The sequence below is a fragment of the Lampetra fluviatilis genome, chromosome 72 (genome assembly GCF_964198595.1).
Source record: "Lampetra fluviatilis chromosome 72, kcLamFluv1.1, whole genome shotgun sequence".
NCBI lineage: Eukaryota > Metazoa > Chordata > Hyperoartia > Petromyzontiformes > Petromyzontidae > Lampetra > Lampetra fluviatilis.
The window spans coordinates 1,339,095-1,411,183 of record NC_136346.1 but is presented as its reverse complement, the minus strand read 5'-3'; the positions used below and the strand labels follow the sequence as shown (position 1 = coordinate 1,411,183).

At 57.2% G+C, this 72,089-nt stretch overlaps 1 protein-coding gene across 1 annotated transcript; it reads right to left on the bottom strand.

The window, feature by feature from the left end:
• Positions 1-16,895: 16,895 nt before the first annotated feature.
• On the bottom strand, positions 16,896-68,915 carry LOC144953126 (uncharacterized). The gene is made up of 2 exons (XM_078883681.1): positions 68,859-68,915; positions 16,896-19,089 (listed from the first exon to the last, which is right to left on the bottom strand). The coding sequence occupies exon 2, from the start codon at positions 19,077-19,079 to the stop codon at positions 17,757-17,759; it is 1,323 nt and encodes a 440-aa protein (XP_078739807.1). The 5' UTR covers positions 19,080-19,089; positions 68,859-68,915; the 3' UTR covers positions 16,896-17,756.
• Between the last annotated feature and the right edge of the window lie 3,174 nt (positions 68,916-72,089).

Sequence of the window (72,089 nt, the reverse complement as noted above, 5' to 3'; positions counted from 1 at the left end):
GACTAAGACACACACACATGAACTTACACATATGTAGTGGTGATACGCGCTGGGATAGGGATCGTGTGCCAGCGCGTGGTGATTGGCTGTGTGCCGGTGACGCGCTAGAGAGGGAGTGATCGTGTGGCAGCGCGGCGTGATTGGTTGTGTGGTGGAAACACGCGCTGGGGGAAAAGGGATCGTAGGAACAGCGCGTCGTGATTGGTTAGCTAAGGAGCGATGCTCACGTCGAAGTCCGCATCCGCTCCGTCTCCCGGGAGCCGGGACTATATAAGGGGATGCACACAGGCGAACGGGGAGAGATGTAACCAGCGAAGACTGAAGACGGAGAGGAAGAGATAGGGCCTGCGGTACCTAGTCCCGCTGTCCTATAGGGACCGGGACTCTGTGTAGCCCGAGGCGTAGGGCAGTGTGAGCAGGCAGCGTGAGCATGTGGTGTGAGCATGCAGAGTGTGTAGCCAGGGACATAGGGTCTACACGAGCTAAGTGAAGAGTGTGTAGCCAGAGACATAGGGTCTACACGAGCTAAGTGAAGAGTGTGTAGCCAGAGACATAGGGTCTACACGAGCTAAGTGGAGAGTGTGTAGCCAGGGACATAGGATCTACACGAGCTAAGTGAAGAGTGTGTAGCCAGAGGCATAGGGTCTACACGAGTTAAGTGAAGTGTGTGTAGCCAGGGGCATAGTGTCTACACGAGCTAAGCGAAGTGTGTGTGTAGCCAGAGGCATAGCGTCTACACGAGTTGAGAGAAGTGTGTAGTCAGAAGAATAGAGATCACACGTTGGATCGAGACCGGAGTCGGAAGAAGAGAGACCACACGTTGTATCGTGACAAGTTAAGATTTAATAAAAAGTGTGTTACCCGTCAAGAAGTTTCCTGCCGTCATTTCCCATACTTCAACTGGCGTCAGAAGTGAAACAGTCTTCCAAGCATGGATACAAGGAGGACTCATCGGACCCACGGGATTGACCGCGGGGATAACCTTGACGACTCGGGCCAGCTGGCATCGGGGGGTGAAGACGAAGAATTGCCTACGCTGCAAGATCCGCCGACGGCGCTGGGCGAGCGACTGGGGACCGATGCAGTGCTCCGTGAGGCACACTCCCGTCTGGCGGAGCTGCTGCTCGCCGCCGCGTCCATCCTGGCGGAAATCAGCTCGTCGGGAGGAGCGGGGACGGCGGCGGACATTCTACAGGGTCGCCCCGCAGATTCCCGCCAAAATGACTTGGCGATTCCCGCCATTTCATCTGCGCCGACTGTTGGCGGGAACGGAGACCACCACGTGGCGGCGGTTCTCCAAGCGCGCCCGCTTACGTCATCAACGCGCGCTGCGGACCGCCATCAGACACCCGCCACTGGGGCCGCCATTTTACACACCGACGGGGCGGCGGGAAGGAACCACGAGGCAGAAGACGACTTCATCTTTCAACAGCGCCTGCCTACATTGTCAACCTTCAAGGCGGAAGGCGGGGATTGGGGCCAATTTCAGCGCAGGTTTTTGGCGCATCAGGAGATGTCCGCCTGGTCCGACGCTAAAGCGCTGCGGGCACTGCCTACCATGTTGGACGACAACGCGCTCGCGGCCTTCATGTCCGCACGGAAGTCGGACCGCTCCACGCTTAAGGCTGCGCTGGGTCTCATAGCCAAGGTCTACGGACCTCCCTCGGCGTGTCGCCATCATTTTTATGCAAGGCGGAAGGCGGACACGGAGACCGCGCTCGCCTATCGCACGGCGTTGCTGGCTCTCGCCGACGCCACGTTCCCTCGTATGGACGAGGAGGGCCAAGATGCGATGGTTTTGGAGCAACTGCTCAAGTTGGCGCAGGACCTGGGGGTCCCTATTAACACGGCCGACGAGATCGATATTTCTTCCCTGCGGGTCGCTACAAGTATACAAGCGCACGAGGTTCTTCAACGTAAACAGGGGGTCGTCTGCAACGCTGCCGTGGCCCCAGCTCCGGGCCCGGTAGTCACCGAACCCAAAGTCGTCAGCCCACGAGAGGAGGCGTTCACCGCGGGACGACCAGGGGACTGGAGGTCGGGGGGTCGTTCGCCTCTGCGATCGGCCCGCAAGCTGGAGCGACCGAGATCTCCGACGACCCTCATCACGTGTTATAACTGCGGCCTCCGGGGCCACGTGGCGTCCGGTTGCCGCGCCCCACGTCAACGCGCCATGGGACCTCGGCTGGACGACGACCACGGCCCCAAGTCATCCCTACTTACCCCGGCAAGTCGCGGCACCTCACACGCTCGGCTCGCATGCTCGACACACAGGGGCCGTCGCGTTACGGCGGAGGAGAGCCGAGTAGGGTTCGGGGATTCAGTTCGGCGAGGGGGGTTCGGCCGGGACCGGGGAGACATTGAATGGTCGGAGTTGGGGCACAGAATAGTGGCTGCCTCAGCGGGTTCATCCGTTGTTACGGGATCTATTGATGGGGTCGAGGTCAGGGTGTTAGTGGACACGGGGGCGTCGGCGACTATTATATCGGACCTAATTTACAACATCCTACCAGTCCAATGTCGTCCGCTGCTTCCTGTGGATGTGCCATTTTACGCCGCTAATGGGGGATCGTTGGGCATTATCGGTCAGATTAGGGCGTCCATTTGCATTGGAGACATCAAATTGTCGGGACCCGTTTTCGTTTCGTCCTCTTTGGCGGTTCCTCGTCTATTGGGCACTGATTTTTTGGCAAAAATGCCCATTAAAATTCTCATTGACCAGCGTTGCATTGAACTACCATCGGGTCGCCGCATTTCATTTTTGACGAACCCTACTGAAATTCGGACGGCGTGCGCTACGATACAAGCGGTGGCGACACAGACCGTGCACATACCCCCGGGTTCACAGATGTTAATTCCCCTCCGGTTGCGGAAACCGTGGGTAGGGGAGACCTCGGAACAAGGCATGCTGTTGGGTCCTTCTAATAGGGCTGTCGGAGGTCTCGATTTGTCGGTGGCGCACACTTTGGTTAGGGCTGACAAGGATCCGTTTGTGATGGTTTTAAACGCGGGTTCGCGGCCGGCCGTCATTCAGCAGGGCACCGTGCTAGCTCACGCGGCACGGGTCCCTGCGGAAGAGCGGCTGGTTGCGCAGGTTGATCCGAGCCCCACGCAGAACATCAAACCAAAGGAGGACCTTGAATGGGTCGATTCGCTGTGCGCCGAATCGGACGATTTGTCAGGGGTGCAGTTGGGTGCGCTGCGCGAGTTGCTGATATAATTTTCTGATGTATTCAGTAAACATAAGTATGACATTGGGTGCACGGACCTGTTGCGCCACCACATTGAAACGGGCGATGCGGCACCGGTCAGGCAAAACCCCTTCCGACTGAGTCCTGCTGAGAAGGAACATGTTCAGTCGGCTGTCAACGATATGCTAGAAGCTGACATTATTTCGCCTTCTTCCAGTCCTTGGGGAGCACCTATTGTGCTGGTTAAAAAGCAGGACGGGTCCCTGCGATTTTGCGTTGATTTCCATCGCCTGAATAAGATCTCTGTGGCTGACGCGTATCCGCTCCCCAGGATGGACGAGTCCCTCGATGCTTTGTCGGGGGCGCGATATTTTTCGACTCTTGATTTATTATCGGGATTCTGGCAGTTGCCACTCGACGAAGAGTCTAAACCTAAGACAGCATTTCGGACTCCAGGGGGCCTGTTTCAGTTTAACCGGTTACCCATGGGACTTCACTCCTCTCCCGCGACGTTTCAGCGCCTTATGGAGTTAGTTTTATCGGGCTTGCAATGGGATACGTGCTTAATTTACCTGGACGATGTCATTGTGTTCAGTAGAACGTTTGAGGAACACCTCCAGCGATTGAGAGGGGTGTTCTTGCGCATGCGATCGGCTAAATTAAAGTTTAAACCGGCCAAATGCCACCTTCTTCGTAAGTCCGTTAGATACTTGGGCCACATTGTCGACTCTTCGGGAATTTCTACCGATCCCGCAAAAACGGACTGTGTCAGTTCATGGCCGACGCCCACGTCAGTTTCGGACGTGCGCAGTTTCATCGGGTTTGCTTCGTATTATCGCCGATTCGTTGAGCATTTTGCCACCATTGCAAAACCCTTGCACGCTCTAACGGCAAAAGGAGTGAAGTTCCGATGGGGACCGGAGGAGGAGGCCGCGTTCTGCTCCCTCCGGGACGCCTTGGTGGGTGCCTCACCCTTGCGCTATCCTGATTTTGCGAGTCCATTTTTGCTGGACACGGATGCTAGCAACACGGGCATTGGGGGGGTGCTATCCCAGGTTGTTGGGGGAGTCGAAAGGGTGGTCGCCTACGGTAGCAGGGTGTTGTCGCCGGCAGAGCAGCGCTACTGCGTCACCCGTCGGGAGCTGCTTGCCATTGTTTTTTTTGTACAACAATTCAGACCCTCTCTCTATGGTCGTCACTTTACGGTCCGGACGGATCACGCGGCGCTCCAGTATTCATTGAGGGTCGCCCAACCCTCGGGTCAATTGTCACGGTGGTTGGAAGTCCTTCAGGACTATCAGTTCACGACTACATACCGTAAAGGGTTGCGACACACTAATGCCGATGCACTGTCGCGATTGTTGCCTTGTCACAAATGTGCGTGCTTGTCGGGAGCGGCTCGCTGTAAACCGCCGGGTGCGGAAGGTATGGGGGCATTGGTCGCGACCGCGGGGGCGGCGATTGGGGATGTTCCCGCTACCCCAGGGGGTGAGGACGTGCTGCTCTCGCTGTCGCTGATTGAGTGGGGCCGTCTCCAAATGGCGGACAGCTCCCTGCTAGCATTGCGTCGCAGGGTGGGGGGTTCCGAAGAGGCCAAGGAGCGGACTGGCTCCTATGTACTTAAGCAAGGCCTATTGATGCGATGGGACAGTTTGTCCCGGCGGCACGCACTTGTGGTGCCTTCCGCTGTGAGGGGGAAAGTTGTCTTGGCCGCACACGAACGCCTCTTGCATTTGGGAGTTAACAAGACGCTTGCCCTGCTTCAGCGTGACTATTATTGGCCGGGGATGGGGAGTGACGTGGTGAATATTCTGAAGGGATGTGTTGAGTGCGCCAGACGAAAACCACCGGCCTTGGCAGCTAATCCACCGCTGCAATCTATTCAAGTCTCACGCACTAACGAGCTCATTGCGCTCGATATTCTGGGGCCTTTTCCAGTCATGCCTAGGGGTAACAAGTACCTGTTGGTGGGGGTCGAATATTTTACCTGGTGGCCTATGGCGTGGCCACTCGCCAACCAGTCGGCGGCGGCTGTGACGGACGCCTTTGTCCAGGGCTACGTCCTGGACAAGGGGGCTCCCGAACGCCTGCTGACCGACCAGGGAAAATTTTTTCTAGTAAATTGCTGCAAGAGGTATGCGACCTGTTGGGCACTAAGAAGGTGCGTACCTCCCCGTACCACCCGCAGACGGACGGGATGGTGGAGAGACTCCACAGAACTTTGACTTCTATGCTGTGCCAGCAGGTGTGTGAGGCACATGTTGATTGGGACCTGCAGGTCCCGGGAGTCCTCGCCGCGTATAGAATGGCCCCCCATGCAGCAACGGGGTTTTCCCCATTCTATCTGATGTACGGTCGGGAAGCTGACCCGCCCATGAAAACGCAGCTGGGCCTGTCCGCACCACGAACTAATTCGAAATTGGCAGAGCATATTAAATTTAATATTTGTAAGCTGACGGAGGCAAGGGAAGCCGCACGTCTTAATTCACGGGCTCGCCAAATTGCAAACGAGCGGTTGCGTGCACGAAAAGTGTCCGTGCACAACTGGAAACCAGGTGACAGGGCCTGGCTGCATTGCCCTCAGGCACCTTTGGCTACGTCGCCTAAATTGTTGAAGCCATGGCGGGGACCCGTGGAGGTCGTGCGGGTTGCACGCCCCCAGTGCGTTCAGATAAAGTGGGGAAAGCGCCGTTGGTACGTCCACCCCTCCCGACTGAAACCGTTCTCGCCTCCATATGGCCTCCCCTTGTGTTATGAGGGCCGAGCATGTGACGTGTCCGACGACCCGGAGGGGGAAATGTCTCTGCCTGATCCTCACATATCTCCGCCTGATCCGCTCCCAGGTGTCACGAAACTGACAGCTGCCGACCACCGGCGGCCGGATCTTCGCGGCGGGGCCGGTCCTTCCAGGCCCGATCCGCGCCGTCTAGAGCAGTCGGAGCCACCGGACGGTCGTCAGCGTCCCGTCCCATACGACGGACCGGCCAGACGGACTCGCGCTAGGTCGCGCTACTTTTTGTGACCTACCACGTGAGGAGTCGAGGCAGCCGGAGCGCCTCGTCACTGCGTTTAGTCACAGAGACACTTGGCGCGTTCGTTTTCTTGAATTCGCTTTTATTGTGTTGTTCGTCGGGCTGTACATAGCTTCTTATGTAGGTGGTGTGTGTTGTTGTTGATTTTTATTGTGTTGGTTGTCGATTGTACATAGGTTGTTGTTGTTGTTGTTGTGTTATTGTTGCTTTACGGGGCACACTGGGGGGGGGGGGGGGGTTTGCTGTGTTAACGTTGTGTTGTGTTGTTGTTTAGCAGCCGGGCCGGCTGCGAGCTATGTGGGAGGGGGTGATGTAGTGGTGATACGCGCTGGGATAGGGATCGTGTGCCAGCGCGTGGTGATTGGCTGTGTGCCGGTGACGCGCTGGAGAGGGAGTGATCGTGTGGCAGCGCGGCGTGATTGGTTGTGTGGTGGAAACACGCGCTGGGGGAAAAGGGATCGTAGGAACAGCGCGTCGTGATTGGTTAGCTAAGGAGCGATGCTCACGTCGAAGTCCGCATCCGCTCCGTCTCCCGGGAGCCGGGACTATATAAGGGGATGCACACAAGCGAACGGGGAGAGATGTAACCAGCGAAGACTGAAGACGGAAAGGAAGAGATAGGGCCTGCGGTACCTAGTCCCGCTGTCCTATAGGGACCGGGACTCTGTGTAGCCCGAGGCGTAGGGCAGTGTGAGCAGGCAGCGTGAGCATGCGGTGTGAGCATGCAGAGTGTGTAGCCAGGGACATAGGGTCTACACGAGCTAAGTGAAGAGTGTGTAGCCAGAGACATAGGGTCTACACGAGCTAAGTGAAGAGTGTGTAGCCAGAGACATAGGGTCTACACGAGCTAAGTGGAGAGTGTGTAGCCAGGGACATAGGGTCTACACGAGCTAAGTGAAGAGTGTGTAGCCAGAGGCATAGGGTCTACACGAGCTAAGTGAAGTGTGTGTAGCCAGGGGCATAGTGTCTACACGAGCTAAGCGAAGTGTGTGTGTAGCCAGAGGCATAGCGTCTACACGAGTTAAGAGAAGTGTGTAGTCAGAAGAATAGAGATCACACGTTGGATCGAGACCGGAGTCGGAAGAAGAGAGACCACACGTTGTATCGTGACAAGTTAAGATTTAATAAAAAAGTGTGTTACCCGTCAAGAAGTTTCCTGCCGTCATTTCCAATACTTCACATACATAGACTGACACACACATAGCCCTGCACACACATACACATATGGACTGTGACACACAGATATCTACTTTAGATACACAGACATGGATTAACACACATATGGACTCACACACAGACGCATTGACTTACACACACACATCGAGTGACACACACATGTATAGACTTAGACACACATGTGGACTAACACACACACATATGGACTGACACACACACATAAATACTTTGACGTACACACACACGGGGCGTTGTCCGTTCGAAAAAGACACCCACATGGAGTTAAAGACACGCATGGCTCTACACGCACACACATATGGACTCAAAGACACACACATGGACTCACACACACACATCGACGGGCACAGCAATCCCCGATGATGGCACAGCTATCAGTATCGCAGTATTACGTATGAGTAAATAGCGTGACGTGAGCGATGGAAACAATAGAAATGCATTTAAGAAATAAGCAGAAATCACAGACTGGCAGTAGACCGTGACAGCGTTATAAAAGCGCAGCAAAAAAAGGGAAAATTGATCAACCCAAAAATCCAAAAATAGTTTTGTGTACACAAACATAATTATTGTAACATGTCAACTCGTTTCATAATGGTAAACAAGGAACCCGAGTTATCTTCACGCAAACATAATTATTGTAACATCTGTGAACTTGTTTCATAATGGTAAACAATGAAGCTGAGTTTGTATCTGCACACAAACATTATTATTGTAATGTTTGTCAACTAATGTGTTTAACAATAATAAACAATGGACTTGAGTTGTTAGCGTAAGAAGCAAGGAAATTTGTACTTCGCATGGGCGTGTTGAGGCCTTGTGCGATGCGTAGCCCCCGTCCTGGCCTACATTGGCGAGGCGCGGAGTTTGGCACGTTGGCAGGCTAGAGGCTGGGCCGCTACCCCCTCTCCAACATCCGCCGCCCGTGCAAGAATAATGCTATGCAAGCAGTAAAATATTATTATATACGGAGTCTATAGTATAAACTGAACGCATCGTGTTGTGGGGGGGGGGCGAAGAGGACATGACACTGTGAATAAATATCTGCAGCGTGATGTGTGTACGTGTTGACTGTAAAACGCGTAAAAGAAAATGTCTCCCGTGAGCTGGAGCGAACGCGCATGACTTGGCAGGGTCCGCCCCCCCCTCCCACGCAATTGGCGTCACTTGGTATGGTCGATGTCGTGCAATAATAATAGAAACGGCACAGATGTGTTAATTAAACTACTTTAAAGTTTACGGACGGGAAAACGGAATAGCCTATTCCCACCACGGGGCTTAGGGCGTGCCGCCTGGCAAATTATTTCGGTTTTAAACCCCACCGTCCGAGAGCCAAATCCCCCGCAAGCGCGAGCGCACGGAGACTTTTATATATAAGATAGATTGTTGGCGGACAGGAAACTGCTAATTTGGTAGTTCAATAATTTTTCAAAAATTTGCATGAACGGGGACAAAATTGAGATAGGTCGTTAGTTATTTGGATCATCTTTAGGGTCCCCTTTGTGAAGTGGACGGACATAGGTATGTTTCCATTCTAGAGGAAATGATGCTTCTTTGATGGACAGGTTGAAAATATGGGCTATAGGTTTATATATTAGGTGACCAACAGTTAGTAGAGCAAAGATGGGAATACTATCCGCTCCAGTAGAGGAGGACCCTTTGAGGTAAGACAGTTGTTTCAGAACATTACTTTCGTGGATTGGCTGGAAACTAAATTCGTTTAATGTTTGGACAGGGGTGTAGGAATTTGCATGAGCAGGGGTGACTCCCAATACATTATCAAAAAGGTTACCAGCTTCAAAAAAAAAGGTTAAAATTGTCAACAATTTTTTTGGGATATGAAAAATATTCCCCATTTCGGTTAAGCTCAACAGGCAGATTATCTGTTTTGGATGTCTTTTCGATACATTTTATTGTTTCCCAGAAAATCCTGGCATTTCCATGTGATTCCAGGAGAGTGGAGGAAAAGTAGGCCTTTTTTGCATGCCGTATTTTTTGACGCATCTATTCCTTAAAATCCTGCATTCAAGCCAGTCAATGATCAAATTACTTTTCCGAGCACATGCCCAAGCCTTGTCCCTAGTTTTCATGAGCTTTGTAATCAAAGGATCAAACCATGGTGGGCGGTTGCCTTAAATTTGAAATCTAACCAATGGAGCATGTTTGTTAAGAATTTGGAGAAACGTGTACCTGAAGGTTTCCCAAGCTGTGGTCAGGTTGGGGATATCACAGACCTTGTCAATATCCGAGTGAAGCACATCATTAATAAATGCCTGAGTGCTGAAGTGTCTCATGGAGTGCTTCTCAACCAATTTAGGGGGGGCTTTGGGTCTGGCTGATGATCTCACCCCAAAAATGAAGGAGTGATCACGAAGGTTATTACCCAGAACACCAGTCAGTGCGAAATTGTGAGGGGCATTTGTCAATAGGACGTCAAGCAGAGATGACTGTCCTGGATGTTTAAGGTTGGGTCTTGTGGGGACATTTATTAATTGAAACAGGTTAAATTCATCTGCAAAATTTGTGGCCACGGCCGGCGGGTTTAGCCAATTCCAATTTAGATCACCCATTAAAACTATTTCACACTGTCCTGGTCACACAAGCAAAGTTTGTGTGGAATAAGAGCCACTTTCTGTACTTTTGAGGCATGAGCAATTAGGAAATAACACTCATGTGGGGGCTGATGCCCATCTCCCCGCTCCCCGTGAGCGGGCGGGGCGCGATGTCCACCCCCTCCACCGCTTCTCGCTGGGCCCCCCGGCGATCGGGTGATTGGCCCCCCTGCACCAGCGTCCTCTAAGGGACATCGCTGCTCGTGGCTGGCTCACCACCGCCTAGTGATTATTACGTGTGCGCCCCCACCACTCGCTCGTCTGCACCCGCGACGTCCCCCCGTTGCGTCAACACGGCGAACGGCCAGACGTGGTTGTTGATTCGCTGGCCTCCGCTATTCGTAAATAATTAATTAATATTCTCTCGCGGAATATACACTCACTAGTATATCTCACCCACACACGGCAGTGCGCCAATCACTGTCCCACCGCTCTTTACACACACGCACAACGCGTCAACCATCAATCTCGTATCAAGGTTTTATTCCCGGTGTGAATAGTGACCCCTTGCTTATGGCCCCCTCTCACGGACACCCTCCGGACAGCGCCCAGCCCCTTGTTACCCACCCTTCACAATGTGCGACTATGCTCAAGCTAGGGCTAACGGCGGACTGGGCTGACTCGGCCTCGCAGGCACACTCACGGCGTCACACGGTGGGGGTTGGGCAGGACGCTGGACAACGAAGACTCTTCCGGAGCGATGGTTCGCCGCTACACCCAGCAGGCGTCACTCGGATGCTGAGGGCGGTTGGGATTTCACCACGGTTCCAAGAGAACTCTGCTAAAAAAATGTCCCTCTCCCTCCCCTCTTATGCTCTCAAAAACCATTAATCCCTAGGTGACATGTCATCCTGTGCGTCCAATCGGGTGCTTTTTACCGGCCGTTGGGGGGGGGGGCATCACGTCATCCCCCCTCCTCTTCTCCATTGTCCACTTATGTGCGTTCCTTATCTGAGTCACCGGTAATTCCCTAGGTCTCTCTCTCTCTTAAATCCTCCTCCTATATGCCCAGGGGCTTTTCCCTCCCACCCCACTGTTTACACTGTCCGCAGGGTGTCTGCCCTGAGGCCATCTCCCATGTCGTGTATGCTTCATCGCGGCCAGCCTGTAAAGCTCTATGCCCCCCTTTAGGGGGGCCGCCATGTAATCCGGCCTGGGGGGAGGGGGGGAGTTCAGCCAATCTCCTGGTCCTGGGAAACCGTGGGACATCCCTGCTAGGGGGGCCCTCGGGTAAAAACCCATCGGACCAGGTGACCCCCCACGAGACCCTACGTGGGTGCATGTGTGTGTTTAGTGGGGGTGTGCGTGTGTGTTTAGTGGGGGTGTGCGTGTGTGTGTTTAGTGGGGTCCGGCAAAACAACCCCCTACCTCCTCGCGGTGCCGGACGGGCAACACTGTCGTGGGCAGTGCTGTGTGGGGAGGACCAATGCCTCATTGGCCTCTCCCCTCATGGCATCTGTGACCACCACAGTGGATAAACGGGGGCTCTGGACGGGTGTGAGGGGCTGGTAACCCCTCCACCTTCAATTAATTACCACTAAACTACGATATAAACATAAACATGTAACAAATAAGCTTGTGCCGGAGACCCCGGGGGGACAGGCTTTTATGACGTCTCCTGGCCAAACCCCATTTGGCGGAGCCAGGAGATTGAATCTTCACCCTCGGGGCTCCTCCAGAAACAACGAAAAACCATTGCGGATGGCCACGTGGAATGTTCGAACGCTCACTGCGGAGGAGAGGCTGCCACTCCTTTGTCGGGAGCTGGACCGGTACCGCCTGGATCTGTGTGGCATTCAGGAGGTCCGGTGGACCGGTTCTGGCTCCTGCCACCATGAGGGGTGGACAGTCCTCCACTCGGGGCAGGAGACTGCCAAACAACAGGGTGTGGCTCTTCTTCTGAACAAAAGAATGAAGGGGGCGTGGGAATGTGGCGGTGAGGTGTGGGAAGCTGTAAGCCCCAGGATACTTTGGGATCGCCTTCCCATCAACTGGAGGCGAGGAGTGGTGGTCGTGGTTACTTATGCCCCCACCGAAGACGAACATCCGTGGAGGGATGCAGGCAAAGCCGATGAGTCAGATGCCTTCTATGACCTCCTGTCACAGGTGCTGGCTAAAGTGGCCACTCAGGACAGAGTCATCTTGTTGGGTGACTTCAATGCCCGAGTTGGTCATGTTGCTGGCACCTGGTCTGGAGTGATTGGAAGGCATGGGCCAGATCAGCTCAATACCAACGGTAGGAGGCTGCTAGATTTTTGTGCAGCCCATGGGCTTGTAATTACCAACACACTCTTCCGGCATCGGCGCATCCACACAACATCATGGATGCATGCCGGGTCCAAGTAAGAACATCTGCTGGACTACATAGTGACGGACCAGCGGATGCGAGCCCATGTCCTTGACACCAGGACCTACCGTGGAGCTGATCTGCCCTCTGACCATCAAACTAGTCATCTGTTAGATGCGCCTGCCATTCTTCCACTCCGGTGGTGGGTGTACACCCAGGACCCCATTCCAACCAAAAGTGGCGTGGTCTCAGTGAGCTGATGAAAGTTGCAAGCAAGAATTTCATCATCGCTTGCAGCTGGGGTTGGCATCGTCCCCCACTCCTCCTGATGTCGAGGGTAAATGGGTGAGGTTTAGGACTGTGACTCATGCAACTGCAATGGCTGCTTTGGGTACGCGGTCCAGACCTCCCCAGAAACCCTGGCTGACAGAGGAGGTGTTCAGGTTAATTGAGAAAAAGCGACAGGCCCACTCTCATCGGCTACAGCATCCCACATCAAGAGAATGAGGTTTACCGCAGCCTTCGCTCGGAGGTTCGGAGAGCCGTAAGGCGCTGCAAGGATGGGTGGTGGTCGCAGGTTGCTGAGGAGATGGAGTCTGCCTCAGTGGCCCGCGATCACAAATCACTATTTAACTCCATCAAAAAAGTAACCTGCAGCTCCACACCTATTACCATCATTAGGGGAAAAACGGTGATCCAATCTCCGACCCCCAGGAACAGGTTTGCAGATTTGCTGAGCATTTCTGTGAGGTCCTGGGGGAGGGAAAATCTCTCAGCCAGGAAAACATCATGGCACAAAGTGGGGATAACCCTGCTGAGGCTGCGATGCCTCAAATATTGGAAGAGGTCACTCCGTGTGAGTGGCTGGCTGAGGTGCCATCTGTTGAGGAAGTACTGAAGGCGATCCAGAGTCTCAGACCAGGAAAGGCACCGGACAGAGATGATCTCCCAAGCGAAATGCTGAGGGAGAGTGGCGTTTGTGCACAGACTGCCCTATATGACATCATAACAGTCTGGACCACTGGACGGGTTCCGCAGGATTGGAAGGATGCCCTGGTGGTCCCCCTCTTTAAAAAGGGGGACCGCACAGACTGTAACAACTACAGGGGCATCTCACTCATCAGTGTGCCGGGAAAGGTCCTGGCAAGGATTATTCAACATTGCCTTGCTAGGCACGCTGAGGAGAGGCTTGCGGAACCCTAATGCGGTTTCAGGAAAGGGCGGTCCTGCACAGATGCCATATTTTCTGTCCGTCTGCTACAGCAGAGGTGTAGGGAATTCCAACAAGACCTACATCTCTGCTTTATTGACCTGGTCAAGGCCTATTATACCATCAGTAGGCCTGGGCTCTGGGTTGTTCTTCGTGCTTTCGGAGTCCCTGACCCTCTGCTCACGATCATTAAGGACCTTCATGATGGTGAGCGGGCCCGGGTAAAACTATGTGGCCGGGAGTCGGAGCCATTCCCTGTACACCTTGGGGTGCGACAGGGATGTCCTCTGGCTCCCACATTATTTAACATCTATTTCGACTGCGTAATTCGTGAAGCCTTCAATAGCTGTACCGGGGGAATATCCATTTGGTACAGATATAATGGGAGACTGATCGACGCCCGGGTGCGATCAAGGGATGGCTCCCTATTGGTCAACCACGTTATGTATGCCGATGATTTGGTAATAGCTGCTCATTCAGAAGAGGAGTTGGAGACGCTGCTGAGACTGGAGCGTGCCACTAAGAGGTGGGGCCTTACCATCAGCCCCACCAAAACTAAGCACCTGCCTGGGTATTTTGTACCATCGGACACTCCACCCCCACAACTCCCAATTGGTGATGGGGCAGTTGTGGAGAGAGTGAAGAGTTTCCCATACCTGGGCAGTGTGCTTATGACCGGCTCCAGTTTATCAGCAAAGGTCTCACTCCGAATCAGTCGAGCGGCAATATCTTTTCATCGGTTGCGTAACGCTGTGTGGAAGCTACCTGGTCTGTCGCTCCGCACGAAGCTTCAGGTCTTCTCGGCCATGGTCATTCCCTCCCTTCTCTACGCTTGCGAAACGTGGACCCCCCTAATGGAGCATCTTCGCCGGTTGGAAACATTTAGGCTGGCCTGCCTACGATCCATCCTGGGTTTAACCAGGCTGGATTGTGTGAGGAGCTCACAAATCCTTGAAAGATCTGGGCAAAGTCCCATTGGTGAGCTCCTCCGGCAGGCAAGGCTGCGTTGGCTGGGTCATGTAGCCCGCATGCCCAGCCACCGCATGCCTAAACAGCTTTTGTTCGGCCGGATCGAGGGGGCTAAACAGGCGCGGCACGGGCTAGAGAAGAGATGGAGTGATGTGGCACAGGAGGACGTGGAGCTGAGTGGACTTGCCGATGACTGGTACCAGCGGTGTCAAGATCGGCCTCTGTGGAGGAGGCTCGTTAAGGACGCTACTGGGCAGTTGGAGGCAGTCGCCCTCCAACAACAACGGAGGGCGGAGGAGCGACGCTCACAACAACGAGCGGAGCGCCGGGTGGCTAAAGCACAGCAAGTTGGTACAGTAGGGGGCACAGGTGGTGCATTAGCCAGTCATCTTGGTCATCTCGGTCAGTCGACCCGTGGCACCTGGGTCTGCCCCGTGACCTCCTGCCAGCGGGCGTTCGACACTTCACGTAGCCTCAAGGTGCACTTGGCCTGGCACAAGCGTCGTGGTGACGTCACCGCCACTTAGTGGCGAATGGCGGTTGTGGTTGTTGTTGTTTAGTGGGGGTGTGCGCGTGCGTTCGTGTGGAAGGGTGCGAGGGGATAGCAACTCCGGCGGAGTTGCTCCATTGCCGTGGCACCACACTTACGACCAAGGAACACTTTTTTAGTTAGTGTTATTATATCGATCACGTGATAAATTGTGGAATCCCTGAGAGCGTGGGCGATTGTTACCTCATTGGTTACCACTCTGATAAAGTTCCCATCATCGTTAAAACCATCATGATAGTGTTATCATCACCACCACCATCATCACCACCAGCTAATACAAAGATAAGCCGTATAGCCTTTGCAGAATTTTGGAGTAAGTGCGGTGAGCGAGCATCTATGAAAGCTGAATATGCACACGAGGGTGTGGGTAGCCAGCACCACGACCTTTGTTTCCCCAGTGGCGATGCTTACACAAAGCACCAGATACACATTTGAGGCCGAGTCGACCTAGGGGAAGGCCAGGACCGATTCAGATAATCGTCATTGTTGTTGGCCGTGAGCAGGAATCGAACTCGGGTCGCCGGGTTCAAAGCACAGCGCGCTAACCAACAACACCACCACCGCCATCATCACCATCAAAGACAAAGATCTCCGCTATAGCCTTAACAGACTGTAGGAGCAAGTGCTGTTAGCGAGTAGTACCTATGAAGGCCGGCACGGCATCACCACCATCAACACCACCACGACTGTCGTCAAAACTAAAGAAAACAGAAGCACCATCCTCGTCATCATTCAATATTCGTCATCAAAGACATCATTTTAGGGGTTAGATACAATAGGTAATAGCACTTTTCAGGAAGTCACCTAGCATCACCCAGTACAGCACACAGCAACACCCAACACAACACCACCCAGCACAGCACTTAACACAGCACCACCCAGAACAGCACCACCCAGTACAACACTTAACACAACACCACCCAGTACAACACCCAACACAGCACCACCCAGTGCAACACCCAACACAGCACCACCCAGCACAGCACTTAACACAGCACCATCCAGCACAGCACTTAACACAGCACCACCCAGTACAACACTCAACACAACACCACCCAGCACAACACTTAACATAACACCACACAGTGCAACACCCAACACAGCACCACCCAGTACAACACTCAACACAGCACCACACAGTGCAACACCCAACACAGCACCACCCAGTACAACACTCAACACAGCACCACCCAGTACAACACTTAACACAACACCACACAGTGCAACACCCAACACAGCACCACCCAGTACAACACTCAACACAGCACCACACAGTGCAACACCCAACACAGCACCACCCAGTACAACACTCAACACAGCACCACCCAGTACAACACTCAACACAGCACCACACAGTGCAACACCCAACACAACACCACCCAGTATAGCAGCCAACACAGCACCACCCAGTATAGCACTTAACACAGCACCACCCAGTGCAACACTTAACACAGCACCACCAAGTACAACACTTAACACAGCACCACCCAGCACAACACCCAACACAGCACCACCCAGTACAACACTCAACACAGCACCACCCAGTACAACACTCAACACAGCACCACCCAGCACAGCACTGAACACAGCACCACCCAGCACAGCACTTAACACAGCACCACCCAGCACAACACCCAACACAGCACCACCCAGTATAGCAGCCAACACAGCACCACCCAGCACAGCAGAGCTGTCATCCCATGACTCCCTCCCTGCGTCTCCCCGCACCTCCCCCCGGCCAACTCCGAGCTGCCCCTCCCCCCGTGCTCCCTCCCCCAATCGCCCCTCCCCTCCATCCACAAGCCCCGCCCCTCGGAGAGCCACGCTTGGCTCCGCCCCGCGGGCCGCGTGTCTCCGCCACGCCATTAACAACACAATAAGTAACATTGTAAAATACGCTTTAATGAAATGTACCGTACGAGTAATGGCAAAACTCCACGACTCCAGGAAGTGGCCCCGAAGCTTGCCATAACGTAAGGGACCGTGGTGATTTACAGCCAATGTGAGTTGAGCATGGACAAAAAGCGTGTAATTAGACCCAATCCGAAACGTAACATGAAAAAATATTATATAGTATTGTCGTCAGTATGACATACATATATATACCAAGTTTGCAGTCGATAAAACATTGGGAAGTGGGTAAAAATTGAGTTACAAGATTTGAGGATACGACAACAGAGTGAGTTTATAAAAGCGTGTAAAAAATACCACCATCTGCTTAACAGTGTGTACAACATACTATTGCGCCATTCAAAACGAGTAGGCCATTGCATGCTGGCGTCTGGGTAAAAATTTTGCAAATTCTAAGCATTACAGTAACTACAAACTACACAACTGAGATGCCACATCAACCATCGCCCCCTACTGACAGGCTCTTGTCCACATGCAGGCCGGTGCAGGGCCACCACCTTGTGCCACACAAGGGCAGCTGCTACTTGGGGATGCTCTTCGAGTGTTTGAGATGAGATACGATGCAAAACTCCGAATGTCCCAGGTGATTAAGCAAGCACCATGTAAATGCAATTGATAACATAGTGAATGCTTGGGAACTTATTGGCTCTCGCTCCTGGTTAGAGATCTACCCAACCCACAGGTCCACAAAGACTGGCCGCTCTTACTCTGCAGGTTGCACCTAGGTTGAATGTTCAAGTTCACATTCTTTTCATTAAAGGCCTGTGACAAAGGTTCATCTATTGGAGCGACATCGTCTCAGGCTACACATCAACCGGGTCTCCATTTGACTTTGTATTGTCTCGGAGGAAGTCCACCCACACCTCCACTTCCACAAACTGCTGGGAGCTGCCTCGCTCTGCCTCAGAATTCTCCTCCTGCTTCATGTTGCCACCATCGATGTGAAGGTCCGATTTTGGAGTTGAATCGTCATTACATTTCACCTTCACTTCTTCGCTCTTCACCATCACTTCTTCACATTTCACCTTCACCTCTTCATATTTCACCTCGATACCTTTAAAAGTGTCCAAGCTGGGATTTTCTTCCGGTTCTTGTTTCGTGAGAGATGGGCTCATTGTGGCACTTTGACTTTCACAAGCTGATTTCAGACTCCACTCCTTGTGGATCTTCTGATGCTTACGTGTTCTCTGGTGTCTTTGAAGATGTGGTGACTGTGAAAACGCCATCCCACACGGAGTGCACCTGAAGGGGTTCTCTCCCGTGTGTGTTCTCTGGTGTGCTACAAGAGTAGATAACTGTGCAAACGCCTTCCCACACACACTGCACTTGAAGGGTTTCTCTCCCGTGTGTGTTCTCTGGTGTGCTACAAGAGGAGATGACTGTGCAAACGCCTTCCCACACACACTACACTTAAAGGGTTTCTCTCCCGTGTGTGTTCTCTGGTGTGCTACTAGAGTAGATGAATGAGCAAACGCTTTCCCACAAACACTGCACTTGAAGGCTTTCTCTCCCGTGTGAGTTCTCTGGTGTGTTACAAGATTATATGAATCTGAAAACGCCTTCCCGCACAGAGTGCACTTGAAGGGGTTATCTGCTGTGTGTGTTCTCTGGTGTTTTTTAAGAGCAGATGGATGTGAAAATGCCTTCCCACACACGTTGCACCTGCAGCGTTTCTCTCCCGTGTGTGTTCTCTGGTGTACTACAAGAGTTGATGAAAGTGCAAACGCCTTCGCACACACACTGCACTTGAAGGGTTTCTCTCCCGTGTGTGTTCTCTGGTGTATTACAAGAGCAGATGACTGTGCAAATGCCTTCCCACACACACTGCACTTGAAGGGTTTCTCTCCCGCGTGTGTTCTCTGGTGTTTTACAAGATTAGATGACTGTGCATACACCTTCCCACACACACTGCACTTGAAGGGTTTCTCTCCCGTGTGTGTTCTCTGGTGTGCTACAAGAGAAGATGACTGTGCAAACGCCTTCCCACACACCCTGCACTTGAAGGGTTTCTCTCCTGTGTGAGTTCTCTGGTGCAAGGTCAAATTTCCAGTACGATCCGTGCTGTATGCACACCGGTCGCATTGTTGCATTGTCGTACCGAGCCGTGCTGTGTGCCTTTGCTCCATCAGACCAATTCTGCAGAGGAAGCAACAGTATCGAGGCACAGAGGAATGCATATTTCCCCAGTCACACTTGACTTACACGTCTATACTTATTGATATATTCATGATATAGTGAAAAAGTATCCCACATTCATCACACGGGCTGTTATGGCATACAATGAGAGGGCAAATGGTCACAAACATGCCTGGAAGCCCTAGTATCTTCAAAATGAATGTTAACCCAAAAACTACGAGCACACAATTTCAGCTGTCTGGCTTCAAAAGGAATATTTATGAAAGCTAAATTCAGCTGACATAGCAAAGGGTGTTGAAAATAATACTATTTGTGTTATGCAGAAATGCATAAATTCATGTTCAATCGCAACTTAGAGGTGTGAAGCCAGGCACAGATGTCCTTGAATGCTGGTATGAACAGTTCCGACTTCAGCTGCACGTGTGCTGTGATAACATCCCGACTCCATTCTTACAAAGAGTTCCAGAGGAAAACAAAAATAAACTACCGTTTTGATATAACCTCTGTGCTCAATAGAGTTAATAGACTTTACTGCAAATACAAACTTAACTTGACACTGTCACACACTCAGAGGCGGAGCCAGGATTTTCAGGTAGGGGGGAAACCCCTTCAGCAATGAAAAATGATAGGAGTTGTTAGTAAGTGAGGAGTTGTTAGTAAGGAGTTGTTACTAAGTAAAAACTTGTCCTATGATTTTTATTCAAAGCGTGATCGGCATCGCGCTCGCTGAAGGTGTTTACCTTCAGGGAAGTCGTGTACTGTATAAGCAACTGCACAAATTTCTGTAGCAGTGGGGGTCGTAAAATGCCGATTTATATATGTAAAAAATGGAAATGTGTGGATACATGTGTCAGTTCGAAATGTTTAGCATACTTCCCAACATGCTACACACTTGAAATGTGGCATGTGCTTAGGTTCCATACTGTACACAATGAAAAAAGTATGAAAATAGACTTGTATTTTGAGGGGGTGGGGGAAATTACCATGAAGTGTGTGGCATCAACCTACAACACACCCGAGTTAAGCGCTCAGCAATGCTTACCCCAACCATATGGCTCTTCGCTTGCCGTACTTATAGAGCTGTTAACAGCTTGGCGGGAGATTCTAGGTGGTGCTTCGCTCCTGGCCGATGAAGCCATTGGCTTCTCGGAGTTTCAATACATATCCGTGCGAAGAAAGGGTATAACGGCTATCCTAAATATAAAGCAGTAAATACATGTTTGTTTGCGTGAAGCAGCAAAAACTCTCCAACGCTGAGCTCTGGCGTCAATACATTTTCAAAGGTTATGCTGTCTGGAATTTCGAAGTGAACGCTACTTTTTTCAGCTCGCAATGTCATTCCATTCCCGAGTGGCCAAAATCGACCTTACACAGAAGTGGGTTAAGGTTGAATTTCCTTGAGTGAAAACATCCGATTTTAAGTGATTTGTTTCGGCTTTTTACTTTCTTGCAAGCATACATTTTTTTCCAGGGTTTTTCAATGAAATATAAGGGAATATGAAATTAATCCTAGACAAGAATCCAAGTCCCGGGCGAAGCCGGGTAGTGAAGCAAGTTACTAATAAACCCCAATGATCCGATTTGAAATGAGGGATTTCGATCGGATCGTTAGGGGGCACGTGTTCACCCCACCCCTACTGGCTCCGCCACTGTCACACACTGGCATGGTTGACAGGTGGTGGTGTGACCAGACACACGCCTGGCCACCTTCACCTGCTCAGTATTAATGCTTCCTCACTCCACCAAGTAATTCATTGAAAAAATAATCAACACAGCCGAGTTTGCGTGTCTCTCTCTCTCCCCGTGGTCGCGTGGATTTCCCTCCGGATCCCGCACCTCCACGCGTCCAGAGTGAACACTGCCACGTGTCCAGAGTGAACACCTCCACGCGTCCAGAGTGAACACCGCCAAGCGTCTAGAGTGAACACCGCCACGCGTCCAGAGTGAACACCGCCACGCGTCCAGAGTGAACACCGCCACGCGTCCAGAGTGAACACCACCACAGCTTAGAGTGAACACCACCACGCGTCTAGAGTGATCACCACCACGCGCCTAGAGTGAACACCACCACGCGCCTAGAGTGAACACCACCACGCGCCTAGAACACCACCACGTGCCAAGTGAACAACACCACGTGCCTAGAGTGAACACCACCAAGCGCCTAGAGTGAACACCGCCAAGCACCTAGAGCACCACGTGCTTAGTGAACACCACCACGCGCCGAGAGTGAACACCGCCACGTGTCTAGAGTGAACACCGCCACGCGTCTATAGTGAACACGCCATGCGTCTAGAGTGAACACCGCCACGCATCTAGAGTGAACACCGCCACGCGTCCAGAGTGACCACCGCCACGCGTCTAGAGTGAACACTGCCACGCGCCTAAAATGAACACCACGTGTCTAGAGTGAACACCGCCACACGCCTAGAGTGAACACGCCACGCGTCTAGAGTGAACACCGCCACGTGTCTAGAGTGAACACCGCCACGCGTCCAGAGTGACCATCGCCACGCGTCTAGAGTGAACACTGCCACGCGCCGAAAGTGAACACCACGTGTCTAGAGTGAACACCGCCACGCGTCCAGAGTGAACACCACCACGCACCTAGAGTGAACACCGCCACGCGCCTAGAGCACCACGTGCCTAGTGAACACCGCCACGCGTCTAGAGTGAACACCGCCACGCGCCTAGAGCACCACGTGCCTAGTCAACACCGCCAAGCGCCTAGAGTGAACACCACCACGCGCCTAGAGCACCACGTGCCTAGTGAACACCGCCACGCGCCTAGAGTGAACACCGCCACGCGCCTAGAGTGAACACCGCCACGCGTCCAGAGTGAACACCGCCAAGCGCCTAGAGCACCACGTGCCTAGTGAACAACACCATGCGTCTAGAGTGAAAACCGCCACGCGTCCCGAGTAAACACCGCCACGCGTCCAGAGTGAACACCTGTTGTATCCTAGCCTTCTTCCATCATTGATATATAATGAATGAAAACACACCAAAGCGCAGCAAACTGCAAAACACCAGGTGTTGTTAAGTAATGAACTAAAGGAGGGCTAGGATGGCAGAATTTGCAACCTTGCTTCAAGGAAAGATAAGGCCTGATAAACGGGCACACGTCACCCGTGCAGGCGGCAGAGACAGTGGGAGAGTCAGCCAGACATAGCTAAGGCAAAAAGCCCAACCATCCTGCATGGTTTTAAAGTAACGTAAAAATTCGAAATTTAACAACAGAGTAGGCTAAATTATCGATCCTCGCGCTCGCTCAAATTGGAGACCAGGCTGCGAGCTGCATCAATGACTGAAGTCAAAACGAATTCTATGACCTCAGCACATGGGCGAATAATAGGGCAGAGTCAACTCCAAGGCAATGGAAGGAAGCAGAGGCGCCTTTGTCTAAATCACAACCACAGAAAGCCAGGAATCATCACTGATTGTGTGTTTAGGGGTTCCGAGCTAATTGGAACACGTGCACACAGGGAGGAGAAATACGCCTTGTTCTCCTGCAGCTGGGGAAGCAAGGATAAACGAAAAAAAAAGGCCAAGGAATTAAATTATTAAATAAGTGGGTCAGCTCAAGGCTGGATGCACAGGGGAGGGAGCTGATTTAAACAACCCTGCACGTCTGAACGTGAGGGGGCCTTGTCCTGAAATTAATCACACTCCCAGAGCAGAAGGTTGGATGACCACAGTGAGACGAGAATAAGGGTGTTGTGCCTCTCTCAAGGATGCAGGCTCAGCTGAACAGCGAGGCTGCGGGGGTCACCAGAAGTTCGTGTTCGCCTAGTTAAGACAAAAAGCTCAATTATTCTGTATTGCTATTAAAGTCACGTTAAAATCGGAATTTAACAACAGGGTAGGCTAAAGTTATTGATATGAAATGTTATTTCCAATACTTTAATACTTTATATATAACTCGACCCGAAGCATAACGGGATGAATCACCACCAGGTCGAATATAAATACCTAATAAAAGAGCGATGTTAAACCCAGGGTCGGAGAGAAAGGGAGATCCCGGCCGTCTTTGTATCCCCGCAGCGCGGGATAGGAGTGTGTATACGCTCGGGGAAACACCTCCACTTGAGTCAAGCACCACGATGGGAAATGACAGACCTTAGGTTACATACAGAATCATAACTGTGAAATGGTAAGGGACAAATGTTAAAACTTTTTACCCATTTCTTTGTGCGTCAGTGAGGGTCGGAGGGAGTGTGCCCCTCCCTCCAGGTGGTGCAACACGGACAAAGATGCTTATGAGACGATTTGTAACGTCTGTGTTTTGGTTCATGAAGAAGGCCAAACAAGAGAGAATATCGCACCCAGACAGAGAGACGACCTCGAGGCAATTTGTAACACCTGATTGTTTGCTCGTGGATTTTATGGAGGGAATATGACAACGGAATATACCGTGGGTGATGCACACAAGGACACACGGACGTACGGACACACACATGGACACACCTACCTACGGACAGATCCTGACACAGTAAATCAAAAGAAACCCCGCCTTGTGGGCAGGGTCCAAAGGGATTTTTCGGCATAAAAGAAAGGACTCTGAGCATTGGAAACCAGTTCGACCAGGAGGGTCAACTCATCAGCCGAGTTCGACCAGTGGGTCGGCTCAGGAGCTCGACCGGGAGGGTCGGCTCAGGAGTTCGACCAGCGGGTCGGCTCAGGAGTTCGACCGGGAGGGTCGGCTCAAGAGTTCGACCGGGAGGGTCGACTCAGGAGCGAGCTGCGACCAGCGGGTCGGCTCGACTCATCTTCAGTTCGACCGGGAGGGTCGACTCAGGAGCGAGCTGCGACCAACGGGTCGGCTCGACTCTTCAGCTCGTCTGGGACTCAGCCGAGTTCAGCCGGCTCTCGGGGCTCGACTCAAGCGGCTCCCCATCTCCTCTGCAGGCGGGCAAGACCCGCTTGACAGCTCAACTCGGCCTGCGTGGGTCAACCTCTGCCGAGTCGGAGGTCTCTGCTGCCGCCAGCGTCGCGGTTTGGCGACGAGGCGACGACCCAACACTGCACGCTGCGAGCGAGCTGTGGGCGCCACCTACCGACCGGGCATCCAAACCAATTCACCACGGCGACAGGGGAGCGACTGATACGTATGACGCGCACCGCCCCCTCACCACACGACCACCAGGCGTCTGTTTGACATAAAGAACCGACTCCGAACACTGACTATTCAAGACAACTCTTACCACTCAAAATCACAACGAGCCCGAGTGATGGCCATCCGTCGTTTATAAGTGTCTTCGTAATTTTATCTTTAATATTTAGTGGGCTGTACTCTTAATCGCATAAATTCCCAACAGATCCATCAATACGAATTGATTCTTGGCACCTCCTTCCGCCGAGCCACGCTCACGTGGGGAGTGGTGGCCCACCAGATCCTTATCAGGTGATCTGGTCCCCAATTAGTAAACTTGGTACAAGATAACGATCTTCGGAAAAGGAGCACCGTCGCAGGCCCTTACTCCGAGCCATTCTGTTGTCAGATAACCTGCCGATGTATCTGTTGAGATTGGTGCCTTTAAGAATAATAACTGTTTTTGATTGTGTTTTTTTTATCGCCGGATAATCTTTCAAGTATCTTTCAGTCATAATCGCCGCACGTACTCGCATCCTCTACAGAATATTCAACTGTCCCGTGACCCAAGGTGCTAACAACGTGATAAGGGTTGCGTATGATCAATAAGGAGGGCGGTACTGCGTGAACAATATTGAGTATAATAATTCATTAACGTTAAGGTTTTTCTTAGCATAGTATTTGCATGTTTTAACGACTCTCTCTCACTAACAACCATCGCGTTATGCGGGATACATGTGCCGTTGTCAAAGTGAAATCAGACAATCGTTGATGATACTGTATTGATGCCGTGTTGACGTTCCGGGAATGAGAGTTCGCATACTATATCATAGTTGAGGTTGAATTAGTAATAAATTGATTAATACAGAAGTGGTTGTGTGATTCTTTCCTGAAATCTATGCATAAGATCTGCTTCTGCGTTGAGATCTGAACTTGGTGACCTTAATAAACACACTAATACATACTCAGTAAATGTTAAAGCGATAACGGGGTGAACCGGGGACCTAAAATATAAGCGAGAATGAGACGAACCTAGACAACGATGCCGAGTTAATCTAAGTTAATCTTGCATACTTACACCACACCTGCATAACTGCATACGATTAATTGCCTTATTCCGATCGATAACCCACCCTCGTCACCGAGGCGGGGTCTGGGTATCATAACGACTTGCATTATCATAATTACACCCACTCGCATAATTACTACGATTACCTCTCGAATTGGCATAATTAAATGTGCATAATTACATAAATTAACATATTTCCGGATAATTACACATTTGGCCAAATTTCATTTGATTATTATTATTTTCACTGAATATTCATAACCCACATATACAACATAATAATTTCACCCACGCACGCATACAACACATCAAAATTTTGATAACCAACATATACAACACACCGCCACGCGCCTAGAGCACCACGTGCCTAGTCAACACCGCCAAGCGCCTAGAGTGAACACCACCACGCGCCTAGAGCACCACGTGCCTAGTGAACACCGCCACGCGCCTAGAGTGAACACCGCCACGCGTCCAGTGAACACCGCCACGCGTCCAGAGTGAACACCGCCACGCGTCCAGAGTGAGCACCTCCACGCGTCCAGAGTGAACACCACCACCGCTTAGAGTGAACACCACCACGCGTCTAGAGTGATCACCACCACGCGCCTAGAGTGAACACCACCACGCGCCTAGAGTGAACACCACCACGCGCCTAGAGTGAACACCACCACGCGCCTAGAACACCACCACGTGCCAAGTGAACAACACCACGTGCCTAGAGTGAACACCACCAAGCGCCTAGAGTGAACACCGCCAAGCACCTAGAGCACCACGTGCTTAGTGAACACCACCACGCGCCGAGAGTGAACACCGCCACGTGTCTAGAGTGAACACCGCCACGCGTCTATAGTGAACACGCCATGCGTCTAGAGTGAACACCGCCACGCATCTAGAGTGAACACCGCCACGCGTCCAGAGTGACCACCGCCACGCGTCTAGAGTGAACACTGCCACGCGCCTAAAATGAACACCACGTGTCTAGAGTGAACACCGCCACGCGCCTAGAGTGAACACGCCACGCGTCTAGAGTGAACACCGCCACGTGTCTAGAGTGAACACCGCCACGCGTCCAGAGTGACCACCGCCACGCGTCTAGAGTGAACACTGCCACGCGCCGAAAGTGAACACCACGTGTCTAGAGTGAACACCGCCACGCGTCCAGAGTGAACACCACCACGCACCTAGAGTGAACACCGCCACGCGCCTAGAGCACCACGTGCCTAGTGAACACCGCCACGCGTCTAGAGTGAACACCGCCACGCGCCTAGAGCACCATGTGCCTAGTCAACACCGCCAAGCGCCTAGAGTGAACACCACCACGCGCCTAGAGCACCACGTGCCTAGTGAACACCGCCACGCGCCTAGAGTGAACACCGCCACGCGCCTAGAGTGAACACCGCCACGCGTCCAGAGTGAATACCGCCAAGCGCCTAGAGCACCACGTGCCTAGTGAACAACACCATGCGTCTAGAGTGAAAACCGCCACGCGTCCCGAGTAAACACCGCCACGCGTCCAGAGTGAACACCGCCACGCGTCCAGCGTGAACACCGCCACACGCCCAGAGTGAACACCGCCACGTGCCCAGAGTGAACACCGCCACGCGTCTAGAGTGAACACCGCCACGCGTCCAGAGTGAACACCGCCACGCGTCCAGAGTGAACACCGCCACGCGTCCAGAGTGACCACCGCCACGCGTCTAGAGTGAACACCGCCACGCGCCTAGAGTGAACACCGCCACACGTCCAGAGTGAACACCGCCATGCATCTAGAGTGAACACCGCCATGCGCCTAGAGCACCACGTGCCTAGTGAACACCGCCACGCGTCTAGAGTGAACACCATCACGCGCCTAGAGCACCACATGCCTAGTGAACACCGCCACGCGTCTAGAGTGAACACCGCCAGGTATCTGGAGTGAACACCGCCACGCGCCTAGAGCACCACGTGCCTAGTCAACACCGCCAAGCGCCTAGAGTGAACACCACCACGCGCCTAGAGCACCACGTGCCTAGTGAACACCGCCACACGCCTAGAGTGAACACCGCCACGCGCCTAGAGTGAACACCGCCACGCGTCCCGAGTAAACAACGCCATGCGTCCAGAGTGAACACCGCCACGCGTCCAGCGTGCACACCGCCAAACGCCCAGAGTGAACACCGCCACGCGCCCAGAGTGAACACCGCCACGCGTCCAGAGTGAACACCGCCACTCGTCCAGAGTGAACACCGCCACGCATCTAGAGTGAACACCGCCACGCGCCTAGAGCACCACGTGCCTAGTGAACACCGCCACATGTCTAGAGTGAACACCATCACGCGCCTAGAGCACCACGTGCCTAGTGAACACCGCCACGCGTCTAGAGTGAACACCACCACGCATCTGGAGTGAACACCGCCACGCGCCTAGAGCACCACGTGCCTAGTCAACACCGCCAAGCGCCTAGAGTGAACACCACCACGCGCCTAGAGCACCACGTGCCTAGTGAACACCGCCACGCGCCTAGAGTGAACACCGCCACGCGCCTAGAGTGAACACCGCCACGCGTCCAGAGTGAACACCGCCAAGCGCCTAGAGCACCACGTGCCTAGTGAACACCGCCACGCGTCCAGCGTGAACACCGCCACACGCCCAGAGTGAACACCGCCACGCGCCCAGAGTGAACACCACCACGCGTCCAGAGTGAACACCGCCACGCGTCCAGAGTGAACACCGCCACGCGTCCAGCGTGAACACCGCCACACGCCCAGAGTGAATACCGCCACGCGCCCAGAGTGAACACCGCCACGTGTCTTGAGTGAACACTGCCATGCGCCTAGAGTGAACACCACCACGCGCCTAAAGTGAACACCACGTGTCTAGAGTGAACACCGCCACGCACCTAGAGTGAACACCGCCACGCGCCTAGAGTGAACACCGCCACGCATCTAGAGTGAACACCGCCACGCGTCTAGAGTGAACACCATCACGCGCCTAGAGCACCACGTGCCTAGTGAACACCGCCACGCGTCTAGAGTGAACACCGCCACGCATCTGGAGTGAACACCGCCACGCGCCTAGAGCACCACGTGCCTAGTGAACACCGCCACGCGCCTAGAGTGAACACCGCCACGCGCCTAGAGTGAACACCGCCACGCGTCCAGAGTGAACACCGCCAAGCGGCTAGAGCACCACATGCCTAGTGAACAACACCATGCGTCTAGAGTGAACACTGCCACGCGTCCCGAGTAAACACCGCCATGCGTCCAGAGTGAACACCGCCACGCGTCCAGCGTGAACACCGCCACACGCCCAGAGTGAACACCGCCACGCGCCCAGAGTGAACACCGCCACGCGTCCAGTGAACACCGCCACGCGTCCAGAGTGAACACCGCCACGCGTCCAGCGTGAACACCGCCACACGCCCAGAGTGAACACCGCCACGCGCCCAGAGTGAACACCGCCACGCGTCTTGAGTGAACACTGCCATGCGCCTAGAGTGAACACCACCACGCGCCTAGAGCACCACGTGCCTAGTGAACACCGCCACGCACCTAGAGTGAACACCGCCACGCGCCTAGAGTGAACACCGCCACGCGTCCAGAGTGAACACCGCCAAGCGCCCAGAGTGAACACCGCCACGCGCCCAGAGTGAACACCACCACGCGTCCAGAGTGAACACCACCACGCGTCTAGAGTAAACACCGCCACGCGTCCAGAGTGAACACCGCCACGCGTCCAGAGTGAACAGCGCCACGCGTCCAGAGTGAACACCGCCACGCGTCCAGAGTGAACACCGCCACGCGTCCAGAGTGAACACCGCCACGCGTCCAGAGTGAACTCCGCCACGCGTCTTGAGTGAACACTGCCATGCGCCTAGAGTGAACACCACCACGCGCCTAGAGCACCACGTGCCTAGCGAACACCGCCACGCGCCTAGAGTGAACACCGCCACTCGCCTAGAGTGAACACCACCACGTGTCCAGAGTGACCACCGCCAAGCGCCTAGAGCACCACGTGCCTAGTGAACAACACCATGCGTCCAGAGTGAACACCGCCACACGCCCAGAGTGAACACCGCCACGCGCCCAGAGTGAACACCGCCACGCGTCTAGAGTGAACACCGCCACGCGTCCAGTGTAAACACCGCCACGCATCCAGAGTGAACACCGCCACGCGTCCAGAGTGAACACCGCCATGCGTCCAGTGACCACCGCCACGCGTCTAGAGTGAACACTGCCACGCGCCTGAAGTGAACACCACGTGTCTAGAGTGAACACTGCCACGCGCCTAGAGTGAACACCGCCATGCGTCCAGAGTGAACACCGCCACGCATCTAGAGTGAACACCGCCACGCGCCTAGAGCACCACGTGCCTAGTGAACACCGCCACGCGTCTAGAGTGAACACACCATCACGCGCCTAGAGCACCATGTGCCTAGTGAACACCGCCACGCGTCTGGAGTGAACACCGCCACGCGCCTAGAGCACCACGTGCCTAGCGAACACCGCCACGCGCCTAGAGTGAACACCGCCACTCGCCTAGAGTGAACACCACCACGTGTCCAGAGTGACCACCGCCAAGCGCCTAGAGCACCACGTGCCTAGTGAACAACACCATGCGTCTAGAGTGAACACCGCCACGCGTCCCGAGTAAACACCACCACGCGTCCAGAGTGAACACCGCCACACGCCCAGAGTGAACACCGCCACAAGCCCAGAGTGAACACCGCCACGCGTCTAGAGTGAACACCGCCACGCGTCCAGTGTAAACACCGCCACGCGTCCAGAGTGAACACCGCCATGCGTCCAGAGTGAACACCGCCATGCGTCCAGAGTGACCACCGCCACGCGTCTAGAGTGAACACTGCCACGCGCCTGAAGTGAACACCACGTGTCTAGAGTGAACACTGCCACGCGCCTAGAGTGAACACCGCCATGCGTCCAGAGTGAACACCGCCACGCATCTAGAGTGAACACCGCCACGCGCCTAGAGCACCACGTGCCTAGTGAACACCGCCACGCGTCTAGAGTGAACACACCATCACGCGCCTAGAGCACCATGTGCCTAGTGAACACCGCCACGCGTCTGGAGTGAACACCGCCACGCGCCTAGAGCACCACGTGCCTAGTCAACACCGCCAAGCGCCTAGAGTGAACACCACCACGCGCCTAGAGCACCACGTGCCTAGTGAACACCGCCACGCGCCTAGAGTGAACACCGCCACGCGACTAGGGTGAACACCGCCACGCGTCCAGAGTGAACACCGCCAAGCGCCTAGAGCACCACGTGCCTAGTGAACAACACCATGCGTCTAGAGTGAACACCGCCACGCGTCCCGAGTAAACACCGCCACGCGTCCAGAGTGAACACCGCCACCCGTCCAGAGTGCATACCGTCACGCGTCCAGAGTGAACTCCGCCACGCGTCTTGAGTGAACACTGCCATGCGCCTAGAGTGAACACCACCACGCGCCTAGAGCACCACTTGCCTAGTGAACACCGCCACGCGCCTAGAGTGAACACTGCCACGCGCCTAGAGTGAACACCGCCACGCGTCCAGAGTGAACACCGCCAAGCGCCTAGAGCACCACGTGCCTAGTGAACAACACCATGCGTCTAGAGTGAACACCGCCACGCGTCCTGAGTAAACACCGCCACGCGTCCAGAGTGAACACTGCCACGCGTCCAGCGTGAACACCGCCACACGCCCAGAGTGAACACCGCCACGCGCCCAGAGTGAACACCGCCACGCATCTAGAGTGAACACCGCCACGCGCCTAGAGTGAACACCGCCACGCATCCAGAGTGAACACCGCCAAGCGCCTAGAGCACCACGTGCCTAGTGAACAACACCATGCGTCTAGAGTGAACACCGCCACGCGTCCCGAGTAAACACCGCCATGCGCCAGAGTGAACACCGCCACGCGTCCAGCGTGAACACCGCCACACGCCCAGAGTGAACACCGCCACGCGTCCAGAGTGAACACCGCCACGCGTCCAGAGTGAACACCGCCACGCATCTAGAGTGAACACCGCCACGCGCCTAGAGCACCACGTGCCTAGTGAACACCGCCACGCGTCTAGAGTGAACACCATCACGCGCCTAGAGCACCACGTGCCTAGTGAACACCGCCACGCGTCTAGAGTGAACACCGCCACGCATCTGGAGTGAACACCGCCACGCGCCTAGAGCACCACGTGCCTAGTCAACACCGCCAAGCGCCTAGAGTGAACACCACCACGCGCCTAGAGCACCACGTGCCTAGTGAACACCGCCACGTGCCTAGAGTGAACACCGCCACGCGCCTAGAGTGAACACCGCCACGCGTCCAGAGTGAACACCGCCAAGCGCCTAGAGCACCACGTGCCTAGTGAACACCGCCACGCGTCCAGCGTGAACACCGCCACACGCCCAGAGTGAACACCGCCACGCGCCCAGAGTGAACACCGCCACGCGTCCAGAGTGAACACCGCCACGCGTCCAGAGTGAACACCGCCACGCGTCCAGCGTGAACACCGCCACACGCCCAGAGTGAATACCGCCACGTGTCTTGAGTGAACACTGCCATGCGCCTAGAGTGAACACCACCACGCGCCTAAAGTGAACACCACGTGTCTAGAGTGAACACCGCCACGCACCTAGAGTGAACACCGCCACGCGCCTAGAGTGAACACCGCCACGCATCTAGAGTGAACACCGCCACGCGCCTAGAACACCACATGCCTAGTGAACACCGCCACGCGTCTAGAGTGAACACCATCACGCGCCTAGAGCACCACGTGCCTAGTGAACACCGCCACGCGTCTAGAGTGAACACCGCCACGCATCTGGAGTGAACACCGCCACGCGCCTAGAGCACCACGTGCCTAGTCAACACCGCCAAGCGCCTAGAGTGAACACCACCACGCGCCTAGAGCACCACGTGCCTAGTGAACACCGCCACGCGCCTAGAGTGAACACCGCCACGCGCCTAGAGTGAACACCGCCACGCGTCCAGCGTGAACACCGCCACACGCCCAGAGTGAACACCGCCACGTGCCCAGAGTGAACACCGCCACGCGTCCAGAGTGAACACCGCCACGCGTCCAGAGTGAACACCGCCACGCGTCCAGCGTGAACACCGCCACACGCCCAGAGTGAACACCGCCACGCGCCCAGAGTGAACACCGCCACGCGTCTTGAGTGAACACTGCCATGCGCCTAGAGTGAACACCACCACGCGCCTAGAGCACCACGTGCCTAGTGAACACCGCCACGCACCTAGAGTGAACACCGCCACGCGCCTAGAGTGAACACCGCCACGCGTCCAGAGTGAACACCGCCACGCGTCTAGAGTAAACACCGCCACGCGTCCAGAGTGAACACCGCCACGCGTCCAGAGTGAACACCACCACGCGTCCAGAGTGAACACCGCCACGCGTCCAGAGTGAACTCCGCCACGCGTCTTGAGTGAACACTGCCATGCGCCTAGAGTGAACACCACCACGCGCCTAGAGCACCACGTGCCTAGCGAACACCGCCACGCGCCTAGAGTGAACACCGCCACGCGCCTAGAGTGAACACCACCACGTGTCCAGAGTGACCACCGCCAAGCGCCTAGAGCACCACGTGCCTAGTGAACAACACCATGCGTCTAGAGTGAACACCGCCACGCGTCCCGAGTAAACACCACCACGCGTCCAGAGTGAACACCGCCACGTGTCTTGAGTGAACACTGCCATGCGCCTAGAGTGAACACCACCACGCGCCTAAAGTGAACACCACGTGTCTAAAGTGAACACCGCCACGCACCTAGAGTGAACACCGCCACGCGCCTAGAGTGAACACCGCCACGCATCTAGAGTGAACACCGCCACGCGCCTAGAGCACCACGTGCCTAGTGAACACCGCCACGCGTCTAGAGTGAACACCGCCACGCGCCTAGAGCACCACGTGCCTAGTCAACACCGCCAAGCGCCTAGAGTGAACACCACCAAGCGCCTAGAGCACCACATGCCTAGTGAACAACACCATGCGTCTAGAGTGTACACTGCCACGCGTCCCGAGTAAACACCGCCACGCGTCCAGCGTGAACACCGCCACACGCCCAGAGTGAACACCGCCACGTGCCCAGAGTGAACACCGCCACGCGTCCAGAGTGAACACCGCCACGCGTCCAGAGTGAACACCGCCACGCGTCCAGCGTGAACACCGCCACATGCCCAGAGTGAACACCGCCACGCGCCCAGAGTGAACACCGCCACGCGTCTTGAGTGAACACTGCCATGCGCCTAGAGTGAACACCACCACGCGCCTAGATTGAACACCGCCACGCGTCCAGAGTGAACACCGCCAAGCGCCCAGAGTGAACACCGCCACGCGCCCAGAGTGAACACCGCCACGCGTCTAGAGTAAACACCGCCACGCGTCCAGAGTGAACACCGCCACGCGTCCAGAGTGAACACCGCCACGCGCCCAGAGTGAACACCGCCACGCGTCTAGAGTAAACACCGCCACGCGTCCAGAGTGAACACCGCCACGCGTCCAGAGTGAACACCGCCACGCGTCCAGAGTGAACACCGCCACGCGTCCAGAGTGAACACCGCCACGCGTCCAGAGTGAACACCGCCACGCGTCCAGAGTGAACTCCGCCACGCGTCTTGAGTGAACACTGCCATGCGCCTAGAGTGAACACCACCACGCGCCTAGAGCACCACGTGCCTAACGAACACCGCCACGCGCCTAGAGTGAACACCGCCACGCGCCTAGAGTGAACACCACCACGTGTCCAGAGTGACCATCGCCAAGCGCCTAGAGCACCACGTGCCTAGTGAACAACACCATGCGTCTAGAGTGTACACTGCCACGCGTCCCGAGTAAACACCGCCATGCGTCCAGCGTGAACACCGCCACACGCCCAGAGTGAACACCGCCACGTGCCCAGAGTGAACACCGCCACGCGTCTTGAGTGAACACTGCCATGCGCCTAGAGTGAACACCACCACGCGCCTAGAGCACCACGTGCCTAGTCAACACCGCCAAGCGCCTAGAGTGAACACCACCACGCGCCTAGAGCACCACATGCCTAGTGAACAACACCATGCGTCTAGAGTGTACACTGCCACGCGTCCCGAGTAAACACCGCCATGCGTCCAGCGTGAACACCGCCACGCGCCTAGAGTGAACACCGCCACTCGCCTAGAGTGAACACCACCACGTGTCCAGAGTAACCACCGCCAAGCGCCTAGAGCACCACGTGCCTAGTGAACAACACCATGCGTCTAGAGTGAACACCGCCACGCGTCCCGAGTAAACACCACCACGCGTCCAGAGTGAACACCGCCACACGCCCAGAGTGAACACCGCCACAAGCCCAGAGTGAACACCGCCACGCGTCTAGAGTGAACACCGCCACGCGTCCAGTGTAAACACCGCCACGCGTCCAGAGTGAACACCGCCACGCGTCCAGAGTGAACACCGCCATGCGTCCAGAGTGACCACCGCCACGCGTCTAGAGTGAACACTGCCACGCGCCTGAAGTGAACACCACGTGTCTAGAGTGAACACTGCCACGCGCCTAGAGTGAACACCGCCATGCGTCCAGAGTGAACACCGCCACGCATCTAGAGTGAACACCGCCACGCGCCTAGAGCACCACGTGCCTAGTGAACACCGCCACGCGTCTAGAGTGAACACACCATCACGCGCCTAGAGCACCATGTGCCTAGTGAACACCGCCACGCGTCTGGAGTGAACACCGCCACGCGCCTAGAGCACCACGTGCCTAGTCAACACCGCCAAGCGCCTAGAGTGAACACCACCACGCGCCTAGAGCACCACGTGCCTAGTGAACACCGCCACGCGCCTAGAGTGAACACCGCCACGCGACTAGGGTGAACACCGCCACGCGTCCAGAGTGAACACCGCCAAGCGCCTAGAGCACCACGTGCCTAGTGAACAACACCATGCGTCTAGAGTGAACACCGCCACGCGTCCCGAGTAAACACCGCCACGCGTCCAGAGTGAACACCGCCACCCGTCCAGAGTGCATACCGTCACGCGTCCAGAGTGAACTCCGCCACGCGTCTTGAGTGAACACTGCCATGCGCCTAGAGTGAACACCACCACGCGCCTAGAGCACCACTTGCCTAGTGAACACCGCCACGCGCCTAGAGTGAACACTGCCACGCGCCTAGAGTGAACACCGCCACGCGTCCAGAGTGAACACCGCCAAGCGCCTAGAGCACCACGTGCCTAGTGAACAACACCATGCGTCTAGAGTGAACACCGCCACGCGTCCTGAGTAAACACCGCCACGCGTCCAGAGTGAACACTGCCACGCGTCCAGCGTGAACACCGCCACACGCCCAGAGTGAACACCGCCACGCGCCCAGAGTGAACACCGCCACGCATCTAGAGTGAACACCGCCACGCGCCTAGAGTGAACACCGCCACGCATCCAGAGTGAACACCGCCAAGCGCCTAGAGCACCACGTGCCTAGTGAACAACACCATGCGTCTAGAGTGAACACCGCCACGCGTCCCGAGTAAACACCGCCACGCGCCAGAGTGAACACCGCCACGCGTCCAGCGTGAACACCGCCACACGCCCAGAGTGAACACCGCCACGCGTCCAGAGTGAACACCGCCACGCGTCCAGAGTGAACACCGCCACGCATCTAGAGTGAACACCGCCACTCGCCTAGAGTGAACACCACCACGTGTCCAGAGTGACCACCGCCAAGCGCCTAGAGCACCACGTGCCTAGTGAACAACACCATGCGTCTAGAGTGAACACCGCCACGCGTCCCGAGTAAACACCACCACACGTCCAGAGTGAACACCGCCACACGCCCAGAGTGAACACCGCCACAAGCCCAGAGTGAACACCGCCACGCGTCTAGAGTGAACACCGCCACGCGTCCAGTGTAAACACCGCCACGCGTCCAGAGTGAACACCGCCACGCGTCCAGAGTGAACACCGCCATGCGTCCAGAGTGACCACCGCCACGCGTCTAGAGTGAACACTGCCACGCGCCTGAAGTGAACACCACGTGTCTAGAGTGAACACTGCCACGCGCCTAGAGTGAACACCGCCATGCGTCCAGAGTGAACACCGCCACGCATCTAGAGTGAACACCGCCACGCGCCTAGAGCACCACGTGCCTAGTGAACACCGCCACGCGTCTAGAGTGAACACACCATCACGCGCCTAGAGCACCATGTGCCTAGTGAACACCGCCACGCGTCTGGAGTGAACACCGCCACGCGCCTAGAGCACCACGTGCCTAGTCAACACCGCCAAGCGCCTAGAGTGAACACCACCACGCGCCTAGAGCACCACGTGCCTAGTGAACACCGCCACGCGCCTAGAGTGAACACCGCCACGCGACTAGGGTGAACACCGCCACGCGTCCAGAGTGAACACCGCCAAGCGCCTAGAGCACCACGTGCCTAGTGAACAACACCATGCGTCTAGAGTGAACACCGCCACGCGTCCAGAGTGAACACCGCCACCCGTCCAGAGTGCATACCGTCACGCGTCCAGAGTGAACTCCGCCACGCGTCTTGAGTGAACACTGCCATGCGCCTAGAGTGAACACCACCACGCGCCTAGAGCACCACTTGCCTAGTGAACACCGCCACGCGCCTAGAGTGAACACTGCCACGCGCCTAGAGTGAACACCGCCACGCGTCCAGAGTGAACACCGCCAAGCGCCTAGAGCACCACGTGCCTAGTGAACAACACCATGCGTCTAGAGTGAACACCGCCACGCGTCCTGAGTAAACACCGCCACGCGTCCAGAGTGAACACTGCCACGCGTCCAGCGTGAACACCGCCACACGCCCAGAGTGAACACCGCCACGCGCCCAGAGTGAACACCGCCACGCATCTAGAGTGAACACCGCCACGCGCCTAGAGTGAACACCGCCACGCATCCAGAGTGAACACCGCCAAGCGCCTAGAGCACCACGTGCCTAGTGAACAACACCATGCGTCTAGAGTGAACACCGCCACGCGTCCCGAGTAAACACCGCCACGCGCCAGAGTGAACACCGCCACGCGTCCAGCGTGAACACCGCCACACGCCCAGAGTGAACACCGCCACGCGTCCAGAGTGAACACCGCCACGCGTCCAGAGTGAACACCGCCACGCATCTAGAGTGAACACCGCCACGCGCCTAGAGCACCACGTGCCTAGTGAACACCGCCACGCGTCTAGAGTGAACACCATCACGCGCCTAGAGCACCACGTGCCTAGTGAACACCGCCACGCGTCTAGAGTGAACACCGCCACGCATCTGGAGTGAACACCGCCACGCGCCTAGAGCACCACGTGCCTAGTCAACACCGCCAAGCGCCTAGAGTGAACACCACCACGCGCCTAGAGCACCACGTGCCTAGTGAACACCGCCACGTGCCTAGAGTGAACACCGCCACGCGCCTAGAGTGAACACCGCCACGCGTCCAGAGTGAACACCGCCAAGCGCCTAGAGCACCATGTGCCTAGTGAACACCGCCACGCGTCCAGCGTGAACACCGCCACACGCCCAGAGTGAACACCGCCACGCGCCCAGAGTGAACACCGCCACGCGTCCAGAGTGAACACCGCCACGCGTCCAGAGTGAACACCGCCACGCGTCCAGCGTGAACACCGCCACACGCCCAGAGTGAATACCGCCACACGCCCAGAGTGAACACCGCCACGTGTCTTGAGTGAACACTACCATGCGCCTAGAGTGAACACCACCACGCGCCTAAAGTGAACACCACGTGTCTAGAGTGAACACCGCCACGCACCTAGAGTGAACACCGCCACGCGCCTAGAGTGAACACCGCCACGCGCCTAGAGCACCACATGCCTAGTGAACACCGCCACGCGTCTAGAGTGAACACCATCACGCGCCTAGAGCACCACGTGCCTAGTGAACACCGCCACGCGTCTAGAGTGAACACCGCCACGCATCTGGAGTGAACACCGCCACGCGCCTAGAGCACCACGTGCCTAGTCAACACCGCCAAGCGCCTAGAGTGAACACCACCACGCGCCTAGAGCACCACGTGCCTAGTGAACACCGCCACGCGCCTAGAGTGAACACCGCCACGCGCCTAGAGTGAACACCGCCACGCGTCCAGAGTGAACACCGCCAAGCGCCTAGAGCACCACATGCCTAGTGAACAACACCATGCGTCTAGAGTGAACACTGCCACGCGTCCCGAGTAAACACTGCCATGCGTCCAGAGTGAACACCGCCACGCGTCCAGCGTGAACACCGCCACGCGTCCAGAGTGAACACCGCCAAGCGCCCAGAGTGAACACCGCCACGCGTCTAGAGTAAACACCGCCACGCGTCCAGAGTGAACACCGCCACGCGTCCAGAGTGAACACCACCACGCGTCCAGAGTGAACACCGCCACGCGTCCAGAGTGAACTCCGCCACGCGTCTTGAGTGAACACTGCCATGCGCCTAGAGTGAACACCACCACGCGCCTAGAGCACCACGTGCCTAGCGAACACCGCCACGCGCCTAGAGTGAACACCGCCACGCGCCTAGAGTGAACACCACCACGTGTCCAGAGTGACCACCGCCAAGCGCCTAGAGCACCACGTGCCTAGTGAACAACACCATGCGTCTAGAGTGAACACCGCCACGCGTCCCGAGTAAACACCACCACGCGTCCAGAGTGAACACCGCCACGTGTCTTGAGTGAACACTGCCATGCGCCTAGAGTGAACACCACCACGCGCCTAAAGTGAACACCACGTGTCTAAAGTGAACACCGCCACGCACCTAGAGTGAACACCGCCACGCGCCTAGAGTGAACACCGCCACGCATCTAGAGTGAACACCGCCACGCGCCTAGAGCACCACGTGCCTAGTGAACACCGCCACGCGTCTAGAGTGAACACCATCACGCGCCTAGAGCACCACGTGCCTAGTGACAACCGCCACGCGTCTAGAGTGAACACCGCCACGCATCTGGAGTGAACACCGCCACGCGCCTAGAGCACCACGTGCCTAGTCAACACCGCCAAGCGCCTAGAGTGAACACCACCAAGCGCCTAGAGCACCACATGCCTAGTGAACAACACCATGCGTCTAGAGTGTACACTGCCACGCGTCCCGAGTAAACACCGCCACGCGTCCAGCGTGAACACCGCCACACGCCCAGAGTGAACACCGCCACGTGCCCAGAGTGAACACCGCCACGCGTCCAGAGTGAACACCGCCACGCGTCCAGAGTGAACACCGCCACGCGTCCAGCGTGAACACCGCCACATGCCCAGAGTGAACACCGCCACGCGCCCAGAGTGAACACCGCCACGCGTCTTGAGTGAACACTGCCATGCGCCTAGAGTGAACACCACCACGCGCCTAGAGCACCACGTGCCTAGTGAACACCGCCACGCACCTAGAGTGAACACCGCCACGCGCCTAGATTGAACACCGCCACGCGTCCAGAGTGAACACCGCCAAGCGTCCAGAGTGAACACCGCCACGCGCCCAGAGTGAACACCGCCACGCGTCTAGAGTAAACACCGCCACGCGTCCAGAGTGAACACCGCCACGCGTCCAGAGTGAACACCGCCACGCGCCCAGAGTGAACACCGCCACGCGTCTAGAGTAAACACCGCCACGCGTCCAGAGTGAACACCGCCACGCGTCCAGAGTGAACACCGCCACGCGTCCAGAGTGAACACCGCCACGCGTCCAGAGTGAACACCGCCACGCGTCCAGAGTGAACACCGCCACGCGTCCAGAGTGAACTCCGCCACGCGTCTTGAGTGAACACTGCCATGCGCCTAGAGTGAACACCACCACGCGCCTAGAGCACCACGTGCCTAACGAACACCGCCACGCGCCTAGAGTGAACACCACCACGTGTCCAGAGTGACCATCGCCAAGCGCCTAGAGCACCACGTGCCTAGTGAACAACACCATGCGTCTAGAGTGTACACTGCCACGCGTCCCGAGTAAACACCGCCATGCGTCCAGCGTGAACACCGCCACACGCCCAGAGTGAACACCGCCACGTGCCCAGAGTGAACACCGCCACGCGTCTTGAGTGAACACTGCCATGCGCCTAGAGTGAACACCACCACGCGCCTAGAGCACCACGTGCCTAGTCAACACCGCCAAGCGCCTAGAGTGAACACCACCACGCGCCTAGAGCACCACATGCCTAGTGAACAACACCATGCGTCTAGAGTGTACACTGCCACGCGTCCCGAGTAAACACCGCCATGCGTCCAGCGTGAACACCGCCACACGCCCAGAGTGAACACCGCCACGTGCCCAGAGTGAACACCGCCACGCGTCCGGAGTGAACACCGCCACGCGTCCAGAGTGAACACCGCCACGCGTTCAGCGTGAACACCGCCACATGCCCAGAGTGAACACCGCCACGCGCCCAGAGTGAACACCGCCACGCGTCTTGAGTGAACACTGCCATGCGCCTAGAGTGAACACCACCACGCGCCTAGAGCACCACGTGCCTAGTGAACACCGCCACGCACCTAGAGTGAACACCGCCACGCGCCTAGAATGAACACCGCCACGCGTCCAGAGTGAACACCGCCAAGCGCCCAGAGTGAACACCGCCACGCGCCCAGAGTGAACACCGCCACGCATCTAGAGTAAACACCGCCACGCGTCCAGAGTGAACACCGCCACGCGTCCAGAGTGAACACCGCCACGCGCCCAAAGTGAACACCGCCACGCGTCTAGAGTAAACACCGCCACGCGTCCAGAGTGAACACCGCCACGCGTCCAGAGTGAACACCGCCACGCGTCCAGAGTGAACACCGCCACGCGTCCAGAGTGAACACCGCCACGCGTCCAGAGTGAACACCGCCACGCGTCCAGAGTGAACTCCGCCACGCATCTTGAGTGAACACTGCCATGCGCCTAGAGTGAACACCACCACGCGCCTAGAGCACCACGTGCCTAGCGAACACCGCCACGCGCCTAGAGTGAACACCGCCACGCGCCTAGAGTGAACACCACCACGTGTCCAGAGTGACCACCGCCAAGCGCCTAGAGCACCACGTGCCTAGTGAACAACACCATGCGTCTAGAGTGAACACCGCCACGCGTCCCGAGTAAACACCACCACGCGTCCAGAGTGAACACCGCCACACGCCCAGAGTGAACACCGCCACGCGCCCAGAGTGAACACCGCCACGCGTCCAGTGTGAACACCGCCACGCGTCCAGAGTGAACACCGCCACGCGTCCAGAGTGAACACCGCCATGCGTCCAGAGTCACCACCGCCACGCGTCTAGAGTGAACACTGCCACGCGCCTGAAGTGAACACCATGTGTCTAGAGTGAACACTGCCACGCGCCTAGAGTGAACACCGCCATGCGTCCAGAGTGAACACCGCCACGCATCTAGAGTGAACACCGCCACGCGCCTAGAGCACCACGTGCCTAGTGAACACCGCCACGCGTCTAGAGTGAACACACCATCACGCGCCTAGAGCACCATGTGCCTAGTGAACACCGCCACGCGTCTGGAGTGAACACCGCCACGCGCCTAGAGCACCACGTGCCTAGTCAACACCGCCAAGCGCCTAGAGTGAACACCACCACGCGCCTAGAGCACCACATGCCTAGTGAACACCGCCACGCGCCTAGAGTGAACACCGCTACGCGACTAGGGTGAACACCGCCACGCGTCCCGAGTAAACACCGCCACGCGTCCAGAGTGAACACCGCCACCCGTCCAGAGTGAACACCGCCACCCGTCCAGAGTGCATACCGTCACGCGTCCAGAGTGAACTCCGCCACGCGTCTTGAGTGAACACTGCCATGCGCCTAGAGTGAACACCACCACGCGCCTAGAGCACCACGTGCCTAGTGAACACCGCCACGCGCCTAGAGTGAACACTGCCACGCGCCTAGAGTGAACACCGCCACGCATCCAGAGTGAACACCGCCAAGCGCCTAGAGCACCACGTGCCTAGTGAACAACACCATGCGTCTAGAGTGAACACCGCCACGCGTCCTGAGTAAACACCGCCACGCGTCCAGAGTGAACACCGCCACGCGTCCAGCGTGAACACCGCCACACGCCAAGAGTGAACACCGCCACGCGCCCAGAGTGAACACCGCCACGCATCTAGAGTGAACACCGCCACGCGCCTAGAGTGAACACCGCCACGCGTCCAGAGTGAACACCGCCAAGCGCCTAAAGCACCACGTGCCTAGTGAACAACACCATGCGTCTAGAGTGAACACCGCCACGCGTCCCGAGTAAACACCGCCACGCGTCCAGAGTGAACACCGCCACGCGTCCAGCGTGAACACCGCCACACGCCCAGAGTGAACACCGCCACGCGCCCAGAGTGAACACCGCCACGCGTCCAGGAGTGAACACCGCCACGCGTCCAGAGTGAACACCGCCACGCGCCTAAAGTGAACACCACGTGTCTAGAGTGAACACTGCCACGAGCCTAGAGTGAACACCGCCATGCGTCCAGAGTGAGCACCGCCACGCGTCTTGAGTGAACACTGCCATGCGCCTAGAGTGAACACCACCACGGGCCTAGAGCACCACGTGCCTAGTGAACACCGCCACGCACCTAGAGTGAACACCGCCACGCGCCTAGAATGAACACCGCCACGCGTCCAGAGTGAACACCGCCAAGCGCCCAGAGTGAACACCGCCACGCGCCCAGAGTGAACACCGCCACGCGTCTAGAGTAAACACCGCCACGCGTCCAGAGTGAACACCGCCACGCGTCCAGAGTGAACACCGCCACGCGCCCAGAGTGAACACCGCCACGCGTCTAGAGTAAACACCGCCACGCGTCCAGAGTGAACACCGCCACGCGTCCAGAGTGAACACCGCCACGCGTCCAGAGTGAACACCGCCACGCGTCCAGAGTGAACACCGCCACGCGTCCAGAGTGAACACCGCCACGCGTCCAGAGTGAACTCCGCCACGCGTCTTGAGTGAACACCACCACGCGCCTAGAGCACCACGTGCCTAGTGAACACCGCCACGCGCCTAGAGTGAACACTGCCACGCGCCTAGAGTGAACACCGCCACGCATCCAGAGTGAACACCGCCAAGCGCCTAGAGCACCACGTGCCTAGTGAACAACACCATGCGTCTAGAGTGAACACCGCCACGCGTCCTGAGTAAACACCGCCACGCGTCCAGAGTGAACACCGCCACGCGTCCAGCGTGAACACCGCCACACGCCAAGAGTGAACACCGCCACGCGCCCAGAGTGAACACCGCCACGCGTCCAGGAGTGAACACCGCCACGCGTCCAGAGTGAACACCGCCACGCGCCTAAAGTGAACACCACGTGTCTAGAGTGAACACTGCCACGAGCCTAGAGTGAACACCGCCATGCGTCCAGAGTGAGCACCGCCACGCGTCTTGAGTGAACACTGCCATGCGCCTAGAGTGAACACCACCACGGGCCGAGAGCACCACGTGCCTAGTGAACACCGCCACGCACCTAGAGTGAACACCGCCACGCGCCTAGAATGAACACCGCCACGCGTCCAGAGTGAACACCGCCAAGCGCCCAGAGTGAACACCGCCACGCGCCCAGAGTGAACACCGCCACGCGTCTAGAGTAAACACCGCCACGCGTCCAGAGTGAACACCGCCACGCGTCCAGAGTGAACACCGCCACGCGCCCAGAGTGAACACCGCCACGCGTCTAGAGTAAACACCGCCACGCGTCCAGAGTGAACACCGCCACGCGTCCAGAGTGAACACCGCCACGCGTCCAGAGTGAACACCGCCACGCGTCCAGAGTGAACACCGCCACGCGTCCAGAGTGAACACCGCCACGCGTCCAGAGTGAACTCCGCCACGCGTCTTGAGTGAACACCACCACGCGCCTAGAGCACCACGTGCCTAGTGAACACCGCCACGCGCCTAGAGTGAACACTGCCACGCGCCTAGAGTGAACACCGCCACGCATCCAGAGTGAACACCGCCAAGCGCCTAGAGCACCACGTGCCTAGTGAACAACACCATGCGTCTAGAGTGAACACCGCCACGCGTCCTGAGTAAACACCGCCACGCGTCCAGAGTGAACACCGCCACGCGTCCAGCGTGAACACCGCCACACGCCAAGAGTGAACACCGCCACGCGCCCAGAGTGAACACCGCCACGCATCTAGAGTGAACACCGCCACGCGCCTAGAGTGAACACCGCCACGCGTCCAGAGTGAACACCGCCAAGCGCCTAAAGCACCACGTGCCTAGTGAACAACACCATGCGTCTAGAGTGAACACCGCCACGCGTCCCGAGTAAACACCGCCACGCGTCCAGAGTGAACACCGCCACGCGTCCAGCGTGAACACCGCCACACGCCCAGAGTGAACACCGCCACGCGCCCAGAGTGAACACCGCCACGCGTCCAGGAGTGAACACCGCCACGCGTCCAGAGTGAACACCGCCACGCGCCTAAAGTGAACACCACGTGTCTAGAGTGAACACTGCCACGAGCCTAGAGTGAACACCGCCATGCGTCCAGAGTGAACACCGCCACGCGTCTTGAGTGAACACTGCCATGCGCCTAGAGTGAACACCACCACGCGCCTAGAGCACCACGTGCCTAGTGAACACCGCCACGCACCTAGAGTGAACACCGCCACGCGCCTAGAATGAACACCGCCACGCGTCCAGAGTGAACACCGCCAAGCGCCCAGAGTGAACACCGCCACGCGCCCAGAGTGAACACCGCCACGCGTCTAGAGTAAACACCGCCACGCGTCCAGAGTGAACACCGCCACGCGTCCAGAGTGAACACCGCCACGCGCCCAGAGTGAACACCGCCACGCGTCTAGAGTAAACACCGCCACGCGTCCAGAGTGAACACCGCCACGCGTCCAGAGTGAACACCGCCACGCGTCCAGAGTGAACACCGCCACGCGTCCAGAGTGAACACCGCCACGCGTCCAGAGTGAACACCGCCACGCGTCCAGAGTGAACTCCGCCACGCGTCTTGAGTGAACACTGCCATGCGCCTAGAGTGAACACCACCACGCGCCTAGAGCACCACGTGCCTAGCGAACACCGCCACGCGCCTAGAGTGAACACCGCCACGCGCCTAGAGTGAACACCACCACGTGTCCAGAGTGACCACCGCCAAGCGCCTAGAGCACCACGTGCCTAGTGAACAACACCATGCGTCTAGAGTGAACACCGCCACGCGTCCCGAGTAAACACCACCACGCGTCCAGAGTGAACACCGCCACACGCCCAGAGTGAACACCGCCACGCGCCCAGAGTGAACACCGCCACGCGTCCAGTGTGAACACCGCCACGCGTCCAGAGTGAACACCGCCACGCATCCAGAGTGAACACCGCCATGCGTCCAGAGTGACCACCGCCACGCGTCTAGAGTGAACACTGCCACGCGCCTGAAGTGAACACCATGTGTCTAGAGTGAACACTGCCACGCGCCTAGAGTGAACACCGCCATGCGTCCAGAGTGAACACCGCCACGCATCTAGAGTGAACACCGCCACGCGCCTAGAGCACCACGTGCCTAGTGAACACCGCCACGCGTCTAGAGTGAACACACCATCACGCGCCTAGAGCACCATGTGCCTAGTGAACACCGCCACGCGTCTGGAGTGAACACCGCCACGCGCCTAGAGCACCACGTGCCTAGTCAACACCGCCAAGCGCCTAGAGTGAACACCACCACGCGCCTAGAGCACCACATGCCTAGTCAACACCGCCACGCGCCTAGAGTGAACACCGCCACGCATCCAGAGTGAACACCGCCAAGCGCCTAGAGCACCACGTGCCTAGTGAACAACACCATGCGTCTAGAGTGAACACCGCCACGCGTCCTGAGTAAACACCGCCACGCGTCCAGAGTGAACACCGCCACGCGTCCAGCGTGAACACCGCCACACGCCAAGAGTGAACACCGCCACGCGCCCAGAGTGAACACCGCCACGCATCTAGAGTGAACACCGCCACGCGCCTAGAGTGAACACCGCCACGCGTCCAGAGTGAACACCGCCAAGCGCCTAAAGCACCACGTGCCTAGTGAACAACACCATGCGTCTAGAGTGAACACCGCCACGCGTCCCGAGTAAACACCGCCACGCGTCCAGAGTGAACACCGCCACGCGTCCAGCGTGAACACCGCCACACGCCCAGAGTGAACACCGCCACGCGCCCAGAGTGAACACCGCCACGCGTCCAGGAGTGAACACCGCCACGCGTCCAGAGTGAACACCGCCACGCGCCTAAAGTGAACACCACGTGTCTAGAGTGAACACTGCCACGAGCCTAGAGTGAACACCGCCATGCGTCCAGAGTGAACACCGCCACGCGTCTTGAGTGAACACTGCCATGCGCCTAGAGTGAACACCACCACGCGCCTAGAGCACCACGTGCCTAGTGAACACCGCCACGCACCTAGAGTGAACACCGCCACGCGCCTAGAATGAACACCGCCACGCGTCCAGAGTGAACACCGCCAAGCGCCCAGAGTGAACACCGCCACGCGCCCAGAGTGAACACCGCCACGCGTCTAGAGTAAACACCGCCACGCGTCCAGAGTGAACACCGCCACGCGTCCAGAGTGAACACCGCCACGCGCCCAGAGTGAACACCGCCACGCGTCTAGAGTAAACACCGCCACGCGTCCAGAGTGAACACCGCCACGCGTCCAGAGTGAACACCGCCACGCGTCCAGAGTGAACACCGCCACGCGTCCAGAGTGAACACCGCCACGCGTCCAGAGTGAACACCGCCACGCGTCCAGTGAACTCCGCCACGCGTCTTGAGTGAACACTGCCATGCGCCTAGAGTGAACACCACCACGCGCCTAGAGCACCACGTGCCTAGCGAACACCGCCACGCGCCTAGAGTGAACACCGCCACGCGCCTAGAGTGAACACCACCACGTGTCCAGAATGACCACCGCCAAGCGCCTAGAGCACCACGTGCCTAGTGAACAACACCATGCGTCTAGAGTGAACACCGCCACGCGTCCCGAGTAAACACCACCACGCGTCCAGAGTGAACACCGCCACACGCCCAGAGTGAACACCGCCACGCGCCCAGAGTGAACACCGCCACGCGTCCAGTGTGAACACCGCCACGCGTCCAGAGTGAACACCGCCACGCATCCAGAGTGAACACCGCCATGCGTCCAGAGTGACCACCGCCACGCGTCTAGAGTGAACACTGCCACGCGCCTGAAGTGAACACCATGTGTCTAGAGTGAACACTGCCACGCGCCTAGAGTGAACACCGCCATGCGTCCAGAGTGAACACCGCCACGCATCTAGAGTGAACACCGCCACGCGCCTAGAGCACCACGTGCCTAGTGAACACCGCCACGCGTCTAGAGTGAACACACCATCACGCGCCTAGAGCACCATGTGCCTAGTGAACACCGCCACGCGTCTGGAGTGAACACCGCCACGCGCCTAGAGCACCACGTGCCTAGTCAACACCGCCAAGCGCCTAGAGTGAACACCACCACGCGCCTAGAGCACCACATGCCTAGTCAACACCGCCACGCGCCTAGAGTGAACACCGCTACGCGACTAGGGTGAACACCGCCACGCGTCCAGAGTGAACACCGCCAAGCGCCTAGAGCACCACGTGCCTAGTGAACAACACCATGCGTCTAGAGTGAACACCGCCACGCGTCCCGAGTAAACACCGCCACGCGTCCAGAGTGAACACCGCCACCCGTCCAGAGTGCATACCGTCACGCGTCCAGAGTGAACTCCGCCACGCGTCTTGAGTGAACACTGCCATGCGCCTAGAGTGAACACCACCACGCGCCTAGAGCACCACGTGCCTAGTGAACACCGCCACGCGCCTAGAGTGAACACTGCCACGCGCCTAGAGTGAACACCGCCACGCATCCAGAGTGAACACCGCCAAGCGCCTAGAGCACCACGTGCCTAGTGAACAACACCATGCGTCTAGAGTGAACACCGCCACGCGTCCTGAGTAAACACCGCCACGCGTCCAGAGTGAACACCGCCACGCGTCCAGCGTGAACACCGCCACACGCCCAGAGTGAACACCGCCACGCGCCCAGAGTGAACACCACCACGCATCTAGAGTGAACACCGCCACGCGCCTAGAGTGAACACCGCCACGCGTCCAGAGTGAACACCGCCAAGCGCCTAGAGCACCACGTGCCTAGTGAACAACACCATGCATCTAGAGTGAACACCGCCACGCGTCCCGAGTAAACACCGCCACGCGTCCAGAGTGAACACCGCCACGCGTCCAGCGTGAACACCGCCACACGCCCAGAGTGAACACCGCCACGCGCCCAGAGTGAACACCGCCACGCGTCCAGGAGTGAACACCGCCACGCGTCCAGAGTGAACACCGCCACGCGCCTAAAGTGAACACCACGTGTCTAGAGTGAACACTGCCACGAGCCTAGAGTGAACACCGCCATGCGTCCAGAGTGAACACCGCCAAGCATCTAGAGTGAACACCGCCACGCGCCTAGAGCACCACGTGCCTAGTCAACACCGCCAAGCGCCTAGAGTGAACACCACCACGCGCCTAGAGCACCACGTGCCTAGTGAACACCGCCACACGCCCAGAGTGAACACCGCCACGCGTCCCGAGTAAACACCGCCACGCGTCCAGAGTGAACACCGCCACGCATCCAGAGTGAACACCGCCACGCGTCCAGAGTGAACACCGCCATGCGTCCAGAGTGACCACCGCCACGCGTCGAGAGTGAACACTGCCACGCGCCTAAAGTGAACACCACGTGTCTCGAGTGAACACTGCCACGAGCCTAGAGTGAACACCGCCATGCGTCCAGAGTGACCACCGCCACGCGTCCAGAGTGAACACCGCCACGCGTCCAGAGTGCACACCGCCATGCGTCCAGAGTGACCACCGCCACGCGTCGAGAGTGAACACTGCCACGCGCCTAAAGTGAACACCACGTGTCTCGAGTGAACACTGCCACGAGCCTAGAGTGAACACCGCCATGCGTCCAGAGTGAACACCGCCACGCATCTAGAGTGAACACCGCCACGCGCCTAGAGTGAACACCGCCACGCATCTAGAGTGAACACCGCCACGCGCCTAGAGCACCACGTGCCTAGTGAACACCGCCACGCATCTAGAGTGAACACCGCCACGCGTCTGGAGTGAACACCGCCACGCGCCTAGAGCACCACGTGCCTAGTCAACACCGCCAAGCGCCTAGAGCAGGGGTCGGCAACCTGCGGCTCCGGAGCCGCATGCGGCTCTTTTGAACCTTGACCGCAGCTCCGGGGCGGATGCTAGCGAGGGGAGGAGGCGCACTGTGACACCTGCTCTGGCGTTGCCGCTGCTGACAGGTCGCCGCTCCGCTCCACACTGCCCGCCCGGTGACAGGCAATAACGTTGCCGTTGCTTTGTCACATGTTTGGAAGAAGTAAAAACCTTCCTGGGCAGCAAAGAGCTCACCTTTGCTGAGCTGGAACAGCCAGAGTGGCTGGAAAAATTACATTTTATGGTAGACATGACAGCACATCTAAACACGCTAAATACAACCCTTCAGGGGAAAGGAGGCACAGCCCTGCACATGCTGGAGGAGGTTTTGGCATTCGAGCGCAAGTTGACAGTGTTTGTCAAAGATTTACAGAGAGGTACACTGTCTCACTTTCCCTCTTTGAGAGAGTTCAAACAAAGTCATGATACGATAAATTTGGAATATTTCAAGTCTGCAATCACCACAATGCAAAGTTCGTTTGGGAAACGATTCTGTGAGTTCAGAGAGGAAAAAACGACATTATCCTTCCCTGTCACTCCCCTGGCGATCGATCCATCCCTATTGAATATGAATGCATTTGCAGGTGTAAGTCAACCTGATCTTGAGATGGAACTGGCCGATATAGCCGACAAAGATATATGGGTGTCCAAGTTCAAATGCTTGACCGCTACTCTTGAGGATGTTGCCCGTCAGAAGGCCATTCTGGCTCAGAATCATAAATGGAGTGATATTGAAAACGTTCCCAAACAGGACAAACTTGTATTCGAAACATGGAATGCCATCCCCAACACTTATATAAACATGAAAAAGTATGCATTTGGAGTCCTGTCGATCTTCGGCTCCACATATGTATGTGAGCAGGTCTTCTCCAACATGAACTATATTAAAAACAAACATCGATCACGCCTCACAGATGACAGCTTGCAAGCCTGTGTGAAAATGAAGGTGACGTCTTACAGCCCTGATGTGCAGACACTGTGCACTGAGGTTCAGGAGCAAAAATCCCATTAACCAGGTAATTTAGCTATTAATTTGCAAAAATATATTTTACATTGTTAAGTGAAAAAGTCCTTTTTTTATTCAGATTGACAGCTGACTGCACGATCCTGTATATAGCAATAAGGTAAGAAACAATATATGCAGTGTTATATTTGTTTTAAATGTTGCAATGGTTTTGCGGCTCCCAGTTTATTTTTTCCTTCGGAAACGGGTCCAAGTGGCTCTTTATGTCTTAAAGGTTGCAGACCCCTGGCCTAGAGTGAACACCACCACGCGCCTAGAGCACCACGTGCCTAGTGAACACTGCCACGCGCCTAGAGTGAACACCGCCACGCGCCTAGAGTGAACACCGCCACGCGTCCAGAGTGAACACCGCCAAGCGCCTAGAGCACCACGTGCCTAGTGAACAACACCATGCGTCTAGAGTGAACATCGCCACGCGTCCCGAGTAAACACCGCCACGCGTCCAGAGTGAACACCGCCACGCGTCCAGCGTGAACACCGCCACGCGTCCAGCTTGAACACCGCCACACGCCCAGAGTGAACACCGCCACGCGCCCAGAGTGAACACCGCCATGCGTCCAGAGTGAACACCGCGACGCGTCCAGAGTGAACACTGCCACGCGTCCAGAGTGAACACCGCCACGCGTCTAGAGTGAACACCGCCACGCGTCCAGAGTGAACACCGCCACGCGTCCAGAGTGAACACCGCCACGCGTCCAGAGTGAACACCGCCATGCGTCCAGAGTGACCACCGCCACGCGTCTAGAGTGAACACTGCCACGCGCCTAAAGTGAACACCACGTGTCTAGAGTGAACACTGCCACGAGCCTAGAGTGAACACCACCATGCGTCCAGAGTGAACACCGCCACGCATCTCGAGTGAACACCGCCACACGCCTAGAGCACCACGTGCCTAGTGAACACAGCCACGCATCTAGAGTGAACACCATCACGCGCCTAGAGCACCACGTGCCTAGTGAACACAGCCACGCATCTAGAGTGAACACCGCCACGCGTCTGGAGTGAACACCGCCACGCGCCTAGAGCACCACATGCCTAGTCAACACCGCCAAGCGCCTAGAGTGAACACCACCACGCGCCTAGAGCACCACGTGCCTAGTGAACACTGCCACGCGCCTAGAGTGAACACCGCCACGTGCCTAGAGTGAACACCGCCACGCGTCCAGAGTGAACACCGCCAAGCGCCTAGAGCGCCACGTGCCTAGTGAACAACACCATGCGTCTAGAGTGAACACCGCCACGCGTCCAGAGTGAACACCGCCACGCGTCCAGAGTGAACACCGCCACGCGCCCAGAGTGAACACCACCACGCGCCCAGAGTGAACACCGCCACGCGTCCAGAGTGAACACCGCCACATGTCCAGATTGAACACCGCCACGTGTCCAGAGTAAACACCGCCATGCGCCTAGAGTGAACACCGCCACGCGCCTAGAGCACCACGTGCCTAGTGAACACCACCACACGTCCAGAGTGAACACCGCCACGCGTCCAGAGTGAACACCGCCACCCGTCCAGAGTGCACACCGTCACGCGTCCAGAGTGAACACCGCCACGCGTCTTGAGTGAACACTGCCATGCGCCTAGAGTGAACACCACCACGTGCCTAGTGAACACCGCCACGCGTCTAGAGTGAACACTGCCATGCGCCTAGAGTGAACACCACCACGTGCCTAGTGAACACCGCCACGCGTCTAGAGTGAACACCGCCACGCACCTAGAGTGAACACCGCCACACGCCTAGAGTGAACACCGCCACGCGTCCAGAGTGAACAGCGCCACGCGTCCAGAGTGAACACCGCCACGCATCTAGAGTGAACACCGCCACGCGGCTAGAGTGAACACGCCACTCGTCCAGAGTGAACACCGCCACGCGTCCAGAGTGAGCACCGCCACGCGTCTAGAGTGAACACCGCCATGCTTCTAGAGAGAACACCGCCACGCGTCTAGAGTGAACACCGCCACGCGTCCAGAGTGAACACCGCCACGTGTCCAGAGTGAACACCGCCACACGTCGAGAGTGAACACCGCCACGCGTCGAAAGTGAACACCGCCACGCGTCGAAAGTGAACACCGCCACACGTCCAGAGTGAACAACGCCACGCGTCCAGAGTGAACACCGCCACGCGTCTAGAGTGAACACCGCCACGCGTCTCGAGTGAACACCGCCACGCGTCCAGAGTGAACACCGCCACGCATCTAGAGTGAACACCATCACGCGCCTAGAGCACCACGTGCCTAGTGAACACCGCCACGCATCTAGAGTGAACACCGCCACGCGTCTGGAGTGAACACCGCCACGCGCCTAGAGCACCACATGCCTAGTCAACACCGCCAAGCGCCTAGAGTGAACACCACCACGCGCCTAGAGCACCACGTGCCGAGTGAACACCGCCACGCGCCTAGAGTGAACACCGCCACGCGCCTAGAGTGAACACCGCCACGCGTCCAGAGTGAACACCGCCAAGCGCCTAGAGCACCACGTGCCTAGTGAACAACACCATGCGTCTAGAGTGAACACCGCCACGCGTCCCGAGTAAACACCGCCACGCGTCCAGAGTGAACACCGCCACGCGTCCAGCGTGAACACAGCCACACGCCCAGAGTGAACACCGCCACGCGCCCAGAGTGAACACCGCCACGCGTCCAGAGTGAACACCGCCACGCATCCAGAGTGAACACCGCCACGCGTCCAGAGTGAACACCGCCACGCGTCCAGAGTGAACACCGCCACGCGTCCAGAGTGAACACCGCCACGCGTCCAGAGTGAACACCGCCACGCGTCCAGATTGAACACCGCCAGGTGTCCAGAGTGAACACCGCCACGCTCCTAGAGTGAACACCGCCACGCGTCCAGCGTGAACACAGCCACACGCCCAGAGTGAACACCGCCACGCGCCCAGAGTGAACACCGCCACGCGTCCAGAGTGAACACCGCCACGCGTCCAGAGTGAACACCGCCACGCATCCAGAGTGAACACCGCCACGCGTCCAGAGTGAACACCGCCACGCGTCCAGAGTGAACACCGCCACACGTCCAGAGTGAAGACCGCCACGCGTCCAGATTGAACACCGCCACGTGTCCAGAGTGAACACCGCCACGCTCCTAGAGTGAACACCGCCACGCGCCTAGAGCACCACGTGCCTAGTGAACACCGCCACACGTCCAGAGTGAACACAGCCACGCGTCCAGAGTGCACACCGTCACGCGTCCAGAGTGAACACCGCCACGCGTCTTGAGTGAACACCGCCATGCGCCTAGAGTGAACACCACCACGTGCCTAGTGAACACCCGCCACGCGTCCAGAGTGAACACCGCCACGCGTCTAGAGTGAACACCGCCATGCACCTAGAGTGAACACCGCCACACGCCTAGAGTGAACACCACCACACGCCTAGAGTGAACACCGCCACGCGTCCAGAGTGAACACCGCCACGCGCCCAGAGTGAACACCGCCACGCGTCCAGAGTGAACACCGCCACGCATCCAGAGTGAACACCGCCACGCGTCCAGAGTGAACACCGCCACGCGTCCAGAGTGAACACCGCCACGCGTCCAGAGTGAACACCGCCACGCGTCCAGAGTGAACACCGCCACGCGTCCAGATTGAACACCGCCAGGTGTCCAGAGTGAACACCGCCACGCTCCTAGAGTGAACACCGCCACGCGTCCAGCGTGAACACAGCCACACGCCCAGAGTGAACACCGCCACGCGCCCAGAGTGAACACCGCCACGCGTCCAGAGTGAACACCGCCACGCGTCCAGAGTGAACACCGCCACGCATCCAGAGTGAACACCGCCACGCGTCCAGAGTGAACACCGCCACGCGTCCAGAGTGAACACCGCCACACGTCCAGAGTGAAGACCGCCACGCGTCCAGATTGAACACCGCCACGTGTCCAGAGTGAACACCGCCACGCTCCTAGAGTGAACACCGCCACGCGCCTAGAGCACCACGTGCCTAGTGAACACCGCCACACGTCCAGAGTGAACACAGCCACGCGTCCAGAGTGCACACCGTCACGCGTCCAGAGTGAACACCGCCACGCGTCTTGAGTGAACACCGCCATGCGCCTAGAGTGAACACCACCACGTGCCTAGTGAACACCCGCCACGCGTCCAGAGTGAACACCGCCACGCGTCTAGAGTGAACACCGCCATGCACCTAGAGTGAACACCGCCACACGCCTAGAGTGAACACCACCACACGCCTAGAGTGAACACCGCCACGCGTCCAGAGTGAACACCGCCACGCGTCTAGAGTGAACACCGCCACGCGTCTCGAGTGAACACCGCCACGCGTCCAGAGTGAACACCGCCACGCATCTAGAGTGAACACCATCACGCGCCTAGAGCACCACGTGCCTAGTGAACACCGCCACGCATCTAGAGTGAACACCGCCACGCGTCTGGAGTGAACACCGCCACGCGCCTAGAGCACCACATGCCTAGTCAACACCGCCAAGCGCCTAGAGTGAACACCGCCACGCGCCTAGAGTGAACACCGCCACGCGTCCAGAGTGAACACCGCCAAGCGCCTAGAGCACCACGTGCCTAGTGAACAACACCATGCGTCTAGAGTGAACACCGCCACGCGTCCCGAGTAAACACCGCCACGCGTCCAGAGTGAACACCGCCACGCGTCCAGCGTGAACACAGCCACACGCCCAGAGTGAACACCGCCACGCGCCCAGAATGAACACCGCCACGCGTCCAGAGTGAACACCGCCACGCGTCCAGAGTGAACACCGCCACGCATCCAGAGTGAACACCGCCACGCGTCCAGAGTGAACACCGCCACGCGTCCAGAGTGAACACCGCCACGCTTCCAGAGTGAACACCGCCACGCGTCCAGAGTGAACACCGCCACGCGTCCAGATTGAACACCGCCACGTGTCCAGAGTGAACACCGCCACGCGCCTAGAGTGAACACCGCCACGCGCCTAGAGCACCACGTGCCTAGTGAACACCGCCACACGTCCAGAGTGAACACCGCCACGTGCCTAGTGAACACCCGCCACGCGTCCAGAGTGAACACCGCCACGCGTCTAGAGTGAACACCGCCATGCACCTAGAGTGAACACCGCCACACGCCTAGAGTGAACACCACCACACACCTAGAGTGAACACCGCCACGCGTCCAGAGTGAACACCGCCAAGCGCCTAGAGTGAACACCGCCACGCGTCCAGAGTGAACACCGCCAAGCGCCTAGAGTGAACACTGCCACGTGTCTAGAGTGAACACCGCCACGCGTCCAGAGTGAACACCGCCACACGTCCAGAGTGAACACCGCCACGCGTCCAGAGTGAACACCACCACGCATCCAGAGTGAACACCACCAAGTGCTTAGAGCACCACGTGCCTAGTGAACACCACCACGCGCCGCGAGTGAACACCGCCACGTGTCTAGAGTGAACACCGCAAAGCGCCTAGACTGAACACTGCCACGTGTCCAGAGTGAACACCGCCACGCGTCCAGAGTGAACACCACCACACGTCTAGAGTGAACACCGCCATGCGCCTAGAGTGAACACCACCACGTGCCTAGAGCACCACGTGCCTAGTGAACACCGCCACGCGTCCAGAATGAACACCGCCACGCGTCTAGAGTGAACACGGCCACGCACCTAGAGTGAACACCGCCACGCGCCTAGAGTGAACACCGCCACGCGCCTAGAGCACCACGTGCCTAGTGAACAACACCATGCGTCTAGAGTGAACACCGGCACGCGTCCCGAGTAAACACCGCCACGCCTCCAGAGTGAACACCGCCACGCGTCCAGCGTAAACACAGCCACACGCCCAGAGTGAACACCGCCACGCGCCCAGAGTGAACACCGCCACGCGTCCAGAGTGAACACCGCCACGCATCCAGAGTGAACACCGCCACGCGTCCAGAGTGAACACCGCCACGCGTCCAGAGTGAACACCGCCACGCGTCCAGAGTGAACACCGCCACGCGTCCAGATTGAACACCGCCACGTGTCCAGAGTGAACACCGCCACGCGCCTAGAGTGAACACCGCCACGCGCCTAGAGCACCACATGCCTAGAGCACCACATGCCTAGTGAACACCACCACACGTCCACAGTGAACACAGCCACGCGTCCAGAGTGAACACCGCCACCCGTCCAGAGTGCACACCGTCACGCGTCCAGAGTGAACACCGCCACGCGTCTTGAGTGAACACCGCCATGCGCCTAGAGTGAACACCCGCCACGCGTCCAGAGTGAACACCGCCACGCGTCTAGAGTGAACACCGCCATGCACCTAGAGTGAACACCGCCACACGCCTAGAGTGAACACCACCACACGCCTAGAGTGAACACCGCCACGCGTCCAGAGTGAACACCGCGAAGCGCCTAAAGTGAACACCGCCACGCGTCCAGAGTGAACACCGCCAAGCGCCTAGAGTGAACACTGCCACGTGTCTAGAGTGAACACCGCCACACGTCCAGAGTGAACACCGCCACGCGTCCAGAGTGAACACCGCCACACGTCCAGAGTGAACACCGCCACGCATCCAGAGTGAACACCACCACGTGCTTAGAGCACCACGTGCCTAGTGAACACCACCACGCGCCTAGAGTGAACACCGCCAAGCGCCTAGAGCACCACGTGCCTAGTGAACACCACCACGCGCCGAGAGTGAACACCGCCACGTGTCTAGAGTGAACACCGCAAAGCGCCTAGACTGAACACCGCCACGTGTCCAGAGTGAACACCGCCACGCGTCCAGAGTGAACACCACCACACGTCCAGAGTGAACACCGCCACGCGTCCAGAGTGAACACCGCCACGCGTCCAGATTGAACACCGCCACGTGTCCAGAGTGAACACCGCCACGCGCCTAGAGTGAACACCGCCACGCGCCTAGAGCACCACGTGCCTAGTGAACACCGCCACACGTCCAGAGTGAACACAGCCACGCGTCCAGAGTGAACACCGCCACCCGTCCAGAGTGCACACCGTCACGCGTCCAGAGTGAACACCGCCACGCGTCTTGAGTGAACACCGCCATGCACCTAGAGTGAACACCACCACGTGCCTAGTGAACACCCGCCACGCGTCCAGAGTGAACACCGCCACCCGTCCAGAGTGCACACCGTCACGCGTCCAGAGTGAACACCGCCACGCGTCTTGAGTGAACACCGCCATGCGCCTAGAGTGAACACCCGCCACGCGTCCAGAGTGAACACCGCCACGCGTCTAGAGTGAACACCGCCATGCACCTAGAGTGAACACCGCCACACGCCTAGAGTGAACACCACCACACGCCTAGAGTGAACACCGCCACGCGTCCAGAGTGAACACCGCGAAGCGCCTAAAGTGAACACCGCCACGCGTCCAGAGTGAACACCGCCAAGCGCCTAGAGTGAACACTGCCACGTGTCTAGAGTGAACACCGCCACACGTCCAGAGTGAACACCGCCACGCGTCCAGAGTGAACACCGCCACACGTCCAGAGTGAACACCGCCACGCATCCAGAGTGAACACCACCACGTGCTTAGAGCACCACGTGCCTAGTGAACACCACCACGCGCCTAGAGTGAACACCGCCAAGCGCCTAGAGCACCACGTGCCTAGTGAACACCACCACGCGCCGAGAGTGAACACCGCCACGTGTCTAGAGTGAACACCGCAAAGCGCCTAGACTGAACACCGCCACGTGTCCAGAGTGAACACCGCCACGCGTCCAGAGTGAACACCACCACACGTCCAGAGTGAACACCGCCACGCGTCCAGAGTGAACACCGCCACGCGTCCAGATTGAACACCGCCACGTGTCCAGAGTGAACACCGCCACGCGCCTAGAGTGAACACCGCCACGCGCCTAGAGCACCACGTGCCTAGTGAACACCGCCACACGTCCAGAGTGAACACAGCCACGCGTCCAGAGTGAACACCGCCACCCGTCCAGAGTGCACACCGTCACGCGTCCAGAGTGAACACCGCCACGCGTCTTGAGTGAACACCGCCATGCGCCTAGAGTGAACACCACCACGTGCCTAGTGAACACCCGCCACGCGTCCAGAGTGAACACCGCCACGCGTCTAGAGTGAACACCGCCATGCACCTAGAGTGAACACCACCACACGCCTAGAGTGAACACCGCCACGCGTCCAGAGTGAACACCGCCAAGCGCCTACAGTGAACACCGCCACGCGTCTAGAGTGTACACCGCCACGCGTCCAGAGTGAACACCGCCAAGCACCTAGAGTGAACACTGCCACGTGTCTAGAGTGAACACCGCCACGCGTCCAGAGTCAACACCGCCACACGTCCAGAGTGAACACCGCCACACGTCCAGAGTGAACACCGCCACGCGTCCAGAGTGAACACCACCACGCATCCAGAGTGAACACCACCACGTGCTTAGAGCACCACGTGCCTAGTGAACACCACCACGCGCCTAGAGTGAACACCGCCAAGCGCCTAGAGCACCACGTGCCTAGTGAACACCACCACGCGCCGAGAGTGAACACCGCTACGTGTCTAGAGTGAACACCGCAAAGCGCCTAGACTGAACACCGCCACGTGTCCAGAGTGAACACCGCCACGCGTCCAGAGTGAACACCACCACGCATCCAGAGTGAACACCACCACACGTCTAGAGTGAACACCGCCATGCGCCTAGAGTGAACACCACCACGTGCCTAGTGAACACCGCCACGCGTCCAGAATGAACACCGCCACGCGTCTAGAGTGAACATGGCCACGCACCTAGAGTGAACACCGCCACGCGCCTAGAGCACCACGTGCCTAGTGAACAACACCATGCGTCTAGAGTGAACACCGCCACGCGTCCCGAGTAAACACCGCCACGCGTCCAGAGTGAACACCGCCACGCGTCCAGCGTGAACACAGCCACACGCCCAGAGTGAACAACGCCACGCGCCCAGAGTGAACACCGCCAAGCGCCTAGAGTGAACACCGCCACGCGTCTAGAGTGTACACCGCCACGCGTCTAGAGTGAACACCGCCACGCGTCTAGAGTGTACACCGCCACGCGTCCAGAGTGAACACCGCCAAGCGCCTAGAGTGAACACTGCCACGTGTCTAGAGTGAACACCGCCACGCGTCCAGAGTGAACACCGCCACACGTCCAGAGTGAACACCGCCACGCGTCCAGAGTGAACACCACCACGCATCCAGAGTGAACACCACCACGTGCTTAGAGCACCACGTGCCTAGTGAACACCACCACGCGCCTAGAGTGAACACCGCCAAGCGCCTAGAGCACCACGTGCCTAGTGAACACCACCACGCGCCGAGAGTGAGCACCGCCACGTGTCTAGAGTGAACACCGCAAAGCGCCTAGACTGAACACTGCCACGTGTCCAGAGTGAACACCGCCACGCGTCCAGAGTGAACACCACCACACGTCTAGAGTGAACACCGCCATGCGCCTAGAGTGAACACCACCACGTGCCTAGAGCACCACGTGCCTAGTGAACACCGCCACGCGTCCAGAATGAACACCGCCACGCGTCTAGAGTGAACACGGCCACGCACCTAGAGTGAACACCGCCACGCGCCTAGAGTGAACACCGCCACGCGCCTAGAGCACCACGTGCCTAGTGAACAACACCATGCGTCTAGAGTGAACACCGGCACGCGTCCCGAGTAAACACCGCCACGCCTCCAGAGTGAACACCGCCACGCGTCCAGCGTAAACACAGCCACACGCCCAGAGTGAACACCGCCACGCGCCCAGAGTGAACACCGCCACGCGTCCAGAGTGAACACCGCCACGCATCCAGAGTGAACACCGCCACGCGTCCAGAGTGAACACCGCCACGCGTCCAGAGTGAACACCGCCACGCGTCCAGAGTGAACACCGCCACGCGTCCAGATTGAACACCGCCACGTGTCCAGAGTGAACACCGCCACGCGCCTAGAGTGAACACCGCCACGCGCCTAGAGCACCACGTGCCTAGTGAACACCACCACACGTCCAGAGTGAACACAGCCACGCGTCCAGAGTGAACACCGCCACCCGTCCAGAGTGCACACCGTCACGCGTCCAGAGTGAACACCGCCACGCGTCTTGAGTGAACACCGCCATGCGCCTAGAGTGAACACCCGCCACGCGTCCAGAGTGAACACCGCCACGCGTCTAGAGTGAACACCGCCATGCACCTAGAGTGAACACCGCCACACGCCTAGAGTGAACACCACCACACGCCTAGAGTGAACACCGCCACGCGTCCAGAGTGAACACCGCGAAGCGCCTAAAGTGAACACCGCCACGCGTCTAGAGTGTACACCGCCACGCGTCCAGAGTGAACACCGCCAAGCGCCTAGAGTGAACACTGCCACGTGTCTAGAGTGAACACCGCCACGCGTCCAGAGTGAACACCGCCACGCGTCCAGAGTGAACACCGCCACACGTCCAGAGTGAACACCGCCACGCATCCAGAGTGAACACCACCACGTGCTTAGAGCACCACGTGCCTAGTGAACACCACCACGCGCCTAGAGTGAACACCGCCAAGCGCCTAGAGCACCACGTGCCTAGTGAACACCACCACGCGCCGAGAGTGAACACCGCCACGTGTCTAGAGTGAACACCGCAAAGCGCCTAGACTGAACACCGCCACGTGTCCAGAGTGAACACCGCCACGCGTCCAGAGTGAACACCACCACACGTCCAGAGTGAACACCGCCACGCGTCCAGAGTGAACACCGCCACGCGTCCAGATTGAACACCGCCACGTGTCCAGAGTGAACACCGCCACGCGCCTAGAGTGAACACCGCCACGCACCTAGAGCACCACGTGCCTAGTGAACACCGCCACACGTCCAGAGTGAACACAGCCACGCGTCCAGAGTGAACACCGCCACCCGTCCAGAGTGCACACCGTCACGCGTCCAGAGTGAACACCGCCACGCGTCTTGAGTGAACACCGCCATGCGCCTAGAGTGAACACCACCACGTGCCTAGTGAACACCCGCCACGCGTCCAGAGTGAACACCGCCACGCGTCTAGAGTGAACACCGCCATGCACCTAAAGTGAACACCGCCACACGCCTAGAGTGAACACCACCACACGCCTAGAGTGAACACCGCCACGCGTCCAGAGTGAACACCGCCAAGCGCCTACAGTGAACACCGCCACGCGTCTAGAGTGTACACCGCCACGCGTCCAGAGTGAACACCGCCAAGCACCTAGAGTGAACACTGCCACGTGTCTAGAGTGAACACCGCCACGCGTCCAGAGTGAACACCGCCACACGTCCAGAGTGAACACCGCCACACGTCCAGAGTGAACACCGCCACGCGTCCAGAGTGAACACCACCACGCATCCAGAGTGAACACCACCACGTGCTTAGAGCACCACGTGCCTAGTGAACACCACCACGCGCCTAGAGTGAACACCGCCAAGCGCCTAGAGCACCACGTGCCTAGTGAACACCACCACGCGCCGAGAGTGAACACCGCTACGTGTCTAGAGTGAACACCGCAAAGCGCCTAGACTGAACACCGCCACGTGTCCAGAGTGAACACCGCCACGCGTCCAGAGTGAACACCACCACGCGTCCAGAGTGAACACCACCACACGTCTAGAGTGAACACCGCCACGTGCCTAGTGAACACCGCCACGCGTCCAGAATGAACACCGCCACGCGTCTAGAGTGAACACGGCCACGCACCTAGAGTGAACACCGCCACGCGCCTAGAGTGAACACCGCCACGCGCCTAGAGCACCACGTGCCTAGTGAACAACACCATGCGTCTAGAGTGAACACCGCCACGCGTCCCGAGTAAACACCGCCACGCGTCCAGAGTGAACACCGCCACGCGTCCAGCGTGAACACAGCCACACGCCCAGAGTGAACAACGCCACGCGCCCAGAGTGAACACCGCCACGCGTCTAGAGTGAACACCGCCACGCGTCCAGAGTGAACACCACCACGCATCCAGAGTGAACACCGCCACGCGTCCAGAGTGAACACCGCCACGCGTCCAGAGTGAACACCGCCACGCGTCCAGAGTGAACACCACCACGCGTCCAGAGTGAACACCGCCAAGCGCCTAGTGAACACTGCCACGTGTCTAGAGTGAACACCGCCACGCGTCCAGAGTGAACACCGCCACACGTCCAGAGTGAACACCGCCACGCGTCCAGAGTGAACACCACCACGCATCCAGAGTGAACACCACCACGCATCCAGAGTGAACACCACCACGTGCTTAGAGCACCACGTGCCTAGTGAACACCACCACGCGCCTAGAGTGAACACCGCCAAGCGCCTAGAGCACCACGTGCCTAGTGAACACCACCATGCGCCGAGAGTGAACACCGCCACGTGTCTAGAGTGAACACCGCAAAGCGCCTAGACTGAACACCGCCACGTGTCCAGAGTGAACACCGCCACGCGTCCAGAGTGAACACCACCACACATCTAGAGTGAACACCGCCATGCGCCTAGAGTGAACACCACCACGTGCCTAGAGCACCACGTGCCTAGTGAACACCGCCACGCGTCCAGAATGAACACCGCCACGCGTCTAGAGTGAACACGGCCACGCACCTAGAGTGAACACCGCCACGCGCCTAGAGTATACACCGCCACGCGTCCAGAGTGAACACCGCCACGCGTCCAGAGTGAACACCGCCACGCGCCTAGAGTGAACACCGCCACGCGCCTAGAGCACCACGTGCCTAGTGAACACCGCCACACGTCCAGAGTGAACACAGCCACGCGTCCAGAGTGAACACCACCACCCGTCCAGAGTGCACACCGTCACGCGTCCAGAGTGAACACCGCCACGCGTCTTGAGTGAACACCGCCATGCGCCTAGAGTGAACACCACCACGTGCCTAGTGAATACCGCCACGCGTTCAGAGTGAACACCGCCACGCGTCTAGAGTGAACACCGCCATGCACCTAGAGTGAACACCGCCACGCGCCTAGAGTGAACACCGCCACGCGCCTAGAGTGAACACCGCCACGCGTCTAGAGTATACACCGCCACGCGTCCAGAGTGAACACCGCCAAGCGCCTAGAGTGAACACCGCCACGTGTCTAGAGTGAACACCGCCACGCGTCTAGAGTGAACAACGCCACGCGTCTAGAGTGAACACCGCCACGCGTCTAGAGTGAACACCGCCACGCGTCCAGAGTGAACACCGCCACACGTCGAGAGTGAACACCGCCACGCGTCGAGAGTGAACACCGCCACACGTCCAGAGTGAACAACGCCACGCATCCAGAGTGAACACCGCCACGCGTCTAGAGTGAACACCGCCACGTGTCTCGAGTGAACACCGCCACGCTTCTAGAGTGAACACCGCCACGCGTCCAGAGTGAACACCGCCAAGCGCCTAGAGTGAACACTTCCACGTGTCTAGAGTGAACACCGCCACGCGTCCAGAGTGAACACCGCCACGCGTCCAGATTGAACACCGCCACGTGTCCAGAGTGAACACCGCCACGCGCCTAGAGTGAACACCGCCACGCGCCTAGAGCACCACGTGCCTAGTGAACACCGCCATGCGCCTAGAGTGAACACCGCCACGTGTCTAGAGTGAACACCGCAAAGCGCCTAGAGTGAACACCGCCACGTGTCCAGAGTGAACACCGCCACGCGTCCAGAGTGAACACCACCACGCGTCTAGAGTGAACACCGCCACGCGCCTAGAGTGAACACTGCCACGTGTCTAGAGCACCACGTGCCTAGTGAACACCGCCACGCGTCCAGAATGAACACCGCCACGCGTCTAGAGTGAACACGGCCACGCGCCTAGAGTGAACACCGCCACGCGCCTAGAGTGAACACCGCCACGCGTCTAGAATATACACCGCCACGCGTCCAGAGTGAACACCGCCAAGCGCCTAGAGTGAACACCGCCACGTGTCGAGTGAACACCGCCACGCGTCTAGAGTGAACACCGCCACGCGTCTAGAGTGAACACCGCCACGCGTCTAGAGTGAACACCGCCACGCGTCCAGAGTGAACACCACCACACGTCGAGAGTGAACACCGCCACGCGTCGAGTGAACACCGCCACACGTCCAGAGTGAACAACGCCACGCATCCAGAGTGAACACCGCCACGCGTCTAGAGTGAACACCGCCACGTGTCTCGAGTGAACACCGCCACGCTTCTAGAGTGAACACCACCACGCGTCCAGAGTGAACACCGCCAAGCGCCTAGAGTGAACACTTCCACGTGTCCAGAGTGAACACCGCCACGCGTCCAGAGTGAACACAGCCACGCGTCCAGAGTGAACACTGCCACCCGTCCAGAGTGCACACCGTCACGCGTCCAGAGTGAACACCGCCACGCGTCCAGAGTGCACACCGTCACGCGTCCAGAGTGAACACCGCCACGCGTCTTGAGTGAACACCGCCATGCGCCTAGAGTGAACACCACCACGTGCCTAGTGAACACCGCCACGCGTCCAGAGTGAACACCGCCACGCGTCTAGAGTGAACACCGCCATGCACCTAGAGTGAACACCGCCACGCGCCTAGAGTGAACACCGCCACACGCCTAGAGTGAACACCGCCACGCGTCCAGAGTGAACACCGCCAAGCGCCTAGAGTGAAAACTGCCACGCGCCTAGAGTGAACACTGCCACGTGTCTAGAGTGAACACCGCCACGCGTCCAGAGTGAACACCGCCACGCGTCCAGAGTGAACACCGCCATGCGTCCAGAGTGAACACCACCACGCATCCAGAGTGAACACCACCACGTGCTTAGAGCACCACGTGCCTAGTGAACACATCCACGCGCCTAGAGTGAACACCGCCAAGCGCCTAGAGCACCACGTGCCTAGTGAACACCACCACGCGCCGAGAGTGAACACCGCCACGTGTCTAGAGTGAACACCGCAAAGCGCCTAGACTGAACACCGCCACGCGTCCAGAGTGAACACCACCACGCGTCCAGAGTGAACACCACCACGCGTCTAGAGTGAACACCGCCATGCGCCTAGAGTGAACACCACCACGTGCCTAGAGCACCACGTGCCTAGTGAACACCGCCACGCGTCCAGAATGAACACCGCCACGCGTCTAGAGTGAACACGGCCACGCACATAGAGTGAACACCTCCACGTGCCTAGAGTGAACACCGCCACGCGCCTAGAGTGAACACCGACACGCGCCTAGAGTGAACACCGCCACGCGCCTAGAGTGAACACCGCCACGCGCCTAGAGTGAACACCGCCACGCGTCTAGAGTATACACCGCCACGCGTCCAGAGTGAGCACCGCCACGCGTCCAGAGTGAGCACCGCCACGCGTCCAGATTGAACACCGCCACGCGTCCAGAGTGAACACCGCCACGTGTCCAGAGTGAACACCGCCACGTGTCCAGAGTGAACACCGCCACGCGCCTAGAGTGAACACCGCCACGCGCCTAGAGTGAACACCGCCACGCGCCTAGAGCACCACGTGCCTAGTGAACACCGCCACACGTCCAGAGTGAACACAGCCACGCGTCCAGAGTGAACACCGCCACCCGTCCAGAGTGCACACCGTCACGCGTCCAGTGAACACCGCCACGCGTCTTGAGTGAACACTGCCATGCGCCTAGAGTGAACACCACCACGTGCCTAGTGAACACCGCCACGCGTCCAGAGTGAACACCGCCACGCGTCTAGAGTGAACACCGCCACGCACCTAGAGTGAACACCGCCACGCGCCTAGAGTGAACACCGCCACACGCCTGGAGTGAACATCGCCACGCGTCCAGAGTGAACACCGCCAAGCGCCTAGAGTGAACACCGCCACGCGTCTAGAGTGTACACGGCCACGCGTCTAGAGTGTACACGGCCACGCGTCCAGAGTGAACACTGCCAAGCGCCTAGAGTGAACACTGCCACGCGCCTAGAGTGAACACTGCCACGTGTCTAGAGTGAACACCGCCACGCGTCCAGAGTGAACACCACCACGCGTCCAGAGTGAACACCGCCATGCGTCCAGAGTGAACACCACCACGCATCCAGAGTGAACACCACCACGTGCTTAGAGCACCACGTTCCTAGTGAACACCACCACGCGCCTAGAGTGAACACCGCCAAGCGCCTAGAGCACCACGTGCCTAGTGAACACCACCACGCGCCGAGAGTGAACACCGCCACGTGTCTAGAGTGAACACCGCAAAGTGCCTAGACTGAACACTGCCACGTGTCCAGAGTGAACACCGCCACGCGTCCAGAGTAAACACCACCACGCGTCTAGAGTGAACACCGCCATGCGCCTAGAGTGAACACCACCACTTGCCTAGAGCACCACGTGCCTAGTGAACACCGCCACGCGTCCAGAATGAACACCGCCACGCGTCTAGAGTGAACACGGCCACGCACCTAGAGTGAACACCGCCACGTGCCTAGAGTGAACACCGCCACGCGCCTAGAGTGAACACCGCCACGCGCCTAAAGTGAACACCGCCACGCGCCTAGAGTGAACACCGCCACGTGCCTAGAGTGAACACCGCCACGCGCCTAGAGTGAACACCGCCACGCGCCTAGAGTGAACACCGCCACGCGCCTAGAGTGAACACCGCCACGCGTCTAGAGTATACACCGCCACGCGTCCAGAGTGAACACCGCCAAGCGCCTAGAGTGAACACCGCCAAGCGCCTAGAGTGAACACCGCCACGCGTCTAGTGTGTACACCGCCACGCGTCCAGAGTGAACACCGCCAAGCGCCTAGAGTGAACACTGCCACGTGTCGAGAGTGAACACCGCCACGCGTCGAGAGTGAACACCGCCACACGTCCAGAGTGAACAATGCCACGCATCCAGAGTGAACACCGCCACGCGTCTAAAGTGAACACCGCCACGCGTCTCGAGTGAACACCGCCACGCGTCCAGAGTGAACACCGCCAAGCGCCTAGAGTGAACACTTCCACGTGTCTAGAGTGAACACCGCCACGCGTCCAGAGTGAACACCACCACGCGTCCAGAGTGAACACCACCACGCATCCAGAGTGAACACCACCACGTGCTTAGAGCACCACGTGCCTAGTGAACACCACCACACGCCTAGAGTGAACACCGCCAAGCGCCTAGAGCACCACGTGCCTAGTGAACACCGCCACGCGTCTAGAGTGAACACCGCCACGAGTCTAGAGTGAACACCGCCACGCATCTAGAGTGAACACCACCATGCTGTTGACAAGCCCCAGCTTGTTGTTGTGGGCAGGTCGCTTTTGAAAAGAAGAGCGGTATAGCAGCTCAACGCGGGCGTGGCCTGGTAAAAAATGAAGAAAAAAACTGTGTGGATATTTAAAATAAAACAAAGTTACAAAGTTGCGAGCCAGGTGAAGAGAAGTTAAATCTTAAGCAAGATACTCTTTGGTTCTTTCGGTACAGTCACGTAGAAATAAAAAATAAAATAAATACTAGCATACGACGTTTCGATTGCAACACAAGCAATCATTATCAGGTACAAATGAAAGAGGAAACAAACCTAGTAAACTTATAAATACAATGCATTACAACACAGATATTCGTCTAACACAACAGTCAACACACTACCTGGCTGATAACGTTCATCCAAAGATTGCTACATTTGAGAGAGACAAAACACAGACACGGAGACACATAGACAGACACATAAGCAGAGAGAGAGTGAGAGATGACACAGAGACACACAGAGAGACACAGAGAGAGCCACAGAGAGAGATAACACAGACACACAGAAAGAGAGACACACACATAGTGAGATGACACAGAGACACACAGAGAGACACACACATAGAGACACATAGAGAGACACACAGAGAGAGACACAGACATAGGCACACAGAGAAACAATGTCTCTGTGTCGAGGCCTTAAAAAGAGAGGGGGGCAGAGAGAGAGGGGGAGTAGGGAAATTAGCATGTCAATGCAAGGCCATAGCCATGGAGTCAACATGGGGGGTGTGTTCCCCCCAATGTATATTATAATTACGGCCTTGTGTGAATGAGAGATTTGGAGGTTTGGTGACTAAATAAGTAAATAATAGAGCGACAACACGAGGACAGAGAGAGAGAGAGAGAAAACACACTTAATCAAACAAACCGAGTAAAATTTGGAAATGTAATGCAATGTAACACAGAGAGTCGGTCAACACACAATGAACGCATCGCCTGGCGGATTGCGTTCTTCCAAAGAATGCTAAATTAAGCGAGAGAATTTAAGCAAACACGATCAGGCGAGAACAGGAGGCAAGGCCCCGCGTTGTAAAGTTCCAACCTGGACATCGCTTCCATGCTCGCTGCTACTCACTAGGCATTCAACAACAACAACAACCACCACCACAACCGCCACAACAACCGCCACCACAACCGCCACCACAACCGCCACCACAACCGCCACCACAACCGCCACAACAACCGCCACAACAACCGCGATGAAAATTTCTCACCTCGGATTTCAGCGCACGGGCGGAGCGGCACCTTCCTGTTAACTCGTGACGTCACGCAGAAGCAGGTGACATGACGTCACTTGCGGGGTACGATGACACTTCCGTCCCACAATGAGCGGCTCTGTAACTAAAATAAATTATGTTAATGAGCCTGGCCTGTATGTGGAGGGATGGGGCGCGGAACACGTCGCAATAAACCCGCGACGGCTTTCACGAATGCATTATGTTAATGAGCCGCCAGTAATCGGACGTTGCTTTGCCCAAATAAGGATTGGTACTGGATATCGGCAGCGGCCGAGTGGAGGCGACGTCACTCTCAGGAGCGCGGCGGTCGGGGGTAGGCGACATGACATCACTAGCGAGGAACACCGCCCCCTGGCGTTTGACGCCGAAGAGGTCACGCTGAGCAGTGACGTCAGAGAGCGGGGTCAGAGTTCAAGTTTGTTGACAGAAGGGGAGCGGCAGTGTCGTGGTGAGCGCTCCGCTCCGCACCGACCAGCCGAGTTCCATTCCCGCTCGTGGCCAACACCGCCAGTGACGACTTTCTGAACCGGTCCTGAGCCTCCCCTACGTCGACTCAGCCTCAAACGAGTATCCGGTGCGGTATGTAAACATCGCCACTAGGGAGACAAAGGCGGCCGGGCGTGGTGCCATCCCACCCTTAATAGGTGCTCGCTAACAGCACTTGCCCCTACAGTCTAAGGCTATATGGGGGATATCTTTGTCTGTTAGGTGCTCACTAACAGCACTTGTCCCAACATTCTGTCCAGGCTATACAGGGGATCTTTGTCTTTGTGTGTTGGGAGCAAGTTTGAGTGGCGTGTAGCCGTGGGAGTTGAACGGGCGCCTGCTGCTACTGACAGTCATTGACTACGGTTGGACAGACGCTGATAGACACACACAGACAGACAAGACAGGCGGACAGACACAGACAAGAGGAACACAGAGACAGAGACGACAGAGAGACACAGGTAGAAACACACAGAGGCGAACAGAGACCCAGACGGACAGAGAGATGTTGAATCGAACACACTGAACTCGCTCCATTGAAAGAGATTCCTTGATCTTTGCCCATCCCCGGAAGTCGTTCTAGTTTCTATTTCATTGTGTGTGGTGTGTACGTGTAAGCAATGTGGGATATCGATGTACACAGATATGAGCAAGATCAGCAGACAAGACGTCTTTCATTTATCGGTCTCTCCGCGAAACAAAGGAATGTTTTACACAAAATATAACTAGCACAGCCTTCTGGGAGTGCATCATTGATTCAGTGCAAGTCACCTGTGGACCCTTATTGGTGGACAGTGTCTCAACAGCAGCCAGGCTTGCTTCAACCGATAGTTACGAACATCCAGACGTTAATCAGCAAGGAGCATTTCTAGTCCTCGTTCGACAAAATCTATGTCAACACGTAATGCAAAATTATAATTCGTGTTGTAGAGAATGTATCTCCTCTACGTGTAACTTTTAAATGGTATGCCTTGTAACTGATGAATGATCCGAGTGTGCTCCCTATTTCAAAGACAATAAGTTGCTCCAGAGGCAGATGCTTCCTGAAAACACAAAAATACCCTTTGACCTGTATCACAAGAACAACGGGTCTCACCTGCGTTATCTGTACAGATTACTTCCAAAACACACACTTTGTCCTAACATCACTTAATCAATGTTTGACCTTTTTCGACAAAATGTTACATGTACGCACACAATCAGACAAGTATTCATTCTAAATTGACAGTCATTTTAACATTTAATTACTGCACTTAAAAATACTGCATCAAGTTACATCATGTTAACAGGAAACTATTTTTTAAAATACGCACCGTCTGCTTAACAGTGCATGTGTGATGCCACCGCCGCGAAGCCACTCTGCGGGCGCCCCATCTACGATCTCGCCACCACCATGCGACGGGGCCCGACGCTGCTGCCCCCTCACCACCCCCCACAAACACACCCTCACACATTTCTCCCCACATAGAGCTCCGAGGGGAGGTCACCTGACCGACAGGTTTTCACCCAGAAGCCCTCTCATAGGGATAATCTTCACGGTTTCCTGCAGCCAGGGAATTGGGCGATCTCCCCCAATGCTAACTCGCACCGCGGCGCCGTGACTTGGGTTGAAATTACATGGTCACGACGGGGCTACCCAGCCACTGCGGTTAACACACACCCCACACACGGGTCAGCAAGCAGGTAGGGGCGCGGAGCCACGAACGGCGGGAAAGCGGGGTCTCCCCTCTGATCGGTCGGGCACTCGGCAGCCAACCGGTGCACGGACAAGACAACGAAATGCGGCTTGGAACTCCCAGCGAGCCGATTGGCTAGTGAATCGGCTTCGGGTTACCTTTTGATGTAGTAACAATAAAAGAGGCCGTAGAAAGGGAAAAAAGGGGGTCTTGCTTCTTAAGTCAGCCATCGGGGTGGTCGACTCTTCAGTCCAGCCACTCGAACGTCCGTGTGATGAGTCGAAGTGCTGTGAGGACGGTATTTAGCTTAATAGCCAAAGGGGTTTAAGTCCTAACAGAATAAGGTTCAGACCATCGGGAAATAGTTTAGTCCTGCCTTGCTGACTCCGACGGATTCGGTGAGAGTGACTCGCAGTCGCGCCGGGAATAAATTGTTAGTAAATGATCACAGCCTCGTGTGAATTCGACGAGTGTGTTGAAAGTGGATTGTGTGTGTGCGCTCGCTTTAACGTTGTGTGGCTGGGCGCACCGCGTCCTGGTGGAAGAAAAGCTGCGCCCGCAGGACTCCGGGAGTGCGCGTCTCGTCCTGTGGCCCCTACCCTCCGCGCTGCGTGTGTGCATAGGCGTGAACGACGGATTAATGCGCGGATCTGACCCTCTATTCGGTTATCATGCTTGCGCTGCGTTAACTGCTTAGCGTGCGCCCATGGTGAGCAACGGCAGACCCACAAGGGTACACGTGGGATTATTCATACGGCTTTAGTTTAGCGTGTGCCCACGGGGAGCGACGGTAGACTCGCAAGGATAGACGTGGGATTATTCATACGACTTTGGTTTAGCGTGTGCCCACGGCGAGCAACGGCAGGCACGCACGGGTACACGTGGGATTATTCATACGGTTTTGGTTTAGTGTGTACCCACGGGGGGTGCTGAAAGTGCGTGGTGGTGTGTGTGCGCTCGCCGTCACGTGTGTGGTCAGTGCTTCCGTGGGTGCACGCTTCGTTCTGTGGCTATGGACACCCGTGCTGCGTGCAGGCTCACACCC

Bases quoted from the DNA above. Each gene is read 5' to 3' on its own strand.
- LOC144953126 (XM_078883681.1), bottom strand. From the start codon at position 19,079: ATGGAGCAAAGGCACACAGCACGGCTCGGTACGACAATGCAACAATGC.